The following is a 72,089-nucleotide window of genomic DNA, read 5'->3' on the forward strand; positions in this document are numbered from 1 at the left end:
GGATTTTGCAAAATCCATGCCTCCTGAAAAGGGAAACAGGGGACCCCAAAATAATTTAAGACAGTGGCAACAATCTGAGGAGAAAAAAACTAATTTACTAAATATGGTATCAATGCAAGATAACACACTATAATATGATATAATTAGAATTGGAGCTAATAAATCAAATATAATGAAAGAGTAGCTGAAAGCTGCAGGCCTTACAGTAATACTGAAGTGATGCATGTAGTTGGGATGGGCAGCAGCAAGGAGAGGCGAAGGAGAAGAGCGATGAAGAGAAAAGCCCAATCAGGTGACCTTGCCAGGAGTTCTATCTCCTCTCTGACTGCAAAGCCCCCTGGGGAATGTAGTTCCTCTCTTCTGGACAGGTACCTGGAACTGGAGCATTAGCACTTTAACTCCCAGTGCACTACATGATGATATTATGTGGAACACCAGTAACCAAAAATTATAAAACCGTGACACTCACTGATCTCTGTAAAGAACTTTCCCCTGACATCCAATCTAAATCTTACTTTCCTGAGATTAAAGCCATTCTCCCTTGTCCTATCACTATCTACCTGAGTAAAAAGTTGATTCCCTTCTTATACTAAATACTGGAAAACTGGAATGAGATCTCCTTGCAGCCTTCTCTTCCTTGAGATCACAAATTCAGTCAGGGCATGATTGCTGCCTACAATCTTAACACCTTTAATGACCACCTCTGCACTGATGAGCACCAGATTGAGCAGTGCTTCACCTCTAGTCAGTCTACCAATACCTGAACCAGAAAGTTATAATCCACACACCCCAGGAGATTTCTGGATCCCTTGCTTCTCACCATTTGGTTTTCCCAGCAGATATCCAGGTGGTTGAAAAACCCCATCAGGATGAATGCCTGTGAGCATACTGCTTCCTGCAGCTAAAGGAAGATGGCTTACATTAGCAGGCTCCCCTTGATCAGGTGGCCCGTAGCAGACCCTTACCACCAGGTACTGTTTGTAAATCCTATCTCTAAGTCTAGTCCACAGGCTCTTAACAAGCTCTTCACAGTCTATCCACTGTTTAACATAAAAGGACAACTTCACCACCCTTCCTACCCAGCCTATCTCTTCCACAAAGATGATACCCCTCTATAGTGGTATTCCAGATATGGGAGTCATCCCACTAGGTTTCTGTGGTAGCAACCAGATGTCATTTTCCAAGCACATCACAGTTTCCAGCTCCTCGTGCTTATTTCCCATGCTGCATGTATTAGTGTGAAGGCACTTCAGCTGGGCCTTCTGATACACGTCCTTTCTAGAGGTTCCCTTCCTTCAGAAGAAGGAATCTGAAGTTTTTCCCTGCTGCTTCTTGGAGGGACATAAGAAGGTTTTGAATGGGGTGGTTAGCAAAGTTACCTCCTCTGAGGAGTCCCTGCAAGATTCTACAGGACAGTTCAGAGGTTTTTCCCACAATTTCCTGGTTTGATAGTAACTCCTAGCCTCTCTCTGTCCTACTGCACTTAACATTCTTCCCCCATCAGATCTTGTATAAAGCCCTAGACGCCTCTGTCTGCTCTAGTGAGCCTCAATGCATCCCTTTCCTACTTAGTTAAAAGTCCTCTCAATGAGCTTTGTCACCTCTTGGGCTAGGATCTGGTTCCCTATTAGAGAGAGGTGAGACTCATCTGCAGCCATTAGCCCAGGTGCTGAGTAAATTGCCCTGTTGTTGAAAAACCCAGAGTTTCTGTGGTGGCACCAGCCTCTCAGCCACTTATTCATTACCTGGGTTTTCCTAGCCAGCTCCATATCCCTTGTCACCCTAGAAGAAAATATTGCTTATTTGGAAGTGATTGCATTTCTTGGGTTAATCCTGCTAGCTTCTTTATTTCCCTAGCTTTTATTAATCGTTGTTCTTGCTAGACTTTTCAACATAATGTTCTTCAAGTGTCCATCTACACTAAATCTGTTCATCTAACTACAATCAATCTATCTGCCATTAGTCATTTACCAAACTAAGGATCCCTGAAGTTATAGGCCAACAAATAAATCCCCCTTTCTTCTGAGAATACAACACTTGAAAGAAACAAAACAGTAATGGTAACAATATTAATTCCTACTGATTTCTTAGACATCTAACTCCCACTAATTTGTTTGGGACAAATGATTACTCCACCATGTTTCTTAAGAGAACTGTTATATCAGGTAGTATTGACTAGGTGTCAGTCACCTTACTGCATTGCTTACAGAAAGTGCTCTTTAGCACAATTTTTTCTGAAAGCCAAATTTAGATTAGGATTTATGTATGTGTGTTCAGTGTCTTATACATCTATTTTGAAAGATTAGCATGGTCTGTGGGGTTTTCCAGAGAGATCAGCTTGCTAAGATATCCTTGACTGGAAGAAAAAATATCTTATTTTCAGCATAGAGTGGATTTAATATAATTTATGCACTTTTAACAATGATAATTTGTAGATGCTGTAACTCAAAGGTCTTTAGACATCCTGGCTATGTTTCATACTGCTTGTCTTTAGGGTAAAAAAGGAGGAAGAAAAATGAAGTTGTAAAATGGTCCTCCTAAGTTAAAGAAAATGTGGGAATAAAAGCAGCTGTTCTAACACTGATGAGTATTGGAACAGTAAGATGTCCAATGATTGCATATAGGATGCAATCCTAATTGCATGTTTCATGCAGGCCATGAGTCAATCACATGATTTTAAAATTTATTATGTATATACTCTTGCAATTAAGAGAACATGGAGAAGAACTGTTGTGGGAGTTCTCTGAAAATTGGCCTGTTCCTGTTTAAGCAGTACTTCAGATTCCACTTTTGAGCAGAACACAGCAGTTAGATATCACCAGGACTTTTGTAAGTACTTAAAAATGATATGGATAATACTTAAGTGGCAATATATATCAAATTATTCTACTATTTCAATGAAGGACAAGCATTCTGAGAAAGACTAGTGTTAACTGTCTTCACATATAATGTTATAATAGATTACTGCAGAATTCCTGGTATGATGTCCAGGATTTAGACAAATGGAAGCTTGGTGTTTTCACAGAGTGTCTATCAAGAAAGGAAGAAGGAGGATTCATCTCTTCATGTAAAATTATTTAGAGGGCTTTTTATAAAGTTGATAATCTGTGCCCACCTACGTGGACCTTGGACATAACAAGCTTGCTCTCTTGTTTTAAAGTTGGAAGATTTCCCTTTCTTTAAAAATGTTTAATAGTATTCAGACTAAGTTGTACTACAAACTGGTGGTGAGAGAAAATGTATTTCTGGTGATGCAAAAACATATAGGGATTTTGAATTTAAATAGAGAAAATGAAAGTAGAATTTCCAATACTGAAAGGAAATACAGTTGTTTCATCAGTTGATTTAGTTCCTGTTGTGTCCATCAGCAATTTCTGTAGAGATGTTTTGAGCAATTAGTGGCTATTCCTTTATGAAATTATGGGCATGCTTGTTTGGTAGGATAAGCATTTGCTTGATATGTCCTCCAAACTTTTGTCTATCTCTCAGTTGAAAAGGTAGCACAGAATGATTTCTGGATAGAGAACGTCTTCAAAATGCATATTTTCTGTTGATACATTTAAACAGAATCTTGAGTTAGAGTTAGGGTTATATTTGCTTTGAGAGAATGTGGAGAGGATTTTTCTCATATTTCCTCATAGAAATTGTAGCTCAGAAAACTATATTCCACAGTGCGAAGCAATCCAGAATTCCTGCACCCACCTTTAAAGAAATACAATGTGGTGCTTACTGTGGTGCTCAGACCTTTCTTCTGCTCTTTCCAAAAAGCCCAGCTCTGTCAGGATAGATCTCACCATAGAGGCTTGTTGCATAGTGCAACAAATCTGGGCTTCTCTAAAATAAATTTGTTTTAAAACTTATGGTTCCTGAGAAATCAGAGTGTAAGTAAGACCACCTGGAAAAGTAAGATCATCACTGTTGACACTGTTGACGGTGACTGCTATAGTAAAAAATATTGCCACAGGCGTTCTAAGAAGTAACTGAAGAAGAGGCCTGGAAAGAATGGAGTTGAAAACACTATGAAAATTTAAAGGAAGGAAAGAGAAGATCGAGGATGTTACTATACTATAAAATAGTGATATAGCATCTCTGTGAAGTTATATAAAGAAGGTAGAAGTTATCTGAGAAGGTAGGCTTATTCTCGTGTGAATATCCTTCCCAGACTAGAAAAACAAAACATAATTCAGATATAATGTGAAGGAAAGCTGGGGAAAATCTTGAATAATTCAGACTGAAAGGAAAAACAAGCCAAAACAGGCTGTCTTGAAGTAAATTCCCACTCTCTGAGAAAGGATGGGAGAGGGCAAAAGACTGGTTCTTTTACCTGACTTCCGAGCTCAGCTATTATACCAGGAAGGAACAGTCGGATACCTCTAGAAATTAAAGATCAAGATTTTCTTTACAATAGACCATGAAAATGAGATTCATAAAGAAAAAGTAAACATTGAAGAAAGGTAAAGATATTATTTCTAGCTATTACTTTAAGCTAAGCATTAAAAAAAGGAAATTAAAAGATGCAAGTTGCTGACAACAGAAGAAAATGTACTGATCATTGAGAAACTAAGGGAGCAAATTTTTCTTTTTTTTTGTTGGTTATAAACCTTAGAAATCTCTTAAACCACCAGTCTGTGATGCTAATGCAGGAACACATACCTGTATGTGTTTTGCATTTGCTCAAGAACAAATCTTCCTTGGAGCTGTTTCTGAAGCACTGTAGTTTATGTCTTTACAGTTAAAAATTCAAAACACTGTAGGAACTAATGCTACTAATAATCAATTTTGTTATACTTCCTCTCCTCCCTCCCAATCAAGGATCCATCTACACATGTTCATGTCAAGTTGCTAAAGAATAGTTATTGATATTTATCATATTTCTATTTCACTGATTCAGACAAGTCAGTATATTTTTAGTTGTCAGCTTGCCATCATAAGTCAATGCTACAGTGACAACAAGATGTTAAAAAATCATTGGGTTTTCACTTTCTACAATTTAAAGCTGTAGATAATAGAGTAAATCATATACATCTCCTTTAAGATGTTCATAGTAATCTGTTCTTAAAATCAAAACCAAACTCTTTTACTCTAACAGAGAGGTGTATGCATGCCTAGGAGCTTGCCTTCATCAGCAAATTCAGATATGCATGCCATAACTTTTGTTCTCTATATGAGGATTTATCTATACATTTAAAATAGGGGAATAAAATAGAAAAAAAAATCATAATTTAAATTCAATTGACATTATATCTTTGCATTATAGCATCTTTTTGTTCCTTAATAAACATTATTAAGATTTTGCATCAAACTTTATTTTTGTTGCTCTATTTTGCCCAACTATGGCAAAACTTTTTCTGTTTTTTTATAAATATTTTGTTATTATGATTTACTTCTTCAAAAATCACTTTTTCAGATGCTTGGACAAACTGAAATGTTCTGTCATTGTTTCCAGAAGTGTCTGAGGAAGATTCTTTTCCATAGCATTGAAAAAGCACTGGTAATATATAATTTGCTTACAGAGAATGTCAGGTAGCAAAGCTACCAGATTTTAGAAGATAATCCAACAGAATAACATTTCTGTATTCAGAGATTTTGGTCCATTAGCATGGCTGATGCTTCCAAGACATGATAGGAAATTGTCAAAAAATGAAGTGCTCATAATATCACAGAATCACAGAATTATCAAGGTTGGAAAAGACCTAGAAGATCATCTAGTCCAACCATTACCAATACTTCCAGGCTAAATCATATTCTTCAGCACCACATCCAAGCGTTTCTTGAACACTCCCATGGTCGGTGACTCCACCACCTCCCTGGGCAGTGCATTCCAATGCCTGACTACTCTATCCGAAAAGTAATACTTCCTAATGTCCAGCCTGAATCTCCCCTGATGCAGCTTAAAACCATTCCCTCTAGTTCTATCACTGATTACACGAGAGAAGAGGCCAACCCCCAGCTCACTACAACCCCCCTTCAGGAAGTTATAGAGAGCTATAAGGTCTCCCCTGAGACTCCTCCAGGCTGAACAATCCCAGCTCCTTCAGCTGCTCCTCGTAAGGCCTGTGCTACAGACCCCTCAGCAGCTTTGTAGCACTCCTCTGAACACGTTCCAGGGCTGCAATGTCTTTCTTGCAGTGAGGGGCCCAAAACTGAACACAGTACTCAAGGTGCAGCCGCACCAATGCCGAGTACAGGGGGACAGTTACCTCCATGTTCCTGCTAGTAACACTGTTCAAGTTTACGGTCACCACAACACTAATTTGGTCCCAAGAGAAATCATAAGAAATGAAGTAAACTAGGCAGTTATCAAATTAACAGTTAAATAAGTAATGAGTGAGTGTAAATAAGCCAAGTATACAGTCTTTGTTTCTGAACGCTTCTTATCCTTCACTGGTTTCAATTTGCACACTGCGTGAATCTGAGAGTTACGAAAAGAGGGGAATGTGGCTGTAAGAAAGAAAAAGTTTAAAGAAGAGCAGGAAAGAAAAATTTTTGTCACATGATTCATCTTTTCTAACAGTCAAAAACATTGCAGTCAAGAATGATATGCTACAGTTTTGTTCTTCTGTGAAGTCAGTGACAATTGCTCTACAGAATAATCGATAATATTGTTCTATGTGAACTCTCTTAATAATTTAAAGGATGGATTTTTTGCAAAATTTTTATCATGCCTGATCCATTCTTCTGGGAGATCATTAAAGCAGGTATTGTGCATTGATAAAGGCTAAAATATGATTCTGAAGAACTTGTCCTCTAGCAGAGTAGAAATGGACAGGATCTAACCCCATCAAATTAACGAGGATTGAAAGTCAAGGCTATTTATGACCAGGAGGTGTCAGACAATAGATAAAAGTCTCCACTTCCAAAGTGCTGCTGAATTATTTCTGTTTAGTGTCATGAAGATATCAGATTTTATCTTGGCTCGCAGATAAAAGAGGACTCTGAGCTGCTCTGGTGTCCTTTGACAACGCGCTATGAGGAATTGAGCTTGATGAAGTTCACTGTGCAGTTGCATGTAACTTAACTCCTCTCAGTAGCTTAGAGGGGATTTTACTTTGTAAGCCTGTTGAGCTTCACTAGCACCAAAGTTCACTTTAAAATATGCTGTAAGTTGGCAGAAATCCAGTGAGCTATAATTTAAAAAGGCCTGTAGTAACACATGATAAGGTGGTAATTAAAGATTGGTGGTTAAATCAGGGTCATCAGGGCTCCTAATTTTCTTAGTCATTTACCCCTGCCTGATTCCTCCCTCCAATTTTATGTTGTCATTTAGTTACCTCCAGTTCCTCAGAGATGTTAAACATCACTGTAATGTAGGTTTTGTGTTATTACATAAAACTGCCAATATCAGAGTTCTCCAGGGCACTAGCATGTAAACCATTCCTTTTCTGACAGCCAAGACAATCTACTCCATTTCTTGAAACTGTAATCTTTCCTCCCTGGCTCCCTTATTTATCCTCACACCCCTTCTGTTCTATAGTACTTCTGTCTTTCCCATATTTTGTCTTTTTCAAATGTCTTGTTATAAAGCATATGCAGTCAGTAGTTTATAGCTAATGTGCAGGATTATTTTATTAAACTCTTTCATACTAGCCTTGACCTTGTACTCCCTGATTTGTCCTCACCCTGTCTTCTCTTAAGAGCAAGAAATGAAAGATTTTACAAGTCTCAGAGAACACATAGTTGCTTTTCATGTAGTTTGCATTTCAATTAATATTTATTACGCTATTACTTTAGGCCAGTGAATTGCACACCCATACAAAAAAACAAACAAACAAAAACAACAACAACAAAAAACAAAACAAAAAAAAAACAAAAAAACCCCAAAACATTTTAAATAATATAAAATTGAATCAGAAGGATTTTTTGAGGTTCAGAATGCAATTCCATAAAATTCTGGTGTTGGTGAATGTGAAGCTTTGGGATCGCAGTACAGATAGACAAACTTCACACATTTTATCCTGTTTGTGAAATCAAACATTACTGTATATGCAAGAAAAAAAACCAAAAACACCCTCAAACAAGAATATGCAGCACATATTTTATTTCTACTCCTTCTTATTCTATTTTATACACTTTTTAATTTTTTTTTTTTTCATTTAGGCCATAATTCAGCTCCTCAGTTACAATATCAGTGTTAATTATATGGATATCTCACTTATCAGACTTGAAAGGAAAATACCTGTAAACCTGTATGAATATTTTAAGAATACCATATGAAAAAAAAAACTGTTGCATATTATATGAAAGCATAACTAAGGTGAACTGTCCTAGAAATATTTTTAAAAAGAAGAGGTATTTAAAAAAATAAATTGAAAGTGGTTTGATAGTGACTGAACTCTTGAAATATGTCATATCTGAAGATCAAATACCTCTGCTCAGTTACTCTTAAATGCGCAATTATTTGAAAAACCTGCAAAGCATGTTCTGGTCAACATTAAGTATTTTTCTGACCCTTGCATTGTTAAGATATTAAAAAGAAATTCATTCCTTTACCGTAGTCCTTTAATGCACATATATTCAATAACTATTAATACAACAATCTTTGTATTGTTTCTTAAGTGGATTTGGATTAATTCTTTCATTATACTCATCTGTGAAAAACCTAGGCATGTGAAAGTAGATACTGAATCTCTGGAAATAAGGAGTAATGCTTCAGAGTCTCTATCAGTTATTTAACACATGGTAGAGCAGCTTGTTGCAGCAGTTAAAAATCAGTGCCATATGGCTCTGATCCACTGCAACTGCTACAATAGAAAGAAAACTTTGAAAAACAGAGGGGGAAAAAAAAGATGAATGAATGAGTGAAGTAGTCAGTTACTTTCAAGAATATGACAAGGGTTGCTCTGAAAGATGAAGTAGACTCAATCTGTAGAGTATGAGAAGCATCTATTCTGGAAAAACAAAACAAAACAAAACCCCCCCAAAAAACCAAACCCAACAAAACACACAAACACACAAAAAAAAAAAACCAACAACAAACAAACAGAATCTCCCAGAGCCACAAAGACATTTAGGCAGATGGACTGTTTTGCCTGTGTGACTTCTCACCAAATCTGATGGATATAAAAACATAAAGGTTCGCAAAGCCTGATACTTCAGCCTGCCATAGGGGATAACCGAGCATGAAAAGTGTGGAGGAAGGAATGGTCATATCCTATCCTTGACACAGGATATGATGGATAGGAAAATCCAAACAGACACTTTGTACTTACTCACTGAATTCAGGGGAAATAAAAATAAAATGCTGGTTACATCAAATAAAGGCCAAATTCACAGACTTTTTTGAATTTCATAGGTTGATATAGTTTATCACTAGTACCTTCCCTTTCTTCTTCCCACTTGCTTGAAGATGTTGACTGTCATTGAAAGTTCACGGAATCTGCATGCATAATAATTCATGTAAAATTTAGGAATGGTCTGACAGAAGCTTTATTATCTCAACCATGGTGAGAAAGCATTTGTACAGTGTCTCCTCCTCTACTCCCAGTTCTCTGCCAAATGATTGCAGAGACCAAACCAATACACTATTTCAGATAAATGGAAAGGTAAGGAAAAACAATCATTAATATGTTAACAAGGCCAGGTGGTCATGCCTGGGAGGGATGGACTCATCAAGTAGCTTGCTTAATGCCACAGTTCTAAGAAGCAATTTATCAGTAAATAATGTACAGAGGAAAGTTAGATCCTGTAGGAATGCACACCCGCTACTGTCATAACTTGGAAGTGGGGGATTTGGAAACTGCTAGCTTGCATTTGAAAGGAATGCTATTCTAGGCTGGGCAAACCTCTTGCCAGACATCTCAAATCTTAAATATTAATTACCTCACTACTTAATGATTTAACAGAAGAGTATCTCTGTGTTTCCTTGCACTATTTGGTAAAAGTTTTTTGAAACTGTTGTGAAATAGCTTAAGAAAATGTTTTCTTCTCAGATTTATATTTGAAGGCTGTAACTTCAGTGGAAATGCTATATTAAGGAAATAAATTTGTCTCAGAAACTTGTCTCACGAGATGGCAAATTTGTCACTGTTTTGATCTGTACAGTTATACAATTCATAGGTAAACAGAGGTTAAACAGTTGTTTCATATGAAAGATTATTGTGATAATCTAAGTGTAAGGAAAACTGTTGATCACAGCCTGAACCTCTGATTAACCATCTGAGGCAAGCAACAAGTCAGCTGTTAGAGCACAGGTGAAGGTAATTCAGCTGTGCTCCTGGGAGGGGTGGAGCTTGACTCCACCTCTCCTAGATCCCATTTAAGGGCTGACCACCACTAAAGTAGCATCTCTTTCTGGAGATTGCTCCTTTGAGAAGCTCTTGTGGTGAGCATGCATCTTGACTGAAAGCCTCAGCACTGCTGAGTCTTAGGTATCTCTGGCTATCCACTTACTCTGTAATTACAACTATACATTATGATAAACAGAAAATGCTCACTGATGTTGAGGGCTCACAGTGAACTCCACAGAGGAGTAAATTCCAGAGAAAAAGATCCTGCCTTAGTGGTAGTCAGCCCTTAAATGAGATCTAGGAGGGGTGGAACTTGGCTCTGATAGCACAGCTGAATTGTGTTCACCTGTGCTCCTGCAGCTGACTCGTTGCTTACATCTGGTGGTCAGTCAGAGGTTCAGTCTGTGATCAACAGTTTTCTGTACATGATTATAACAAGACTGTCTAGTTCCTGAAGCAAAGTGGATGTTCCTAGAATAAAGCAGAATGCCTGTCCTTTAAAGCTATAAACAGCTGATTGGAGTAAAATGGATTCATATTTACTGACCCTTCTACCCACTGTGTCTGCATGTAGGTCCTGGCCTTGGATTTACTTCATCTTAGATGTTGCTTTCTGTGCTGCGGCAAACTCTGCCCAACCATCCTGAACCTTCCTGAAGCTCTGTCCCTACTGGGTCTGGCTGCTGGCGCTGTGCTCCTTATGATGGTCCTTTTCTGTGTGAGGTGTGGGCTTTCTCCTCTGAATGCCTTCAGCCCTGTACACCAAAAGCTCCTACATTTTCTCTTAGAGCAGGGTCAGTTGTTTTCCAAGGATCCTATATGAGACTTCATCAAAATCTGCTACTTCTAAAGATTGTAATAACTACATAAGAAAATACTGAGAAGTCAACTGTAGTCCATACCCACAGTATCTGCTCTCATGCATAGCAGATATGTATGAAATCCAAGCAGAATCCATTTGTTTTCAAGGATTCATATCTGCTAAATGTCTTCTCGTAAAGCCTTTATTCCTGGTTTTCTGAATGAATTTCACCCTTGAGATATTTGCCTACATTCCCAATTTAAAATGAGGAATGTTATGTGATTGTCTCCAAACTCCTGGTATTAGAAACCTCTATCTCACCAAAACTATCATGCCAAAATTAAAAGAAAAAAATCTTCAGGTTAAATGCTGGTAATAATTATACAGATTACCCCCATTATTTTGTAGGTCATGTTGAAGATACTGTTTTTAAAATTATGAGCTATGGAATTTAATGTCATAGAATCATAAAATGACCTGGGTTGAAAAGGACCATAATTATTATCAAGTTTCAACTGCCTTGACACAAGAAGTGGCATCAACCACCAGACCAGGCTGCCCAGAGCCACATCCAGTCTGGTCTTGAATGCCTCCAGTGATGGGGCATCCACAACTTCCTTGGGCAACATGTTCCAGTGTGTTACTGCCCTGTGTGAAAAACTTCCCCCTAATATCTAATCTAAACCTCCCTTGTCTCAGTTTAAGACCATTCCCCCTTGTCCTATCACTATCCACTCTTGTAAACTGTTTATATGCTCCATTCAATCACTGGAAAGCTGCAATAAAGTCTTCCAAGAGCCTTCTCATCTCCAAGCTAAACAAGTCCAGTTCCCTCAATGTTTCCTCATCGGAGAGGTGCTCCAGCCCTCTGATCATCTCAGTGGCCCTCCTCTGGACCTATTCCAAGAACTCCACGTCCTTCCTGTTCCGGAGGCCCCAGGCCTGAATGCAGTACTCTAGGTGGGGCCTCACAAGAGCTGAGTAGAGGGGGACAATCACCTCCTCCTCCCTGCTGGCCACCCCTTTTTTAAATGCAGCCCAAAACACAGTTGGCCTTCTGGGCTGCTAGCGCACTCTGCTGGCTAATGTCCAGCTTCTCATCCACCAGGACCCCCAAGTCCTTCTCTGCAGGGCTGCTTTCAAGGAGATAGTCCCCTAGTCTGTATAAATACCTGGGATTACCCTGACCCAAGTGCAGCACCCTATAAAGTACGAGTCTAAGACTTTCAAGTTCTAAAACAGAAATTACTACTACAATTTCCTTCTGCTAATTGTGTTAATTGTCTTTTCAGTTCAACTAATTAATTTAGCAATATTGTATTATTTATGTTAAATTCTAGTACTTTGGGACAAACTGAGGTGATAAACATCCACATAGTTCTAACTCTGATGCTATCCTTAGATTACAAATCCACAAAGAGAAAAAAGAGAAAGTTTGAGACAATATGTAGAGCAGTAGAGCACTTTTGTTTGAAACGTTCATTATGATCATGTGCAACATTTAGCAATGACTGTAGCTGCAATGAAATTGCAGAAGTCCAGTGAGAATGCATCTTATGTAGATTTGATTCAGTTTTGCACAGTCCAACATTAAGTCCAACCAGTTCTCTTAAGTGAACACAGCATGCTTTAAAATATTTGTATGAGAGAGTTCAGACTGTTTACATTTCCGCACAGAATTTTACTTCAAGCAGTGAAACATACTTCTTCATCCTAAAATTAAAAAAAAAAGGAAAGTCTAGAGTAGTGTAGAGTAAAATAGAAGTAGTTAATTTAGAAGAGTCCTTCAAAGATCATAAAATTCATTCATTCATTAAAATTAGTAAAGCATGTTATTACTGAAGCATTATCTAAATGCCTCTTGAACACTAACAGGCATGAGGATCATGGAATCATAGAATCACAAGGTTGGAAAGGACCTACAAGATCATTTAGTCCAACTGTTCTCCCTCTACCATACCCACTGAAAACCACTAAACCATATCTCCTAGCTCCTTATCCAGACGCTATGAGGTATCAATTACCTCACTAAAATGTCTGTTCCAGTGTTTGATCACAACCATGATAAATGTTTCCTAATGTTCATGGAGAACCTTCTTGACATAGCTTTGTGCTTTTTGTGTGTGTTCTGTCATCAGTTCTGAGGAACAGAGCCCGGCACCTTGCTCCGCTTCCCCTCCTTAGGGAGCTGCAGAGACTAATGAGGTAATCTCTTGGCCTCCTCCAGACTGGACAACCCAAGTGTCCTCAGCACCTTCTCACAGGACATGACTTCCAGCCCTGTCACCAGCTTGATTACCCTCTTCTGGATCCCTGCAGGAACCTAAACATTATTTTTACATTGCAGTACCCAGAACTGTACACAGTATTCAAGGTGAAGCAACACCAACATTACAAAACAGGAGTCTCTTTTGACTGGCTGGCTCTGCTACATTCAATGCATCCGAAAATGAGGTTTGCCCTCTTTGTTTCCAAGGCACACTGCTGGCCCACATTGATACTGCTGTCATCAGCACCCCTAGGTGCCTTTCTTCTGAGCTGCCAACCAGCCACTCATCTTCCACCTTTCTCAAATATCTCTCAAGTAATGAAAACAAATGACAATAGTGAGAAAATGTACATATTTAAGATACCAGAAGGACCCATCCTAATCTGGATCTGCAGCTACAATTAAGGACCTAGATATTTCATCCTTACAAGTGTTTTCACTTCCAGCAGAGCAAAGGCAACATATATATATATATATATATATATGTGTGTGTGTGTGTGTGTGTGTGTGTGTGTGTGTGTATGTATTTTGATTTCTTTTTCAAGAAATTCTCAGATGAGACGCTACAGAATATCAGTCTTCCTATAAATAACCTGCTAACCTTGAATATAAAAAATCATCCTACATGTTCTTTATTTTTATGACTTTGCTCATGCCTCATTTAGCTCTGCACTACTCTATCCAATGCCTTTGTGGAAATCCGGAGTAAGTTGATACTTAATAGAGATACTATTGCCTGGCAAACATGATTTGGTTATCTTTAGGTTATCATCAGATTTTCTTCTAAACTGACATGCTTCAAAATATATTTAAGGATTATGTACTATTGACCCTGAAAGTTTGTTATTTTCCAAAACAGTTAAAGTCAAGAACCTTAAGGCTACATTGGGAGCACTAACATATATTTTAAATGAAAGAGGGATTTTGTGTTTTGTAGACATATATGACATATATTTTGCTGAGATTTAGCAAGACTATCTGACTTTCAAAATTCCTAGGGAAAAAAACCATCAAACAATGAACTGCTCTGGGTTTTATTATAATTTGATTCACTCCAAATTTTTATATCCAAGAAGAACAGTAACTCTTGAAGACTTATCCTTCTTCATAAGAAAAAATAATTCCAAGTATAGTTTAAAATGAAATATTTAACATACAGACAAGTTCAGCATTCCTACGTCTTATTTTTCCTTTGCTGTGCTTCACAAGTGGTGGAATTTTAAAGTTTTAATTCAAGATTTCAAATATGGGTAATAAAAAATGTTTTGAATTAAATCAAAGTGTGCTTTTTACAAAGTTGTCTTAATGCTATTATTATCTCTTCAGTATTGTATTCATTTGGCAATTGTAGCTCTTTAATTTGTGTCTTATGCTTCGGTTCAAAACTTGTTCTTTATTAAGTAGCCTAAGATCTCAATAATTTTAATTAGACAAAATTTGAATCAAATCTCTTTTGTGCAAATATAAAAATGCTGATTCGATTGCTTTCTTACTGTTGGTTTGGTATTTGCATAACACAATGCAAGAAAGAAGACTTTTTTTCTCTATTGGAAAAGCATCTCAATCAAAATTTACAGCAGTGTATCATGTAGCTGTTGGGACAACATGACACAACATTTTTATTTTTAGGTATAAAGGTGTTAGAAAGGAAATGTGAAATTGCTGATTATATAATCACTATATTGATGCTACTGAACATCTCAGATGTGTGTATTTTTGTTCAAATAATAACTTAAAATAGAAAGGCTTGTTCTTGAGAGAAGGAATAGTAACTGGAAGGTGTTTGCTGAATCAGGTTCTTTAGATTCCTGAAAATATTGGAGATATCTAAGACTCTGATCTTGCTAGTGCTTATCCAGAACATGGATTGAAAAATTTGCACTGAGGTGCAAATTAAACAAGATGCCCAAACAGATAAAAAGATTTTTTTTTTAAATTATTTTTTAACATATATTGCTTTCTATCAATTCTAGGCTGCATGCATGCATATAATAATGCTAATGATATGCTTATATTTTCTGTTACATGTGCTGAAAATATTCCTAGTTTCATCTGTCTTCTTACATGAGCTGAGCATCTGATTTTCCATAAAAAGATGAAAGGAATTAGTATACCTTGAAAAAACATTGAAGTGCTTTACTTAAGTAATATTTATGCTGTTATTACAGTTATGCAATGCTTAATCCTTTCAGTGTGCTGCAACCTTTCAAGAGGTCCAAGAAAGGGAAGTGGGATGTGTTACCCTGTTGCTACTTTTAGTGAAAAATCATTCTCTTCTAATGATAAAAATTAAGTTTGTTGGGATAAATAACTTAAGGTTAATGTTTTAGTATTCAGCATAGGAAGAACTAATATGAAGGACAACATCATGCTTCTCTCTAAGATTTATACAAGTCTTTCCTCTTTCTTGTGAGGTCAGCTCACTAACTAAATAAATGTACTTTTATAAAGCAAGGTGGCAGCAAGAATCTTCTGACAGAAAAAAATATTCTGTGATCATTTTTAAGACAGCAAAAGATAAGATGCAAGGCATGACTGCATTCTGTCTCAATTCCTTCTTTCTACAGTTTGTATCCACAGTTACCCTGTAGTATTTAATGACTGAATAAAAAGATGTTTTTGTTTGTTTGTTTGTTTTGTGTGTGCATGTGAAACATATTCATTGTTGTACTGAAGAATTTTAACTCAGGTGCTGAAGAAAATATAATGGTTAATATAGCTTTCAATAACTTTTTCATCATGTGTAAATTTTAAATCATACGCACCTACTTTTTGTAAAGGGTAGACTGGATCAACTTTTCTGTCCATCTGATGTTTTTGAGGGCATATTCTCTTCTTAAATAAAGCACATTTTTAAAATCTCTTTTGGTCATGCTGGAAACTGAGATCTTTGATGGAGTGAATTATTTTAGAAAGAATGCAGATCTTTTAAATGTGGATTCTAGCCTATAGGAATTACTTTCCTCAATATATATTTTTATATATATATTTCTTTTTTAAAAGCGGTATTGAAGCCAAAAACATCTAGGAAACACCCTGAGAATAAGACTTTTCTACTTGTGACTGCTGGAGGGGAACTAAGCAGTCTTTAAAGTTTTTAAAATAAAAATCAATCAAAAAGTTTTCAGGCAGTGACAGCTTACTTACAGGGAAAAAAATGTCTTTCAAAAATTCTTGAATCCTAAATTGCTTTATACAGGTGACTTTTTCCTTTAATCTTTTTACAGAATTAAGAAGAGAGTGGTCAGGCACTGGAACGGCCTGCCCAGGGAGGTGGTGGAATCTCCATCCCTGGTAGTGTTCAAGAGGCGTCTGGATAGGGAGTTAGGAGATATGATTTAGTGCTTTTTCTGTAGGCATAGTAAAGGGAAGATGGTTGGACTAGATGATCTTGTAGGTCATTTCCAAACTTGTGGTTCTATGATTCTATGATTCTATGTTTGGTTTTCATAGATTGTCATCTTCAGTGAAGGTTTTTACACATATCATGGAATTTCTGCAAATCCTATTTTCTAATTATATTTGAAATAATCCAGATTGTTCTTTTTTTCCCCCGTATTTTTAAATGTTTCACACAATCAATCAATCACCCTATACTCACATGATTCTCCTTTGTGACATAGAAAGCTAATAGCTCACAGATGATTTTTAAAATATCCTTTTAAATTATAAGACCTTGTCTAGACTAGGATTTGCTGTTATTAATGTGCTGATTCTGATACATCCTTTCATATCAGTTTAGATAATGGATGCATGTGTTTGGTAATGTTTTCCTACAACATTTGGGTTTGATTCTCTTTTTGTTTGCATGCAACTGTTTGTATGAAAAGCAATGACATTTATATTCGCTTATTTGTAGCACGTGTTTTATAGAAATAAGACAGCAGCAAGGAGGTTGGTAATGAAATCATTTTTCTGTGTATGTGTGTTTGTGTATGTGAAGAATGTAATTAACTGATGTTTGAAATAAAGCGAGTAGAGTAGATATTTTGAGGGAAATTTGGAACACAATTCTTTTTAGTAGAAAAAAACATTATAAGATATACAGTTTTTAGAATGTTTGAAAATGTTATACAAGTAGAAATAATAAGATTACCAGAATTATTTTGGTGCAGCACAGTATCAGATTAAATAAAAGTTCTCTTATTGTTAATAATGAAAATATATAGTTCAAGGATACACAAACAATTTTGATACTGTGACAAGAAAATGCCATGCATTCACAGTTCTGGTGGGAGCTTTGGATTGCTGTACACCTATACAACTCTAGTTCAAATTGGGAAAATAAAAAAAAATAATAAAATAAAATAATAAAGAGACAAGGAAACAAGAGATAAGGAAAAATGGGAAAATTGATGAGTTTCAAGACAGAAGTTTTTGTTCTGTGACATATACACACAAAAGTAGGCATCATTGTAAAAGCATTTTATAATATGCTTTTTAAAACAAGTCTGAAGAATGTTTGAATCCTCTTTTTGTTTTGAATAATGTATCTTATCCTGGAATATATGAACAGTAGAATGCATGACATTAGCTATCATGACATGCCTGAGAGGAGGGGAGCCAGATGGGGAGGGGTTACTAAAGAGTGAAATGAGTGCTCTCTGTGTCTCCTACACATGGCAGGGAAGTCTTGGAGCTTTGTTACAAATCAACTTCTTGTCTGGGAAAGGCTGTAACAGCTTAATTTTTGCTGCATTTTTGTACAAGTTATAGCTACTATTGGCGTGGTTACCAGGATGCTTCTATCTTCAGTAGACCGTATTAGTAATGTAACAGTGTTGACTCAGCAGAACAGGCTGTATGCCAACCTGGTTATTTTTCCCCAAAATGCACAGTCCAAGGTAATGGGCCACCAGCTGGCACATCAGTCCTGCCAGTTTTGTGCCACCAAAGGAAATATCAAGTGAGTAGTACAAAAGGCCTGGCACAAGGCATAGAAATTCCTTCCAGGGTACTCCAGAATCCATTCATTCTTACCTGTGACTTTAACAAAACAGCTTTCCTACAGATCTTGCAAAATTAACTGGATACTCTATTTTGTTTATCCTGTTAAAAAGTACACTTAACAATGATATGTATGGGTGGAAGGCAGACTAATACTACCAGAAATAAAAATAAATTTCAAAGTGAATCTGAAATTTGAAAACAGAAATTCTCTGACTGCACTTTCTTTATTTATGTTGTAGTCAAAGAGAGGTTGCCAGGGAACGCATTCTGCCAAAACCCTACATGAATCCACTCTAACTTTTTTCAGGAACAAACTCAAAACCTTACTCTAAAAGACTTAGCTACTGCAAACCACTCTCACTCACTTCAGCCTACAAATCTCAAGCAATCCTCTTTCTCTTTCTCCATCAAATAAATAAACCAAATTTTAAGCATTTCAAACCAAAGCCTGGTTGAAGTTGTGCTTTTATGCTTAATTGGGAAAAGCTAAACTGTGCAATCTAACACATTCAAGCTCTTCCTTCTGTGTGAAAATAGTTGTCTCTGCTAGGACAGTGACACTGGAAAACTTTCATAGAAGTTAGTGCTCTTTTTATGCCATTCTTACCTACTGACCAGATATGTGTAGGCAAAAAGTAGTAGAATATGAATTCTAAAATTAGCCACTGTAGTTACAAATTTTCAAAGGTTTGATATAAAAGTCTGATATCTGATATATTCCTCTGATATAATCATAATTAATTTGTGTAAGTGCTGGGTGATAACATAATGAAGACTTTGACAGTGGGGATAATACTCCAGTGGCCAAATTACTTTCAGAATTTGGTCCTGTATAAACTGCTTGAATTCTACTCTGTGGAGGTAGGATTTTCTTAGAAAGAGAAAGATTATCTTTCTGCTTGTGTCTAGCACTACTAACTCTGCAGCAGTGTCATAACCTTTAGTGCTCTATAAGCAGGCAGAGTCGACAAAGAACTCAGGAGATGGGCTAGTTCAGGACAGCTCTTTCTCAGTTTGTTGTGATAGAGATCCTTTAAAAATACGTGAACTCCTCTCCTTTGTGTGTCTCTCACAGAATAAAATAAAATAAAATTGAAAAAAATAAAAAATAAAAAAAGGAAGCTAATGGCTATTGTAAAGCAAATACTACAAGCTGAATTATTCCTGTCTTTTGATCCAGCCATATTCCCATGGGTCTTCACAAACCAGCATTATGACAATAATAACGGAAAATATTCAAAATATATAACTTTTTTAAAGTTTTAATTTAATGAGGTATTATGGTCTCAGATGAATGATTCTACCATATGAAACATCTAGATGTGTGGCAAGATCAACCCAAGAAGCAGTGTCAAGTACTACCCAACTGTCATTCCTTGCTATAGAACATGCTTATCATTATCTACATGCATCCAAGGACAAAAACAATTGGTAAGGCTCCATGCATTGACCACTGACTGTCTTCAATAGATACTGGGTCAGTTGACTTCAGTAACTATAGGGTCAGTCCTATGTAGATCTTGGTAAATCCACTCTGAGAGTAACTTCAATGTTCTTTTCTTTGAAGGATACTGTCCCTTCAAGAGCAACGTGGAGTTGCAACCTAACCTAAATTATTTTAATCAAGAAAGTTGTTTACCTTATCTGTTGCTGAGCCCTTTAATAAGGATGATAAAGCTAAGAACTGGAGATGATACTGCATATATGGAACAAATCTGATGGGACCCAGCAGTGATTTCATCAGTAAATTCTGAAAGCATATTTCTGCTGCAGTGATAGTTGCTTATATAATAAAGATCAGTGCCATTTCATATGCTTTCTACATGGAACTCTGCGCCATTACACCTAGTTCAAGGCACATCTTCAGGTTATCTGAGAAGTGTTGGGGCAGACAAGGAAAAGCTACTGCTCTGCAGATAGACCTTGCAATTGGAAGCTGCAACTGCATACCTGCATGAGTAGGATGCACACTGTTTACCCTCTTTGCTCACTCCCTTCCAATTCCATCACAGCTAAATGTCTTTCAGAAAGCTACTGATGTGCAGCACAGACAGATTGCAAAGTGGAAACAGTCTACAGTTTACCAAATCTGTAGCTTGGGAGCCATTGATAGTTAATGTAGAAAATTATAAGAACTTCAAGGTTGTGTTTTGATACAACTCTTGGCACACACATTGGTACTTTTCAGCTATCCTTTCCTGACTATTTAATGTGTCCAAAAATATTACAAAAAATGAAAAATCTTGATGAAAAAGGGCAAGTGTTGTAGCAAAGGCCACAAACAGATGTTTGGCATCTTGCTTTCTTTGTTTAAATGTGCTGTATTCTCTCACTGATGCTACTCTCAACTTCCCTTTCCATTTCTTTAAATAGTCATTCTTTTTTCATGTAGATTTATTTTTCATTCAATTTTCAAACTTTCTTAGAATGTGCAAAGACTGAAATGCCTTTCTTTGACAATGTAGCTGAAAATTGGAGCTTTGCTTCCTTTTTTATAACTAATTGAAAATAAATACATAAAGCTGCCAGTTCTGTTATGTCTTTTGCCTGATGAAAGGTCATTCACAATCTTTTTTTTCTGTAGTTAATGAAATGCACCATTGCGATTACACTGAAATCTGAATGCCTTCAGAAAGTTTGAAAACTAAACAATTGTATGTGAGATAACAGAGAAAAATAATTTCCTTTGGAGAATGACCTTTCAAAAGTGACTAGTGCACATCTTTTTAGTGATGCCAACATGTCAGCTTCACATTGTGTACAAACCTCCCTGTCTTTGCCACATGCAAATCTCCTCACTAAAATGGTAAAATAATGCTACACATTGTATTTTTTTTTTCCACAAATGTTCATCAGATAATAGCTTTTAAAGGTCTTTGAACACAGAACATTCTATGTGCTGTCTGCTTAGCCAGTTGATTTTGTTTACAAAATGTCAGCATTTCCTTTTTTTTTTTTTTTTTTTTCTGAAAAAGATAAATGATAGTGTCTTCTGAAGAAAGAAACCTAAGGACAATTCTCAGCTTACACCATATGCAGTGACCTCTATTGTTGTATTCACTGTAGCACTATTAACAAAAGATAATTGTCACATTCATGTGAAAAGAGAAAAGGTAAAAGAATGTCCAGACAAATGAGATAATCTTATACTAGATCTATTACCATTTGCTAATAGAAGAGTGTGCTATTTTTATCAGTGCAATTTTTTCAGAGATCCTAAAATTCAATTATGATCAAATTATATGCAAAATAAAACTGGAGATATGCAACATTATAAGCCTTTCCTTTGTATGAATGATTTGTGGTCACTAAAGCTTAGATTTGGCAAGCATCAAATATGAAGGTAAAGTTCTTAAGAAACTATTAGAAATCCCTTTAAGAACTAATCAGCACAGATTCTTCCCTACCATTTTATAAATCAATTTTATAAATTATTTTTATAGCCCACCTCTTGAAAGTTTTGGCAAACAACACAAACTGGATAGGAAAAAAAAAAAAAAAAAAAAAAAAAAAAAAAAAAAAAAAAAGAAAACAAAAGAAAAAAACCCATAGACTCAGAGAAGCAGTTATCTGCCAGTTAAAAACACATATTACAATTTTTATATAGGATTTTTATGATTGGAATATATGGTCAAATTGATGGTTGTGGAATTACATGGCTAGGTCCAATAAAATTATGGCATATTCCAGTTGCCTTTATATACTTATAGTTTTAATTTGCTATTTTACCTTAGAGAGACTTTCATTATTATTATTACTATTATTATTATTTTTTTTCCCATTATAGACTAGTGGATAGAAATTCGTGCCTTTTGGAATTGTGAACCCATAAAATGTCATCTAGATAGTAGTAATGGAATGTAGCCACCAAAGAAGAAAAATGCTGAGCTTTTGAAACACAAACACTGACAAACTCTGTATATTAAGATTACCAGATAAATTAGAACTGGTGTAAAATTGCATACTACATCAAAATAACATCATCCTGCAAATGCTTTGTATACTACCTTCAAAAGTATACCAGGCATTAGGTAATCACAGTGCTGCATAGAATTGATCTGGACTGCATGTGCCTTCTTAAACGGTATTGTTTTTTGGTTCCACATATTTCAGCTTTTTTATTTTTTTGCCCGTGACAGGGGCACATGCCCTGTAGGGCCCCCGACCTGAAAGGGAAGGGAAAAGGGGAATGGGAAAAGAGAATAGCAGCGGTAATCTAAGGAGTAATACTTATTTTACTAAATATGATATCAGAATACAAGATAACACAATATAATACAATATGATTGAGGCCAATAAATCGAACAAAACAGAGAGAGAGAGTCCCTGAAAACCGAGAGGCTTACTGTGAGAGAGATAACTCCAGCCTGGGAGCGAGCCTATATACGTCCTCCTCCCGTTACTTATCTCTGCCCGCGAAGTCCTCTGGGATACGTAGTTTTCTTCTGAGAGCTGAGTATTCAGGACGTTGTTATTCCACGGAACTAGAGTATGAACCTTTTAATGATCCATACTGCACTTGATGTTATGATGTGGAATATTGACAGCAACATTACAAAACCATGACAGCAGAGAAACCATCTTAGCTAATAATTTAATAAATCGCAAGGTTCCCGATAACCTGCAGGACCGATTTTAATTTTCACATATAACAATTTAGAACTTTTTACATGTATGCACTGAAATAATCTAGAATGCAGACTTTCATCTCAGCAATATCTCCTCAGCTTTTTAAATGCTATCAAATATTTTGAAATGCAAGACAAAGTATTCTATATCATAAGGAGCATCTCTATTATGGTAAATTACAGGGTCACATCCAGATATGAGAAACCAGATGTATACTTTCTTGTTTGAGAAGATTTTTTATTTTTTTTTTATTTCAATTTTTGTATCAAATGTTCTTTCTACCAACAGTAGTTCCTCTCTTCCTTTGTTAGTAATGTGGAAATATGATACATATTTTAGGAACTTCTGTATTATTTTAATGCATTTAATTATATCACATCTGCATCTATGCATTCATATTTTATTTCAACAACTTTCAAGCTCCTTATCCAAGCCCCAAAGAATAGTTGTCATAATAATTGACTTCCTGTGATTCTAATCTCAATATCTACAGGGACTGAGGTACATTCCAATAATATATTATAATTGGTCCCTTTGCTCAATTAATAAGTCAACTCTTATCAATCAGAGACTCTTTCCGTTTGTATTACAAGTGCTGCAGATGCTATGCAGAGAAAAACCTTTACTGAGACAGAAACTCTAAAGCTAAGTAAGAAGAATCACTTTTAATTTGACTGTTGGGAAAGAATCCATTCACAAAACTGTTTGAACAGAATAGATCATTCATGACATAAGCCATCAGCTGCTGTACAAAAGAAAACAACTATAAGTGGTGATCATGAGCATTCTTTTAGGTCACATCTTTGCCTGTGTTGTCTGGCTGCTTTGCACAGTTAATAGTCAGCAAAAGTAGCAATTCACAGAATCACGGAATAGCCCAGGTTGGAAGGGACCTCAAGGATCATGAATCTCCAACCACCCCCACCACAGGCAAGGCCACCAACCTCCACATTTAATACTAGACCAGGCTGTCCAGGGCCCCATCCAACCTGGCCTTGAACACAGCCAGGAACAAGGCATCCACGGCCTCTCCAGGCAGCCTGTGCCAGCACCTCACCTCTTATAGTTAAGAACTTCCGCTTGACATCCAACCTAAATCTTCCCTCCTTCAATTTCAAACCATTTCCCCTTGTCCTGCTGTTATCTATCCTTTCAAAGAGTTGACCCCCCCTCCTATTTATAGGCTCCCTTTAGGTACTGAAAAGCTGCAATTAGGTTAGTTGTGAATACTTTGTAGAACCACTTATCACTACATATCTGGGACGATTGCTTCCAAACTTCTTTGATACAGTACTGCTATAAGATCACAGTAACTCCAGTTTTTTTTTTCTTTTTTCTCTCTTTTTCTCTCTCTCTCTCTTTTTTTTTTTTTTAAATAAAACAATTTCTGAAGAAGGACACTGCAATCAGATATATAGCCATACTTAGGCACTTTAGATGGTCCAAGTGTAAGTTAAGCAACAGGTGTCTGAAGGAGATCTTTATTATTTCCCATGCCACCTGCAATGATTCTTCCCCTCCAGCCCACTCACAAGATAACACACTCAAGAGCCAGATAACCATCTCATTTGTTCTCTGTTGCTGAACAGCTGGCTATCAGATACAGAAAATTACCTTTCTCAAATACTCCCTGAGAAACTTCCCTGCAAAAGTAATAACTAAGTCAAGTGAGTTTTGGAAGAACTGTGTAAATTAGGTGAGTAGAGACTTCCAGAATGACTGAAGAAATTATAGAAATGTAAATGGCTCTTTTACTTCTGATGCATTTTGAAAGTTCTTACTGCTGAAGGTTTTCTGCTATTAAGTAGATGCTCTGTAATGACTTTCAGCAAACAGGTACTGTATTATTGCATATCTAAGGGTTAAACAGTTGAAATACCTGAGAACAGCTTTTCAGGAGATGAGAACACATGCAAAACAAAAAGAATCATGCCAATGGCAATAAATTACAAATCCAAATTTTCTGTTATGTTTTCTGTCATTTATATTACTAAGGACATTAAGCAGGACAGGCACTAAATAAGAATTCTTATCCTGCGGTTTTGTTTTGAAATTCATGATCTTTCTTTGGAGCATACTAGTAATTATCACAGCTACTATTTGTTCTTATGTCAGGACAATAAATGAAATATTGTTTTCAGTTGACTCAACTTAGTGAAAAAGTAAAAAGGTCTTCTAAATGGCACATAAATTTAAATAAATAAAAGCAATGGGTGCTAAGTTACTGGTCACCAGTTGGCTTATGGAAAAGAGGTAATCATGGGAGTGTATAGTGAAGTATGATTTATTAATAAATACTACCCTTAGATCACTAATTTTATTACAATAACAATAACCATCTTTTTCACTTGAGTATGGGATCCATCTTGGAATCAACCATAATGAATAACATTTCCTTCCTGATGGGATAGCACAAGCAACTTGAATACAAATGAAGGCATCCTAGCTGACACAACTGGGCAGAATCTGAACCTGTTAAATCCCAGTCTGATATGTTAGAAACTAACCACATGAGCATGTAATACTTGGTTCTCAAGATTTAGAGTAACTGCTCTGAACATTTGAAAAAAGTATGTGCTTCAAATTTAGTTTACTGACAGAAGAAAGCTATGGCATAACAGCAACATTTTTTTTCTTTTACTTTGCTTTTCATGGGACAAACAAAGCAACGTGATTCTAATTCTATAATATGCACTGTATCATTAAGTAGGACTGATCACTGAGTTAAGAATGATGCAGACTTTTCTAGCACATTAGAAAGTTAATTTGATCGCAAAAATAGATTAGTTACATACAGGAGCTAATAATGCTTTTACTAAAATATTTATGGAGTTAAATTATTCCATAAATTGGAGTGTACGTCTTCAAGATTGTTTCATTTTAATATTAATGTGGACAAACTATGTCAGAGATGCTAAAAATGTTGAACTTCAAACATGTTTCTTGATCATTCAGGTTTATATAAGTGCTCTTTGGTTTAGGGCATGTTCAGTGAAAGATAAAAGGAAAAGCTTGATATATTTTAGGGTGATACGTGAACAAAGTCAGGACCTTTAGAAATGGGTCATAAGCTACTTGCATATAATAAATATTTTAATTTAGATTGTTGTAAAATACCATTTGCAGTAATACTGCAGAAAAGTGGTTCAGTACAAAAATAGTTCTAGAAGAGCAAAACTTAAAATTATATTTTTTGCAGTTTTCTTTGAAAAACCCATTTACCACTTTAAATCAAACTGAATTCATTTTGTACAAATCATATAGTAGATGTAAAATCTCTTTAACATGTGATCTTCCCACACATACTTTAGTTTGCCATTCTTCTCTTTCTTTTTGCAGGTGTTGTCAAAAGATAAAAAAAATAAAAAATAATAAATAAATAAATAAATAAGTAGAAACCCTCCACTTACCAAGATGCATGTGTGCTAAGCTATTTACAGCTTGAAATGAGAAAATAAACCTTCTTAGAATTCTGAAAGTGTTGAGTTTGTTTTTCCCAGCTGGAGAGTGGGGTTTGCATCATTTTATTAATATGTCTATGACAGAATGTTCTTCAGTATTATGCCAAGAGTCTGTGCTGCATGCTGTGGAGTTCAAAGAAAAGAAAGGGGATTGACTCTGACTTTGTAAACTGCTGTGTCCACTTGATGATTGAAATAGACCTGTTGATTTTAGGACATGATTTTTCCTGTGGAGTGAAGAGAAGAATAGGTGGTTAAGCAGTGAATCCTGAGATTTCTCCATGCCTCTTATTTGTGTATCCCCAACAGCTGCATACAAATGTCACATTCCCTGTTTTTTCTGATTCATATGCCTGGGGTTGCTATTTTGGGATCATATAGTCCAAGCAGAAAAGACCATCCTGCACAAAGAAAATGGCAATTTGTTCCTTAGGTCAAGTACTGAGGTTTTGGTTTTCTGTTTGGAATGTATTTTTCCCCCAGTAAAAACAAAATTTAGAGAGCCACAGCATATTAAAGAAACTGAATATATTTCATTGATTCTACCTTTCCTCCTATTGCTTTCCTTTAAGAAGGCAAACATGCTAATAAGCAGTCATCATGAACACTAAAACATACATAGCTACAATGACTTTTCCCATAGTCAATTGCTCTCTCTCTTTATCCCCCTCTACAGTCAAAAATATTTCCATTACTTTATTTGGCATTTTTGAAAAATACTACTTTGCATCAGTCCTCTTGTCTATGAGATACTCTTATGAGATAGCTTTTACTGTTGAGATATGCATGATCTGACATAATCTAAAGAGGTATGGAATCAAAATCTAAAAAGGTAAGAATTTTGCTGATATGAGAGAAGAAATTAATATAGGATGCTGTGATTTAATCGCTTTGGTTAAAGGCATTTTAATACAGTCTTCAATATCTGCTTGTTGCAGGTTTCCCATACTACAAGGGTATTTTAAATTTCTGAAGCTAAAATACTGTGAAACACTCCATGCATCTTTTAAGTGCTTTTAAATAACAACATACAAATTTAATGGGCTCACCTTTCTTGTAGTGGTAGAATTTTAATAACAACACTGTGGCTTTATTAATAAAAAACACAATAAAGTCAGACGTAGTCATAATTACATACACAGCTAGTAGCTCTTGTCGTATATTATTTTTCCTTCTGCTAAAACTTTTTTTCCGTCGTTTCTCCTGTGATTCCATTTCTACCCTGTCTCTTTATATAAGAATGGAGACAGCAGTGTTTCAGCATTGTGGTATTCCAAAAAAGAAGTTTGATATATTATTTGGGCACCCAGTTCCCACACAACATAGGAAGCTCTTGCCATTAAGGAGCTGCAAATGGAACATGAAGCCCATTTTCTTCTATGCTTATAATAATTAACTTTTTGTACTTCTGAGATAACAGACATGACATGTTTTACCAGCAGTTTCATATTACTTCTAACCAACAGAAGTTCAACAGAATTTCAGGTTTTCCTGAAATTTTGAAAACCAAGTATTACTCTTTGCTTTTTCTTTGTCCACTAGTGCTGTCATTCCATCATAGAAGGCCATGAGATTGGTCAGGCATGATCTGCCCTTGATGAAACTGTGTTAGGTGTTATAGTTTAACTTCTCCTCTCGCATGTGCCTATAATATAGCTTCCAGGAATATTTTTCCTATGATCTCCCCAGGCACAAACATGGTGCTTATGCACCTGTAGTTTCCAAGGTCTTCCTTTCTCCCCTTCTTTAAAATGGGAGTAATGTTTTAATTTTTACAGTCAGTAGGAACTTTACCTTACAGCCATGACTTTTCAGATATGATGGAGAGTGGCTTGGCAACCACATCAGACAGTTTCTTCGGGACCCTGTGATGCATGTCATGCAGCCCCATATACTTGTACACATTCAGTCTCATCTGGTGGTCTCAAACTTAATCTTCTCTTATAGCGAGAAAGATATTGCATCCCCCAAACCCTGCCTAGAGTTTCAGCGATGTGAGAGATGTGGATGCCATGACTGCCAGTGAAGACTGAAACAAAACTTCAAAAAAACATCAGTTTTCTCCATGTCTGTTGTTGCCAGTTCTACCTTCAATTCACAGGTATTACACTCCCCTTGGCCTTTCTCTTCTGACCAGTGTATCTACAGAATCCTTTCTTGATACTTTTGATATCCCTCACTAATTTACATCCATGCCTTGATTCTCCTGATTCTGTGTCTGCATGTCCAGAAGACATCGCCATAGTCTTCCCATGCCACAGATCCCTATTTCCAATGACTGTACATTTCCTTTTTATCCCTCAGTTTAACCAGCAGGTCCTTGCTTAGCCACTCTGGCTTCCTGCCTCCCCTGCTTGGTTAATTATACTGTGGGATGGAGAACTTTTGTGCTCTCAGAAAGGTGTCCTTAAATAACTGCCAGATTTGTTCTCTTCCTTTTTCCCTAAGAACGCCTTCCCAGGGTATCCTATCTAGTCATTACTTTGACAGCCAGAAGTTGTGGTTTTTTGTTGTTGTTGTGTTTTGTTTTGTTTTGTTTGTTTGTTTGTTTTCTCCTGAAGTTCAGCATCCTGACTCTGCTCTTTTTCAGGCCTGTAATCATTGAGATCATGAACTCAGCTAGGGTATGATTGTTACAGATGACAATATTTCCTGTTTTAACCTCTTCACTGATCTCCCCTGCACTGGTGAGCACCACGTCCAGTAATGCTTCGCCTCTGGTTGGTTTGTCTGATACCTGGACCAGGAAGTTATCCTCAGTGTACTCCAGGAGTCTCCTGGATTGCTTGTAGCTTACTGTGTTTCTTTCCCAGTAGACATTGGGGTGATTGAAATCCTCCCATCAGGATGAGAGACCATGAGGGTGATGCTTCTAATAGTTGAAGCAAGAAGGCCCCATCAATAGGCTCCCCCTGATCAACCAGCTTGTATTAAACCCTGACCACAGGATGACCTTTATTAGCCTAGTCCTTAATGATTACCCACAAGACCTCAGTCTGGTCATGGCTGTTTCTCGGAGGTAGCTCTTCACTATGTATCCACTTCTTAACATAGAGGGCAACACTCCCCTCCCTTCCTTCCCTGCCTATCCCTTCTTGTTGTCCTCTATCATATTGTTCTCATATTGTTCCAGTTGTGAGATTTGTCTCACCACATTTCTGTGATAGCATTTAGGTCACACTTTCCTAATTACACCATCACTTAATGCCTCCTGTTTTTAGGTTTTATTTTTATTTTATTTTATTTTTTCCTATCACTCACGTGTTCTCTCTCCGGGTGGAATTATGTCAGAGACTGAGTCAGTTCCATGATAGACAATGATGTATGACAACAGCAGTTCCTTCCTCCGTGCTATGGTGTGATTCTGTACCTTTTTAGTCTGTACTCGAGATCATCACCAAAAAGATTGATTGCACTAACCCAGCTGAAAACTATCTAAATTTGTCTCATGGAGAGACCTGATGTACGTTACAGCTAATGCAAGGTAAATAGAGACAGTATGAAGTAGGGAGCAGTGACAAGGTGTTAGATTGGCTCAAGCTGTCTTGTGTAATTTTGTTTTTGAAAGTGAAGTGACACAACATTTGTGGCTTGAATATTGCAGTGTTAGATCTTTGTTGTTGTTGTTTGCTTGTTCTTTTTGTTTATTTCTTTTTTAAAAACTGTGGTAGTGCTAGTGCTTCTCATCCACTCAGGAAACATTCATTAGGTTTAAAATGACTCATAGATCCTGCAATTTAGTTGAAAATAACTACTAAAATGTTAATGAGGTGTTGTTTTTCAAGTGGTTTTACTAACATTATAACTTAATCTAATTTGGCCAAAGCTTTGGTATAGATGTGTATATTTCTGTCCACACTTCACTATAAAATGAATTGCTGTTTAAAAAAAAAAAAAAAAAAAAAAAGTACTATAAAGTTAAGTAGACTATTTTATTATTTTATCACTTCTTGTCCCCTTCAAGGCCTTAATGCTACAAACATCCTGATGTGATCTTGCTTTAGCATTTAGTCTGAAAACTTCTCTTTGTGGACATCTCTCTTGCAGAATCACAGGGATTGGAAGGGACCTCAAACGTTTATTGAGTTTAACTGCCTGCTAAAGGTAGGTACAGATACGCATCCAGAGAGCTCTTGAGATAGAAGTAGACTCCACAACCTCTATGGACAGCCTGTTCCAGTGTTCCATCACCCTTACTATAAATTTCTTTCACATATTAGTATGGAACTTCCTACGTTCAAGTTTTGCACCATCACTCCTTCTCCCATCACTACACACCACCAAGAAGAGCATGGCCACATCCATTTGCCTCCTACCTCCCATTAGATGTTTAAAAACATTTCTCAGATCCCCTCTCAGTCTTTTCCCCAGGCTTAACAGACAGTTTACTCAGCCTTTCCTTGTATGGGAGATGCTCTTGGCTCTTTGTCAACTTTGTGGCCCTCCCTCTCCAGATTTTCTTGTCATCAATTTGGAAATACAGAGGGAAAGATGAAAAGTACCTGGAAAAGGAAAAAAAAAAAAAGAAAAGAAAAAAAAAAAGAAAAAGGACAACACATAATAAAACCAGCAAAAAGAAATAGTCTACCTTTCCACTTATTTTATCTGTTGTGGGAATAGTTACCTGGTCTTTTAGGAAAAAAAAAAAAAAAAAAAAAAAAAAAAAAGATCTCTACAAGATTATTTCTCAGAAATTAAGGCTTCATTATCGTAATTTTATCTGAGATTATTGACTTTAATCAAGTTATTTTCAGGACAGAGTGCATAATTGCTTTGCTTCCTGCTGGTCTGCTGAACCTTCATCATGATTTTATATGTTAAAAGCCAGCTGGATTCCCATTCTATGGTCATACTACTTGATGTTGGGAAAGGTTCTGAGGAAGTAGGCTAATGTTACAGACACAGAAACTTTGAACTATTTTTTGTAGGGAACAGACTACCAATTGTGTCAGCCTCCCTCGCACTACGTGTAAAGATTTGGTGTGGAACAGCTCATTCTGCAATGAAACACAAGACCTGATTGCCGTGAGTAGATCTCATTAGCGCAAAAACCATTACAGTGCTTTCTTCAACTGATTTGACATAGGATTCACCTTAATTGATTTCTAACAGAAATACATGTTGCTGCCATTTTATTTTACCCTGTTGCAGACAGAAGTCTCATTTATTATATTGAGCTTTGGAACCAAATACCTACATGAAAGGTTAATTGAGAGAAAAACAATATGCCTATGCTATGTTTCACAATCCCACTCTCCTAAATCTTATAGAGAATGTTCTTTTTAAATTGTATGTATTTTTAAATTGCTATGTATATGAAAGACCTCCTAGATGAAGTTATCTTAAGGTGGCATGTGAAATTTATCAGCTTCTTCCATTGTATTAAATTGCAAAGCTATTTAAAGCTAAGTATTTAAGCTTTACAAGATGATCTTGTGGATGCTTGATGGTTTTTTGTTTGATTGATTAATTGATTTCTTGTTTTCTTTTTTTTTTTCATCCTCCTAATTTAATGTGCTTTAATAAGTAGTTGCACTAGATTGGTAGTAAATAAACATTGCAGTATAAAGGCTACTGGTGTTGCTTGTCATATAAAGATTATTATCTGTTAATGTTTTTGATCAAATTCTGCTCTCAGCAAAAGAGTAGTAAGATCATAACAGATCATTACTTTCTCAGGACGTATAAAAAATGCCTTTCTGCAAATACATGTCTTCCTTCTTTGAATGAGGTCCTAAGTCATATAGTCAAACTCAACCCTTATGCAAACTGTATGTCTTCTAGTTTACATCACAATAAATTCATTCATTTTATCCTACTGTGGAAGACCATCCTTGGGAACTCTCACAATATATTAGCTAGTATAACTACATTTATTGACATTTCTATTAGATTCTACAAACTAGATATGCCTAAATCTGCTGTGATTCTGGAAAAAATGTACTGAAGTCAATGGAGATACATGAGTCCAAATGGTTGTACAAGGAAAAATGAATTCTGTGAGTTAGATTAGACAAAGATGAATCCACTGTTCTCATTTAAATTGCAGCTCAAACCTATGCCATTCCCTGAAGTTTCCGGAGGTAGAAGAATGGTACACTAACTCAGTATCATCCTGTCGAGTACTTCTGTGAGGATTTTATTTGATCTGTAATTTAGGTCCAGTATAAAAAGGGCCAGTATCCTGATTTATCACAGTTTTACAACAGTGGTGTTCTGTCTGTGCTGAAGAAAGTGGAAAAAATGTTTCCTGGGAGTTCAGCTGCTGAATGAGCCAGATATGTATCTATGGGGATTTCAGGGATAAATCTTATAGGAGATTATGCCTTTCCTCATGCTAAGGAATAAATCTGAAATCTTTGCAAGATTCCTCTTTTCAATTTGCACAATGCCATTTTGGTGCTGTTTCAGACTAATGATTAATAGGAGATCAGCATAATGGCCCATGACGTGATTGCATGTGTCTTGAAAAAGCACAGAGAAAAATGAAGGTTTATTTGGGATAAAGAATCCCAAATACATAAGTGTTGGTACATAATCAAGAGGCCAAGTCACAGGCTCAATCAAGGCAGTTCTGCAGAGGGATGTACTGGTGTGTGAATGGGAAGGCTAGAAGACAGCAGAAGAAATGCATGTCATGTGGGAGAGTGGAATGAATATCTGACAGTTCTGCTGCACTGATTACCTATTGCTTTGGAGACTCAAACAAGGAATAGAGTTTGATTGTCTGTGTCAGAGTGCAAACTGCTTCCTAGGAAAAGATTTGGGACATAGGGCCACCAGGGCAGTGTGGTGCTTCCTTCCATCATGAGCCCTGTCTTGGAAACACAGCAAGGTGAACTGAGCTGGAGGTGGTGATAAGGGTCAGCCACAACCTTGCCACCCCTAGGTGTCACCTTAGGTCCTAGAACCAGCCAGGAGTGCATCCCATGGAACAGGATAGGATCAATAAACAGAGACAGACACAGCATAGTGCTCATTCTGCAAGTCTGAAGTGATGATGTCAGCAGAACAGCCCAGATCAACAGGGACGTGGGGCACAGCAAGGCTGTTTCACAGCTGCAGTGTAGCTCAGCTGCAGTCAGACTCACTAGCCTCAGCTTAAAAGCAGTCCCCAGAGAAGGGAGCTGGTCCTTGTCAAGGTCTTCAGTAAGGCCTGTTTATTTGTGTTCTGCATGACATCTATAAGAAGGCAGGTATTTCTACCAGTATTTCCTTCAGAACTGGCTGCAAGTTCCAAGTCTGAGCTTCTCAGAATGACCATAGTAGCTCTGGCAGTGGCTTACATCCTTGGAAACAAGACCAATTTCACAGCACTAATCCGAAATATCTATTTGGAGATCTTATTTTTTTTAGTAAGCTGACTGTATGGACTATTGATTTCCTTAAGCTGGGCTCAGTGATGATGGCTTTTGCTTAAATTACTCTCTTGCTAGTTTAACATTATTCTCTATAAAAGAGAGAGTTCTGTCTCATACTCTGATGATCTTGTGTTCTCCAGTTATTTCACCCAGCAATGACCTTAGATCTTATTCCCCTTTTTTTTAATTAAAGAATTGCCCTTCTGTGTTTGATTTAACACTGCAGAAATATTTTGGATCCATGTGAAAATTCTAGGATATATATTATAAAAATCCAATATTTTGGTTTGCTTTAATTGTGCTCTATGCACTTTTATTTTTCCTTCATCTCCCAAGTCAACCCTCTGTCTCAGTCCTATTACATCCTACTTGGCAAATAAGCTCAGTTTATCACTGAGAACTTCATTTTATGTGCTGAGTACTCACACTTAAGCATAATATGATAGTAATAATTTACATATGAAGATTATGCAAATGGAATTCTAATTGTGCTGTCCTTTTCTGCTCGAGGCACTAACAAAGCAGATTATGAGAATTCAGCCTAAACCTGAGTGCTTTACTTTGTCTAACACAATTTTTTGCACATTAGCATCTACCTCACTTGTAGCAACCTGTGATCCATGTGGCAAATTGTGATCCACAGCTCCTCTATTCCTGATTCATTGAAAGAATGTAATAGGCGTGTAAAGTCTATTGATGCACCTGCACAATATTCATAATCCAGAACATTCTTAGTTGAGAACACAGGAATGCGCTGTACCTGCTTCTCCTTTACAGAAAAAAAAAAAAAAAAAAAGTTGGAGTTGAATAGTGAATAGAAAAGTCTGTGGGACTGTTACCACCAGACAGATGATGGAAAGAGCAAGGTAATTTATTAAGACTTCTTCATGAATTATCAAATGTTAAAATCCTGATTTTAATCTCTAATGAAGTGCAAGAATAGTATGTGCTTGTAATCTTGATATTAAGATAAAACAAGCATTAGCATGTAAGCACTCCATGTTTTGCAAAGAAAGAACTGCTTTCCTTTTCACAGTGGGTCAATAAAACATATCAGCTGAAAGAGCACAGCAAGAAAATATTTGTATAACCCATTGGTGTAATCAAACTGTCTGCAGTGTCTCAGGCTTTGTGTCTTTTCCTGTCATGATGATCAAATGAGTTGTCATAGCTGAACAAGTTTGAGTGAGAACATTTATAGTAAAAGAAATGTCCTTGATTAGCAATATCCATGTTCTGTTAGCTACTGTTGAAGATTTGTGCTTTAATCCAGCAGCAAAGCTTACAGCCTATCCTCACAGCTTATTTTCTTTTTGATATTTTCCTTAACTCATAATCCTGTGTGTGGCATTTCAGTCATGAAAATTATGTCACAAATCCAGTATAATGTTCTTGTTGTAGGATGAAGCTGTATAAAGAAAGGGGCTGAGAGACAGCTAGATATGGTTGGTTATAGAAATGTTTGATAAATAAAAAGATATGGCTTTGTTTTCTTTGAATTATGAAATTTTCAGTGTATAATGTACAGAGTCTGGAACTGCTACTGAGAAAAGTCAGAGAGGAAAACAGTACCAGACTAAAGCCTAAATTACACTTCTTTTTGTTTAGGGAAAGAACATATTTGAGAGTAACAACTTCATGCTGCATTCAGTTGCATGTAACCAATTTAAAAAAAAATATGTCATATAACAGCACTAGAATGGACACTAGCGGGCTTTGTAGAACTTCACTTTGCAATTAAAACAAAAAACAACAACAAACAGAACTAACAAAAAACCCTCACAAACTCAGAAACTCTAATTTATAGTTTAAACTTTCAAGGAGCAATTCTTATTATCTGATGATTTAGATGCAGTGTGGAACTAGAAGGACAAAATTTTTTTCATAAAATATGTCCTCTCTTCTCCTTTGGCAATTTGGATTATCACTAGCTGTAATATATAAAGTGATTTCCAAATGGAGTGTGTCTATGTACTGTGTTTTGATGTAGTGTGAGCATTATCTTTTATGATATTCAGTTTTGACTTCAACTGCATATTATCATAATTTCAGACAGGCACATGTGTTTCTGTTGCAATTAAATGAAAATCCAAAATCTCCTACTAAGCAAATTTTACTTCGAACATATTTATATATTTCTCCTTCAAAATGCTGCCCTTTAGACCTTGTATACTTAGAGATGTATACAGTGGCAGAAGCAATTTATTTTTTATTTTTAATAAATGGCCCTAAAGGTACATTGGACAGTTATAGTAAAATTAGTAGTTTGGTCACATCTGAAGTGTTTCCTTTGAGAAGCAATAACACAACCTTGTTACTTCATTATGAAGTAGTAGCTAAGCTTCATGCATGTCCTGTTAGGTTGTAGTGAAAAAGATGTAATAATTTTGTGAGGATGATATTTGTTAATGTACTGTGACCTCTGTTATTTACAGATTGGCTCTGAAGTACTCCCTTAATGCATCCATAATAAAATTGTCCAAGGAAATTCCTTTTGTAATGGAAAAAACAAACAAACAAATCTTGATACCTAAATATACTTTTATGTGAAAATTTCTGCAGTGTATGTGGATGCTTATGTGTGTTTTGTTGGATAACTTCAGAGATCCATCAGGGCTTAGGTTTTTATGTCTGAAACTGTGTGGTTGTTTCTGTCAGGGTCTCAGTATAGGATGGTTGTCATTGTCCTTTACTTACTAATAAGAATTTTGACTTGCCAATAATATGTAACTCGTAAAACCTTTCCTCCTTCTGGGCCTAAACAGATAAAGAAGCCTTTCACTCCTTTGGCCAATGTTAAAAGTGCTGTTGTTTTTCCCACTGTGATCTGGAAGCCTGTAAAAACAAGCCCTCAGATCTAAAGCATTATTTGTTACATTTTCAAATATTTCTGTCAGCGTACTCTGCATCCAGTAACTTTCAATGTTTGGAAAGCATTCAGAGGATCCTTCTGGGTGGCTACTTGCTCTGTATTGCTTGCACTGAATTCTGGATTCAGTTCTAGGAAGTCTGGGGAAGAAGCAGACCGGAGGCAATTTTTCTTCTCATTAACAGAATTTATAGGTTTGCCTCCTAGAATAATTTTACCTTTGTCATTTGCAGAGACCTAGGAATCCCTTTAGGATTCTGCTTCTAAGTTACAATTTAGTTCTGAGTGGAAAAGTAAGGGGAGAAGAAATATAATAAGCTATGTATAGATATTGTGTACTGGGGATAATTTAAGCTATTATCTTTGTGCAAGGGCTGCTCTGAAAGTAATGCCTCCTTTATTACATTGTTCCATTCCATCAGAAGCTGATGTTGGTTGTATGGAAGTAGAGGCTGAACTTTCCTGCCAATATCCTGGTACATTTTTGTTGCTGTGTGACAGAAGGCAGCAGAAGAGCAGTCTTACAGAATGGTGTCTGACATGGAAGTGTGTATGAAGCAAAGATATGGAACTGAATTCTTCCATGCAGGAAGAATGATACCCATCAATATTCATTGATGCTTGCTGAACACTTACAGAGACATTCAAACAGTGGATGTGAGCACAGTGCGGTGGTGGGTGATGCATATCAGCAGTGGCGACAGTGACATGTTCTAGAGGTCCATGCGGATTTTTACAAGTATGACATGCAGGCTCTTGTTCATCGCTGACAAATGCACAACAAATGGTGATGGCTATGCTGACAAACAGTTCGGTAGCTGAGAATTTGCTCTATCAAGTAGTGTTATTGAACTCTTTGCTGTAGTTCCCATAGAAATAAATATAAGGTGCTACTTTCAGAGTGACCTATGCCTATCAGAAATGCAGTCCGATATAGAAAGAGAACTTGCAAAAGCAATAAAAAACACTTTTAATGTCACTTCATTATTGTTCACAGGAAGCCCAGATAAAAGGAAAACTGTCTACAGTTTTCTTATTAAGAGATTTAGGAGGAAAACAATCACCTGAATTATAAATATTGTAAAGTACTAATGGAAGTTCCAACATCACTATCTTGTAGCCATTGAGGCTGCCAAAATATAATTAAGTTTAATGTCCAACAGGATAAAATATCTGTGTGTGTATATGAATCTAACCTAACAATGTGACACTGGTTCATCAAGATGAAAAATGAGAAAACATTTCTAAACTTAAAAGCCTTCAACAAAACCTCAATAAGCAGATTTCAAAAAGTGTAAAACTAGGGACCCTAAGATTACACCTAGGTTACACCTAGGTATGCTAAGGTTACACCTAGCATAGCTGTCACAGAAGGTATATAGATTTGATCAAAAAAGAAGAATAAAAATATATAAAATGTGCTTTAGCAGCAAGCTACAATAAATATGCTAATTCAGGGGCATTTTACAAATATTACATATTAAAATGTTGGGAAAAAACCTGTAGTTCCATGAAAATACACTTGAGTAGAAAATATTGGGATATAGAGAATAAACTTTTGCATGCTCTGACACACTGGATAAAGAAAATAAAGGGATAGAGTAGAAAAAAATCTAAATGAAACTATTAAGAATGGTAAACTTAGCTGTTGTGTTAGAAACAGTATTCTCAACTAAATTAGATAAGAAAGAGATCATTCTCAGGTGGTAAGGTGGGAATGAGAAAGGAAGAAACAGGAAATTACATCTATAACAAAAGGGGGCAGTAGCTTGACAGAATTGCTATGATATAGATTATTGAGACAACATTCTTGCAAATAGCAAGTAAGCGGAATCAGCCAAAGAGAAAGGAAAGCTGAGGGTGTGGGTTTATTTGAAGGGATGAGAGTTGCACAACAGAAGACTAGAGGAAGAAAAGAGAATATAAGAGGCATAAAGTCATGTGGTAAAGAAGTTCAGGTGTGCCTGACAAGCAGCCTGATCACTGCAGCGCATCAAAGGAGGGATCCTGCTGTTTTGACCATGCATGTGTCTGACCTATTTCTGAAAGGGGATTTGGGGAGTTTTTCCAGTGTTGGATGTAGAATACTTGGAGGAAATGGACTGAACACCTATTTTCCTTACATGTCACCCTAAAAGATGTTTTCTTCAATTTCTCATTCAAATTTTCAGACAATAAATACTTTCATTTTGAACTGGCTCAGCATCTTCTGATATAAGGCCCTTTCATTTGAATGCTAGTGACAGAAAGAGTCTTTGGAAAAGTTTACATTAGTCATATTTCATCTAATGGATGAGTTCAATTGCCTTCCTTGCCTCAGAAGCAATTGAATATATTGATGGTTATTGAACTTCTGAGAGTTGTTCCTAAACAGCTAGGTCTATGCGTGAATATTCATGTCACAACCGGCTTGGGTGGAATGACATTGTAGGTTAACTTGAAATTTTCTTCCTTGTCTGAAAGCATCTTTTACAGTTATTAATCAAGCTAATGAATCAGCACAAGTTGTATCGTTCTGCTTGGGTGAAAGTAACAGCAGCCATTCTGAGATTATGTTTTAGTGATGCCCAATAGAAAAGACTTGGTGGAAGGTGCAGAAGGTGCAGATGTTCCTCCAGAAGGTATCTACAAACTAGTATTATTTTACATTTGCAAAGCAATCAGAAATTCATAATTCAAGAGTAGCTGTTGTTGATGAGAACATGGCGATGGAAGTATGCTCTGGAGCTGATGACTGTTCTTTGAATGCCAACAGTAACTTCAGCTTCCAATCTGTAATTCCTTTTAATCAAATGTGTATTTTATATTACAATTAGGGAAACATGCAAACATCCTTCAAACTCCTCTGCTATTAGTATTTGTTTACAAAGAACAGTGTCAATTGGTTTGTGAGCACAACCTGGCAAATATGTCATTTTTAAATAAGTGGTACCTGGCTGTAAGCTTTGTAGTGACCTGGAAGCACAGAATCTCAGACCTTTCCCAGGACTGCTATGATCACTGCTGTTTTTTAGATAGTTTTAGCTGCTGTTAGTGGCTGAGTAATTGTCCAGTCTGCCTGAGATTGTGTCTGTGAGTGCCATCATGAGGAAGACCTGACAATCTCAGGCAGTTCCTGTATTACAAACATCTGTCCATGCAGTCAGAGGACTATACAGAAAATCTTAACTCTGTCTGTATTCTCTTTTCCCATTTATTTTTTTTTTAATTTTTTATTTTTTTCCAGAAGCCAATTCTAAGAGAAACAGGAGAGGCCTCTTAAACTCCTTTCTGTTCAGTGTAGTTCTGAGATCATAATCTCTCTTGATGGACATGGTAGAATAGTATAGAATAGTATAGATCCATACTTTATGTGTTTCCCTCTATGCTAGCAATACAGTAGCTAAAGCTGTCTTGTTTATTGCTGATTAGGCATATTTCAATAAATACCAATATGAGTAATAGAACAATGTTAGTTAGCAGATTCAAGAGTCAAGGGTTTCAACTGGGTAGTTGGATCATCTTAAAATGAAAGTTGGTGATCAAACTTGCATGCTTCATTTCCTAAGCAAAAAAAAAATAAAAAAATTACTATATGATCTTGAGATCTGAAGTATCCAAAGTTGACTGTTTTTATGCACTGTATGTATGTGTATGTAAAGGCACATGCACATGAATAAGCAGTCACTCTGAAGAACTAAAGCCAACTTTCTTAAAAGCATAACAAATATAGAATTTATTTTTGCTTTAGCTATAGATACACTCTTTATAATTCTATTCATATAATCATATGTTTGTCTCAGAATAGAATATACTTGATTTTTCTAAGTGCTTCAAACTTCATTCTTTACATGAGACTATCCAGGGAAGATTGTCAAAGTGTGAGAAGTAAATTAGAAATAATGATTTAAAATTAGTAATGAAAAGCAAAAGCCAGAGAATGTGAGTGTAATTCAGATCTTTCATTTGTCCAAAAGCTAATAGTTGTTGGGATATTCCCCATGTCAGATTTTCTACAAATAATTTTATATGGCATGTAAAAAGAAAAGACTTAAAACAAAATAAATTTCTAATTGACACTAAATTATTGATGCTAGTTAAGTAAAATGAAGCCTGAAAGCATTCTGAAGTAATTAACAATAGTAGATGAGTAGGCAGTGGGATGGGTAATGAAAGTTTTTCCTAACAGAGGTGAGGAATACTAAATGGAAGGCATGATCAGAGTTGTTCATACCTGTGGCATTAAAAAATAATTTTAAGTACTAAGGAGATAAACACTACTGGCATTTAAGTTTAAACGAGGCTGAAGACAAAGCTAAACTTACCACATAACTGTAGACTCAAACGTGTGGTTTCAGCCATGGTGAGAGATGTATTAACTTATTTTGTCAGATCAAGATAGAAATGTTAATTGATTACCTTAAACTGTTTCCATCATTTTCCAAGAATCCAGATCAGATAGAAAATCTTCATTTTGTAATTTCAATGAATTTCAGACACTTAGGGAGAAGATCTTTGTCTTTCTCTTTATGGATCTAATCACCTTAAACTACTATGATAGTTGATTACTAGAAGTATGTACTCTCAGTGCATGATTTATTTTAAACACCTAATTTTAGATGTGATGAACTGTACCTTAGCCATTGGCTAACATGATCGATTTCTACTGACTATAAAGAGAACCTAGGAACACCAGATCAAATGTAAATGTCCACTTTAAATGATTCCAGCTTTAGTGACAAGATTAATGTATCTCACTTGATTGTCTCACTTGGTAGGAATGGATATTCAGTGTTAGCTCATGTTGTATTGATAGTAATAGAAATGTAGAAATATAAATAGGGACCAAAATGGCTCTTTTGCTTTATGTTGTAGAAAAAGTAACCCAAAAGACTGTATAAAGTAGCTCAAACTCATTCTATCTCAGGTGACCTATCGGCTATTTTCTAATATCAGTTTTGCTAAGGTTAGTATATAAATTAAGAAAATAGGATCATTACAACTTATAATAAAAATAAACCATTAACAAGTGTCTACTAAAGGTGAACATCATCAGTTTTAAATCTCATTCAGAGACCATGTGGACAGATATCTCAATATATCCTCTAGTCAAACATATGCAAGAAATATCAAAGTAAACCTCTGCTTAAGACCATGATGTTAAACTCCTATACATACCTATGTGAGCATACGATAGTGAAAGTAATTCCCATAATTCTGCTGGCATCATTTGCATGCAACTTTTTTCACAAGTGTTCAATACTTTGTGGTCTGGTCCAGTGTGTCGAGTAATAGATCTGTCTATGTAAAACCATCTGATATGTGTACTGTCTATCATAATTTCCTTTAGATATCGTCTCAATTTTTCCTTAAGAAGATATTTTCCTTAATGGTTTCTTCTTGCCCAGATAAACCGTTCAGTAGTGAGTATAAATGCAGATTATATATATGTGTTTCTATTTCTCACTCTCTCTCTTTTTTTCTTTTCTTCTTGTAATCAAATAAAACAATTAGTATATCCCACTTACCATTTTAACAATTTGTCATCATGTCTGAAGATAATTATTAAGCCAATAATAAACATTTAATGTTGCTTTCTTTGTGCTAAATTTTGCTTGCTGTATATTTAGCTGACAAGTGATAAATGAAAGTAAATGCAATCTTAATGACTTTGAGAAATTTGGAATGATTAATTTATTCAGTTTTGTTGTCAAAGTTTTACAGTCATAAGTGAGAATATATTTTAAGTAGGGTTAAACTGTGTTGCTATGATAGTGTTATGGTGGCTGATGAAAGTAATTTGCAAACAACAGTAAGTGCCAAAGACAGAAATCAAGTGTTCTGGCTATCAACACAACAAAATTCTAACCTAGTAGAGTTGATTATACCAGATGGCTAGAATATTGCACCTCTTTTGCAATCATTGTTGCAAACACATGCATTTTTTTATTTTTTTATTTTTAAATCTATTAAGATTATACTTGAAATTATTCAGAGAATCACAGAATGACCCAGGTTGGAAGGGACCTCAAGGATGACGTAGTTCCAACCCCCCTGCCTAGCAGGGACACCAAACATACACCTTTACTAGATCAGGTTGCCCAGGGTCCTGTCCAACCTGGTCTTCAACACCTCCAAGGACGGGGCATCCACAACCTCCCTGGGCAGCCTGTTGCAGGGCCTAACCACTCTCCTAGTGAAGAACTTCCCCCTAACATCCAACCTAAATCTTCCCTCTTTTAACTTAAAACCATTTCCCCGGGTCCTGCTATTGTCAGCCCTTTCGAAGAATTTACTCCCCTCCTGGGAGTAAGTTCCCTTCAGGTACTGAAAGGCTGCAATGAGGTCACCCCGCAACCTTCTCTTCTCTAGGCTGAACAAACCCAACTCCCTCAGCCTGTCGTCATAGGGGAGGTGCTCCAGCCCCCTGATCATCTTTGTGGCCCTCCTCTGGACCCTTTCCAAAATCTCCATGTCTTTTTTGTACTGAGGGCTCTACACCTGGACACAGTACTCCAGATGGGGCCTCACAAGAGCAGAGTAGAGAGGGACAATCACCTCCCTATCTCTGCTGACCACCCCTCTCCTGATGGAGCCCAGGATCCCATTTGCTTTCTGGGCTGCACGAGCGCACTGCTGGCTCATGTTGAATCTTTCATCCATCAAGACCCCCAGGTCTTTCTCTGCCGAGCTGCTCTCAAGGACCACTCCTTCCAGCCTGTACAGGTGCCTGGGGTTCTTCCGGCCCAAGTGCAAAACCTTGCACTTTGTCGTGTTGAACCTCATTAGGTTCACCTGAGCCCGTCTTTCCAGCCTGTCGAGGTCCCTCTGAATGGCATCCGTTCCCTCCACTGTATCGACCGCACCACTCAGCTTGGTGTAGTCAGCAAACTTGCTGAGGGTGCACTCAATTCTCTCATCGATGTCATTAATAAAGATGTTAAAGAGCACTGGTCCCAAGACAGACAGTTGAGGGACACCGCTCGTTACCAGCCTCCACCTGGACATAGAGCCATTGACCACCACCCTCTGTCTGCGGTCTTTCAACCAATTGCTTATCTATCTAGTTGTCCACCCATCAAATCCACTTCCCTCCAATTTGGAGATGAGGATGTGATGGGGGACCACGTCAAAGACCTTGCTTAGGTCCAGGTAAATGACATCGGTCACCTTCCCTTCGTCCACCACCACCATCACTCCATCATAGAAGGCCACAAGGTTAGTTAAGCATGACCTTCCCCCGGTGAAGCCATGCTGGCTGTCTTGGATCACATGCTCATTCTTTATGTGATCAAGCATGTTGTCCAGGAGGATCTGTTCCATAATCTTCCCAGGCACAGAGGTGAGACTCACTGGTCTGTAGTTCCCTGGGTCTTCCCTGCTCCCCTTCTTGTAAATGGGAGCGACGTGACCCTTCCTCCAATCATCCGGGACCTCACCTGACAGCCACGACTTCTCAAATATGATGGAGAGCGGCTCAGCAACCACCTCAGCCAGCTCCTTCAGGACCCTGGGATGCACGCCATCTGGCCCCATAGACTTGTATTCATTCAGTCTAAGGAGGCACTCTCGGACTTGCTCTACCCTTACAGTGGGGAGGGATTTACCTCCTTGGTCCCCACATAGAGGTATGGGGGTGCAGGGCTTAGGGACGTGAAAAAGATTAGAATCCTGGCCACCAGTGAAGACCGAGGTGAAGAACTCATTCAGCACCTCAGCTTTCTCTTCATCTGTTGAAGCCAGTTCTCCTTTTAAATTTACCAGAGTAGGTATGCCCGTTTTGGCCTGTCTCTTCTGGCCAATGTACCTGTAGAAGGTTTTCTTATTGGTTTTCACGTCCCTCATCAAGTACAGTTCTGCCTGTGCCTTGGCTTTCCTGATCCCACGTCTGCAACTCCGGATGGCATCCCTGTATTCTTCCCAGGTGACACAGCCTTGTTTCCAGAGCTTGTAAGAAAATTGTAAGAAAATTATTCCTGTATACTTTCCTGTACTTTCCAGATCTGAACTTCGATCTTATATATTCCTAACCAGGAAGATATCTCTTTAGACAGAAATTTCTATGTGATAAGAATGTGATATAAAAGAAACTGCAGTATATGGTGATTTATCACCACATTGATCATGAATTATTGAATGGAATTTGATCCTACAGTGTATTTTTCAATCATTTTGTGAAAGTGGCTAATTTGTTAATATGCTAATTTTCAATGGGCTATCTTGGTATGGGATACTCTGCATGAAAGTGAAACCCAAATTTTTGAACAATAGGGATTTGGTTTCAGGGCTTCTAAAATAAAATGAAAAAGTTATTGAAGCGATCACAGTGTTTTCTGAAGCATGCTGTAACTCAATTATGGTAGTAAGTGAATTTGAATGTCTTTTTGTGTGGGAAAGCAGAAGTATATCAGCATTTTTAAGTAAATACTACATTTCAGAGATTATTTTTATTATCATTAATTCAGTAAATGCAAAAAAAAAAATAAATCTTTAAGTTGGGAAATCCATCCAATGAGAGTTGGTATTCAATGAGACCATATATTTTGTCTTCATTTCCAGCAAATGTTTGCCAGTTCAATGTACCTTTTTAATGAATGGATCATATTAGTTTGATATTTTGTTTGAATTGTATAAAAACATTTGTTAATTTATTTGTTTTGACAGTTTCTGTTGCAGCTGTGGTCATTATTCCATTGTGTGTGACACTGTATTATATGCTGTTGGTAATTTAATGATTTTCACTTTTTTTTTTTTTTTTTCTTCAGCTGTAGCCTCGGTATTCAATGACAAAAATGGTCCATCAGAACTTTCTGATTAACATGCAAGAACAATTAGCAAGGTAAGCCTGTGCTAAGAGCCCTGCACTCTGATTTGTTGTTTAAAAATATGATACCAACTTGAATATATCTGACAGCCAGAACTCTAGCATATGTATCCAACCCACTAGTTTTGTTTTTGTTGCCTTCTTTGAAAAACAAGCAAACAAAAACTTTAATAAAAAGTAAAAAAAAAAAAAAAAAAAAGTTTTGTTACATATATTCATTAACTACATCATGTATTTTGTATGCTGCCCAAGACAATTCCCCTTCACTCAGTGCTCTACAGGGGAGAAATGGAATCTTAATGTCAAACAAAAAAGTATGTTGAAAAAATTTAAAAGCTGATGAAAGAATAAATATGTTAATAAAATTAAAATAAAATAAATACACTCTTAATATTACCAATTGCTTTATAATATCTGGGTCTATAAGGTGGGCCAGGATGGCAAAAAGATACAACACTCCTAGATTGATTGATTTAACTGAAATAATTCAGGCTTTAGAAATATGCTATTTTTAGACATTTTGATCTTTGTGCCAGTTTCTCTCATTCTGATCAGCTAAATTCAGACATCTGTCCTTCAACATTGCTAGCCAGGGAATTGCACGAAACTGCCACGTCTGTTTATGCTCAGTTCAGCCACATGTAGATTTTTCTCCTGTTTTCACGCTGTCATTCTTCCTGTTTCTTCCCAGTACTAAAGCCATTTTAAGGCACCCCAGATGCACAAAATAAGAATTATAAATTGCTTCTGATGTCAGTTTGATTTAATCATCTTGAGGCCCATATTTCCTTCTGAAAAGTAAAAAGTGCCATTGGTCTTGAGTATCAAAACATTCTTATATTTCATGACAAAAGTTCAGTCAAGGTATATTTTTTCTATGACCTAAGGATTCTTCAAGAAAAGGAAATTACAATCTTATGACTATTTTTCTATCAGCAAATATTTTATACATAAACATGTATATTTACCCCCAAATATATTTTAATGCAATTTATTATTATTTGTAATTGAGCTAACAAATCAATGATATATATGTCATGATTGATATGTATCAATATGTTTGAGTTGAGTGGAGGTGAGTTACTGAGTTATTCACAAAGTGAATGTTCTGGTTAAAATGTCTGCATAATTCAGTAAAGTAGAATCCAAAGACTGATTTTTATTCTCACATCTGCCATTTCTTGCACCTCGTTCTAAGCTGTACAAGAAAGAGGCCGTCTGGTAGCCACCTACTGTGATTCTGCATTGAGCAAATTCTGTGGAGGATGAAGGTGTAATAAGGAATGAATGTCTCAGAAAATTGGTTACTACAGAAATGAGACTGTAAATCAAGACATGCTTTCAAATAGTTGGAAGCAGTAAGAGATCAGGATTTTTATTTTTTTTTTCTTTTGCAAAAACTTATTTTTGGTGTATAGTATACAGCATATGAGCAAACAAGACTGGGAAAGGCAATATATCACCTTAGGAAATATTTTTTGTCTTTTCCTAAAGCTCGATTGTTTTCCTTTGGCGGTAAGACAATATCAGCTTTCTTCTTGCATTTCCTGCAGCATTTTCCTTAAGGCTTCCCTGGACAGCAATGTAGGGGAGCCAGATAAAGCCAAGATCTCAACTGTGCAAGGACTTTCCAAGTAGGAAAACCAAAACTCAGAGAGTTAGAGCTCTCTGAAACACACCATTCCAAGCAGGTTCTCTTCCTGCATTAGGCATTATGCCATGCAAACACATGCAGCCATCGCTTGAAATAGCATTAAATCTGTTCAAAATCAATCAATACTGAGATACTGCATTCAAATCACTCCTGTATACTGCATAGCATAACTCCCTTACCTTCACAGTCATAATAAATCTGGTGACAACCTGCAGGAAACTGGAAATAGCTGGGATCTCAGAGATTGCAATTGTAAAGTTACAACTATATAATGAAGCAAAAAACACAAGGACAAGGACTCCAGCAAAGGCCCAGAGCTGCCAGTGCTGCAAGGCAGCAAAGAGCAGAACTCCCTTGGCTGTCCTGCTCTGCTCCTAGCTCACCTGATCCATGCTGTGCAGTGGCCCAGCCATGTCTGGAGTAGGCTGCTCTGCAGGCAGATGCTTGTGTGCATCTACACACACATGATTAATTCCCATCTGAGGCTTCATGACAATGTCCATCAACACCAGGGTGATGAAGATCACTCAAGCCATGGACACTAGCACCTGTGTGCTGCACTCACTGAAGGCCGAGGCCGCAGTACCATGGTGCTGCCTCTCTTACAGCCCCCCTGTTGTGACTTATCCTACTGCTATCACAGCCACAGCCACTACAGTCCTCCTCTCCTTTCTTTTCTCTTTCCTCTCTCTCCTCTTCAATTGGTCAGTGTCAAAGCTTTTTTTTTTTTTTTTTTTTTTTTTAAATTTTTTTTTTTTACCTGGATAAAATGTTTTTAATGTCTGGTCTGGTGGCTGCAGATGGGTCTCACCTGTCTGAAAGGTGGAAACAAATTCCAGCTCAGAAACTGGCAGAGCTTGTTGAAAGGGCTTTAAACTAGGTATGAATGGGGAAGGCTTGTCAGAGATGAGCCATGGGGAATGATGACAGGGTTAGAGGTGAGGCAAATGGCTCAGCTGAATTGCATCTACACTAGTGCACACAGCCTGGGCAACAAGCAGGAGGATCAGGAAGCCATTGTGTGACCAGCAAACTGTTACTGAACATGGTTGAATTGCTACAAAAACTAAAGTGCTGCAATGTTTGGATATAAGCTCTTCTGGAGAGAGAGACAGGGAAGGAGGAGCAGTGACATGGTTTTCTATGTTTAAGAGGGTTTCAATGTTGAGCTGAGAGTAATAAGGTTGAGTCTCTATGGGTAAGTAACAGGAAGAGGGCCAACAATACTGACATCCTGGTGGGAGTCTGTTATAGATCACATAACCAGGATGAAGAGAGGAACAAGGCATTCTACAGACAGCTGTCAGAAATTGTGTGATTGTCAGCCCTTCTTCTCATGAGGGACTTCAACTTCTCTGACAAATACTGAAAATATAATACAGTGCAGAAGAAGCAGTCAAGGAGGTTCCTAGAATGAGTGGAAGATAACTTGCTTATGCAGCTGGTAAGAGATCCTCCCAGGCTGTTTACAAACAGGACTGATGGGAGATGTGGAGGCTGGGAGCTGTTTGTGACTACAGAATGGCAGAGTTCTCTATTCTTGTGAAGTAATGGAAGGGGCCATCTTGGACTATCGGGGGGTGCACTCTGAACTCTTCGGGACACTGGTAAGGAGGATCCTTTGAAAGCTAGTCTTGAAGGGTTAAGAGATCCAGGAATGCTGGACACTTGTCATGGTTTTGTAATTTTTACTATTGGTATATTTCACATCATGACATCATGTGAAGCACAGAAAAGAACTACACATCCCAGAGGACCTCATGGGCAGAGAGGAAAATACATCATGGAAGTGACGCTTGCTCTCTCTCTCACTGTGACTACCTGGCAGCGGGTGTAGGTGTGCTTCCAAGCCAAGTGCCTTAAATTTCAAAGTAGTCTTCTTGGTCCTTGGAAACCTCTCTCTCTCTCTCTCTCTCTCTCTCTCTCTTATTTTACTTGATTTATTAGCTTCAGTTTCATTTAGATTGTATTAGACTGTGTTACCTTTGTTCCGATATCATAGTTAGTAAAATAAGTTTTCCTCCTGAGATCGTTACTGCTGCTGTTTGTTTCCTAGAGCCTAGCTCACATCTCCCTGCCCCTTTCCGTTTTTCCAACCTGGGCCATTTTTGTGATTCTGTGATTCTGTGATTCTGTCCGTGGGCAACCTGCTCTAGATGTCCCTGTTTGAACAGGGGGGGTTGGACCAAATGGTTGTTTCCAACTTCAGTCTCTGTGATTTGATTAAATACTCTATGCATGCTGTAGCCATCTGATTGACATAACAGCAAATTTGCATTCAGCCCAGCTAAATGGGTAGTCTCAAATTCATGTTACTCTGTCAAGGTCTATGTGTTTTTAAGTGCTACAGTCTCTTCATTAAAGATGTTGTCATATGATATCTACTGTTTTCCTGGAGTGATTTAGAATGTTATGTACTTATCTTATTTGTAACCAATAAATAATATCTAAAACTCATACAGTCAAAAATTGTGCTTCAATGTTTGTGTGGATTTCCACATTGCTGTAAGCTATGCGCTTTTTTTTTTTTTTTTTTTTAACTGAAAGAAATCAAAGGAGGAAAAAAGCTCTTACAAGCTGAGCTTTCTTTTTTTTTTTTTTTTTGCCTTTCCTTTTTTTTTTTTCTTTCTTTTTTTTTTTTTTTTTTTAATGTTTACAGAGAATAATCTACTGGTTTGGAAATGGGCTAAGAAATATAACAAAACTGAGCTCAATGTAGTCCTTTGGTAATTAACGTTACTTGCCAAAAACACTTTCTTTAGGACTGGAATTTGTTAGAAACAAATGGTTTTAACTTTGTTTGAGACACTTAAGTAGGATTAATCAGTGAGATATTGCAGTGATGAGCTGAATTTATTTTTTTAAATAGCAGCCCTTTTTCAGTAATAGTGGAATGGAGGGAAGAGACCTGAATATGTCCTTCAGAACATTTTATAACTTTGCCTTACACTGTGACATGCTTCTAAATAAGGTGTGTACTTTGAGAATGAGGTTGATACTTCATGAACCACTTCCTTAATTTAATGAAAAACTTCATGAAATTGTCTTTGCTTGTATCTGGTATTGCTTCAGATTTGTGTCGTTTGTTGTGTTGGACCTGGAGTACTCTTAGGGAAGAATTTGAATGGGTTAATGTATTCAAAGATTTTTGGGTCAAAATATGCCTTGGCTTTGCATTTCAGATCATAGTGTAAACCACAGATATCCTAGACAAAATTCTGTCTTTGAAGTTTAGGAAGTAATAGAGCTTAATGCCTTTCTGATTGAGATCAAAAAGTATTGTAGTGAAGAGTGGGGAAAAGCGGACAAAATCATGGCTTGTGTTTGGCTAGCAGCACTTTTTATTATAAGCAGGTGAAGAAATGTGCTTAGATGGACTGTATCTATTTGGTTAAAATAAAAATTAAACCTGAAGACTTTATGTATCTTTATAAATGACCATAATTAATTCATGTCAACTTAAATTTGGCAGAAGTAAGTAGATTAGGTTGGAATAAATTCTTGTGTTATTTAAACTGAATATAAAATAGTAGCCCCTGTCTCATATTTCTCACTTTAAAGCCATTCCTACTGAATTTTCCCAGATTTTGGACTTTTCAAAAATTGTGGAATTTCCTAATTGGCTTAATTGTGAGAAACTTTAGTGACGTCCAAGTTCTGTGATTTCTGGATGACTTAATTTTTTTCTGTGAACAAACTGAACAGTTTAATCTTTATAATAATTTATTTCTCTCTGAAGTGTTTTTATAGTGGATAGCTATCTCCTAGGCCAGTGTTGTGTTTATCTGAATTCAAAGATAAAAAGCTTAATTTTCACTTGAAATCCTAGATAGCAGGCTGCCGTTCCATTCACTATTCCACCATCTATTTACATACCCAGCCAGGCAATTAATGTATTTTACACCATTTCTACAGTAGCTTCTCTCCCTCATTTACAATGAGTAAATTCATAGAAATGATCTGTTTAATCAGCCTGAAAATACAGTGGGCAAAAGAGCCTATATTTTCAGAACCCAGTGAATTAAGAACAATGTCTTTAGCCCAACCTATGAAGATCATGTAGGATCAAATGAGTCATATTTTACAGAACTGCAGATTTTGACCTATCTAACCTTCAAGTAATCCTCTTGAAACCATTGGTGTACTCTGCCAGAAATAGGAGTGTGTGTAGCAGCTGTTGAATTGACTGAGTTGGACTGTCTGTTGGGAAAAGCATGGAACAGTTCAAGAGACAAAAATCAGAACAGCTGAGCAACTGCAGCAGCCTAAGGGTCCTAGGGTGTATGAAGTGGCCAAATTGCTGGATATGTTACGAAGGGCAGAATATGAAGCACCAGTGAAGTCAAGTCTATCCTGTTAAAATTTATTAGGACCAATTGCAGACTAAAGTGCTGTTTAACATGCAACAGCTGCTGCTGCTTTCCATATAACATGGTGTCACTCTGGGATCACCAGATTTCCTCTCTATCATATATTTCTTTCAATATCTCTGTTCTTCTGAACTGCTGTGATTTCTCTGGATATGTCCTTTGGCCCTTTATTCTTTTCAGAAGTCATCTTTCCAGTCACTACTAGCTACATGGGTGAATTAGGGTGTGTAACTAGTGTTCAAAAAAAAGCCTAACCATATTTATTTTATAATGAATTTTAATAAATCAGTAAAATCAGTTACAGTTTAGAGGCCTTACATGTAGGCAAGTTGTGCAGTGGATTCAGTATCTGAAAACCAGATGGCAAAGAAAAAACTGGAAATACAACAGATGGACAATGAATGATATGTAAATTAAATAAGGTTTGAAGAATCTTGGGATCTAATTGTCACTTTAAAGATTGTTTATCAAGATACTTCTATATTTTTCATAATATAGTATCTCATTTTTAATTTCATATTTTCTCTTTTAAATAAGTTTTAAATAAATATAGAAGGAAAAAGAAGCTGAGTTATGTCAGAAAAGAACCAGTTACCTAATTAGTTCCTGACAAACACAAAAACCAAGGGGGTAATAACAATCTAAAGGTATTAACTGTTTATGTGTCTTAGCTATAGAACTTCTATAAGTTATGATCCATAAGATACATACATGGAAGTTAACTTGCAAGTCATGTCTTTAAATATTTGCTTGCCTTGACTCAATTTAGTGCTTTTTCAACTGTCCTTAAAAAATAAATATATTTAAAAATATATATACTTGTATAACTACATTATCATTAGGAAAGGGAGGGATTAGAAAAAATGTTCTGCTTTGTGCTGAGGTGGCTGAAAAATCTCTCTTCAAGTTGGTTGCAATTTGAATCTTCTAAGCAATGTTAGAAGGCCATTCTACTCACAGTGTCACTGTCTGTATTACTCAGATTTAATAGAATAGGTTTTCTAAATAACTCTGCCCCATTTCTGTGCTATTTTGTACCTGCTATTTTCTGAATAACTGCTTGTTTCTAAGGTTAAAAAAATCATTTTTATGATTTATTAAAAAAATCATTAAAAAATCACCTAATCATTTATTAATCGGTATCTTTATCAGTAGAAGTCTGAGTGATCTGAGAGAAAAACATGACACTGTGAGAAAGATGAATGCAGGGTTCAAAATATTTTGCTTATATATTACTCAAACATTAGCAAACTTACACAGATACAGGATGACCAGAAGGGCTTTTGAGAAATATTTTTGTCCTTGGGCAAATGGTAAGCCAGCACAGATTTACCCTCAAGTTAGGGAAGGCCTGTTGTTTATTTTTAATTATGTTAATTGGCTAAAATGTTGTTGATCTTGCATAACAGAATAATTTAAATAGTATTTTCTGCTGACTAGACACAAGTCTATTGGTCATAAAATTTGGCTTATAGTCTGGAGTGTTTTCAAAATTTTAGTTGAAAAAGAATCACAATATATAGGTCTTTCATTATGATGCAGCTTTATGGAGAACAGGCTAGAAGTATTGATTCTGCTAATGGGAATAAAAATAAAAATGAAAAACCTGTTAATTTCCTTTTAGTTCTGTGCACCAAGGGGGGTATGAGAGAACAAAATAACTCCGATATACCAGCAAAGGCAGCATCTGATGTAATACCTAAAATGTTGAGATGTTACCTGAAAGGTCCATGACTTACAGTATAGTTTTCTGACAATCAACTGTCAAACTAAATCACCATAGATTAAAATTTAATTTAGGTTTCCCTTGAAATCTAATTAAACTCAGGTTTCTCAAAATGTTGAAGAAGACAGCTGTTGTCTTCAAAGTTCAGTTTTATGTCCATCTATTCCTTTATAATAAAGATTATGACAGGTTCCAATTCATTTGCTGTTAATTTTGAAGTTCCTTTCAGCTATGCCTGTTGAAAGAAATATGTGACCTGTAAGTCTGAATTGATATAGTTTGACCTATTTTCATAACTTTTAATATTTTATTCATAGGAACATAAGTTGATATAGAGGAGTTGTGGTAAAAAATAATCTAACTAAACTTGGACTCTCAGTTTAAAGATTTACCAATGTTCTGTTGAAAGAACAGTATCAGGCATTATTCTGTTTTGACATTTATCAGTGAATATAATGCATTAGGAATGAATTTCTCCCTTAGAAATGTTTATTTTAATGTTTATACATTTAATTTCTGTGAAGAAAAATAACTACTATTCCACTTTTCTTACATACCTTACACTTACAGTATATTAATCTAAATAATGCATTATGACAGATGATATATTTGTCATGGAGTTTTGTTTACATTATATTTGAAGGTGTTTAACTGAAAAATCAGTTTAAGAAACAGTGAAGTCGATTTCTTTGCATTATTTAGCTTTTCTTTTTCTAATGGTGAGTCCATATTATGGCAAAGATATTAGCTTCTATTTCAGGAGAGAGAAATGGATTAGCCAGCAAATGAAAACAGACAGTTTTGAATTCTTAAAATAACAAACTGAAAAAAAAACCACAAAAACAGCAAGAAAGAAAACTGTTGAATCTGAACTTCGATACTTCAGTAAACTTAATCAGAAAGAGAAATGTTTTGGAATGTTTCTAAAGTAAAACTAAAAACATTAATAATAGTAATTGAGACAAACTGGCAAGTCAGGAGTATCTGCTACAGAAACAATAGGAGGAACTGTTGTGGTTCATGTGTGTATGGATCTGAGACTGGCTAATACCTCAAATACAGTGTGGCTGAGAGAGTTGGGATTGTTCAGTTCGTAGAATAGAAGGCTCTGAGAAGGCCCTATAGTGGACTTTCAGTACCTAAGGATGGTCTACAAGAAAGAAGGAAAGGGGCACTTCGTCAGAAAGTCTTGTGATAAGAGGTAGTAGCTTTAAAGTGAAAGAGGAGAGATTCAGATTAGGTATTAAGAATTATTATTATTATTTTACTGAGAAGGTGGTGAGGCACTGGAACAGGTTGCCAAGAGATGTTGTAGATACTTAATCTCTAGAAGTGTTCAAGGCCAGGCTGGATGAAGCTTTGAGCAGCCTAGTCTATTGGAAGCTGTCCCTGCTCATGACAGTGGAGGTGAAGCTAGATCTTTAATGTCTCTTCCAAACCAAACTGTTCTTAGGTTCTATGATAATGAAAGCCAATAAGACACACTTTAAAATAGTAATTTGAAGAACTTCCTGGGTAATGTATTTGTTATTTTTATTGATGCCGCTGAGGGGAAAAGTAGCAGGTAACCTTTAACTATAGCTGCTTTTAGGCACAGTGGGCACATAACGTTTCCTGTAATATAACTGTGGTAGATCTTCCCACATTACTTATATTGCCTATACATATATATATATATATATATGTATAAACTATATGTGTATGCATATATATTAAGTATATATATTGCTGTTCATTTACTAGCACAGTAACAAACACAGTGTTGTGCAATAAAGGGCAAGTATTTTTTAGCCATGTTACAAAACTGATGGAATCTTTTTTTGAAATACCACAATTTATAATTTCTAGAAAAAAACTGTATAAGTCATGAAATGCCAGGGATTATAATATGCAAACCAACTGGAAAAAAAATGCTTAACATCAGTAATAAATACTATTAAGGTCTTAGAGGAAAGATGTTAGATTATAAGAAAAAGCAGTGACTTAAGGGCATTGAGGCTGTATGGATTCATAGAAGAGAGATTTCCCTTGCTTTAGTGGTAAATGTGAAACAGTATTCATGCTGCTCAGGACAAACAAATCATGTGACATGTCAACCACACTCCCAGTGCAGCTTACAAGAGTCATTCTTGGATAGGATAATTGGAGGTTTCACATGGATGAGTAGATAAACTTCACCGTGCAACCCCCTTACTTGCACTTCTCAGGACAGGAGGACAAATACACTTGTTTGCTGTCTGTACAGTCAGGTGAGCTGGTGTTAAGAGACTGACAGCTACAGAAGATGTGATTCTTCTGCATAGGCTGTGCCCTGCTTATTCTAGCTTGCTGTCATTACTTGTCTGCCCTCAGACATGGTCTTTATTCTCTGCTCCCTCCCCTTCTTGCTATTTTTCTTTAGACATAAGGAAAGCTGAGCATTTGCCATAACTGCTATCTTGTGGTAGTCCCAAAGGTCCTACTCTGGTTGTGTGTGCCAAACTGTGCAAAATCTGTAGCTGGCAACTGTCATTAACAACTTGGTCTGCAGGGAGTTTTAATGTTTGAGTTGGCTAAACTGGCAATGTGGTCCTACCCTGTAGAATCAGACAGGGTGGGCAAAGCTGGCATGGATTTGCCAAGAGAAAGACTCCAGGAACCACAACCCACACAAATGGTCTCTAGTGTTTAGAACATTTCTTGCTTCAGTGATCCCTTCTGTGGTGATACATTTTTTGTTTGTTTGTTTCGCTCCCTTCATTATTGAACCAAATTGCCTGAAATATTGAGTACTGGTTTCAGTAGAATTATGGTTCTGTAGTACAGTGTGAAGAAAGCAAAGTGCTCCAGGGAGGGGAATGAGTGTCTGTGATAGCACTGAATTGTAGTGCTGTTTTTAGAGGACTGCCCCAACATATAGCATTCATTCCTTGTGATGGCCCTATATGTACTGACTGTGCTGAGCAAGACATATAAATTCAGCTTTGGTAAAGTTTTTTGGTTTTTTTTTCAGGAAGAGTTAAAGACAACCCAGCTGAAAGCTGGCATGTGTGCAGTGCAAAATATCAGAAGTGGGACCAAGGACATTAGTCAAATTGATGGTGTATGTGTGGTTATCATTTAGAGAATTTGAAAAGTAAATGAATATTTTGCATCTTCTAGCAACAGCACTCATAGCTGCAATCTTGTGCCTTCTCACACTGCATCCCATAACAATAATAGAGATAATTATGATAATTACAATAAAAATTAATAATACTTGCCCTTTTTTCAGTGGATTTTAAAGTGCTTTTCAACATTGACTAATTATGTCTAACAATATGCTGTGAGGTGAGTAGCAGATGTTTGTTCATCTCTCTGGATCATGTCACCCACTGTAGTAATACAGCTGCTTGTACTTAAGTCTCATTGACTTCTAAATTATCATTATGGTTTTCTGCAGATCATTTTCTTGCATTTTCTGCATAGTGTGTAGAGAAGTGGAAGACCTTTCTTACATGACTGCTGTTTTGAGAACACTGAAAATTTACATGAGAAGAATGTGACAACACCCAGTCATGGCTATGTCCATCATGATGAGAATGCAGGTCTGTGCAGCCGTGTGAACCCAGTGCTTGCTGCATAAAGAGGTCCATAGTATCTTAGTAAGGAGAGTCCTTAGACTATCCAAGTTTACCTCCCAGACTAATCTTCTCACTGATCGTTAATCAAATAACCAAGTGTTTTCAGGTATGTTCCCTAGAAGAAAGTGTTAGTGTGGATCTCAGTTGTACTCACATATACACACAAATAAAAGTGTAGGGAGTCACAGGAAAATGTTTTCATTTTTATTTCCCTTCACCTTTTTTAATCCTACCCCCTTAAACACATACATGCAAATACAGAGCATTTATTTTACTTTCAAATGTTAACTGAGAGATTATTTACACTGAGGTAAACTAAACTGAGATGCAACCTGTTTCTCCTAATAATCAGAGCATAATATGGACTCTTTGCAGCAAAATAAAGGATTTTGAGAAGGATATGAAATGACAGATGTTTGATTAAATTTTTAAAGGGTAGAGTGGAGGACGCAGAGTAAATTTTCTGAACAGTGTACAGAAGATTCAACACAAATCCCATTATTAGTTTACAACATATGTGGGTGTTAAGTAATAACAGGGTTCCTACACAGATGTTTTTAATATACTGCTGTACAAATTTACATCCATGCATTCAGTGAGTTTAGACTATGAAAACTGGTATGAGCCTTGCAGTTCTCATACACTATAAAAATTAATATTCTTCATTTTTTTAACTAGCAGAGAATCATTTCAAAAATGGTACTATGTAAAAGGCCTGATTCTAAATCTGGCCCTCAGGAGATTAGTGATGACAGAGCACATCATGAACTTTGAATATGGAAGACATATCTGGCCCTTTTTACCCAGATCAGCCCTGAAGAGTTCAGATCAGAAAGCAATAAAATCAGATAACACATAAATTATTACTGTCTGGAACAAGACAATTTGTTCATGTCTGTTGGATTTCTTCTGAACTGAATGTACAGACTGTATACTTGAATACAGTCATACAAGATATTTTTTTCTCATAAGTACTGCGAGTTGTGGGCAGAACCGAGTGCTAATTGCTTGATGTGACCTAAGAAAAGAACTAATGTGATATTAGGACATATGAGTGCTTAGTATTGAATGACCACGTTTCCAGACATTATAGAAGTTTAGAGAGACAACATGCATCTGAAATGGAGAAAAGGAATTCCATGAAACTAAGATAAAGTTGTAAGGGAATATCAATTAATTAAGAGGTGAAAAACTTGCATCTCTGACTCATATTAATAAAATTGTTTGTAAGGTATTTGATTAGGGATTAATAAATGTAGCATAGATGAACTCCACACATTTCTAACGAATTTTCAAATTTATTATATCTTGATACTCTGAAGAGGCCGTTTCTAATACATTTATAGTAATTTAGCCAACTTTTAGCAATACTAATTTTAAAATGAAATGTATTTTTACACTTGTACATGTTCTCTTGCTTTACATGATATACTGTCAAAGCACAGTTCATAATAAAAAGGCATACTACAGCTGAAGTTCAGATCATTCTAGTAGTCTTCTAATGTTTATTTGAAAAATAAAAAGGGGATAAGCTTATTTCTGTTGATTGCAGAACAATTAATGCACCTACAGATTCACAAGCATAATATTGACCATTCCTAATTTGTGTTCGGTGGATGAGAATTTTTCCACTTAGCCTTAATGAGGCTTACTGAATCTCACTTTGACTTTCGTCAGAATTGGAAGGATAAGAGAGATGCTCCCTGATAATGATGGATTTTGCATGTCCTCAAACTGGAAGAGTCCAATTTTAACTCAAGGCATATAATTCAACTAAAAAAAAATATATTTTTTAATATATGCAAATAAATAATTTGATAGCATATTTTTGATTTTCAGCAGTAAGCAGTAACTCAGTTGGAAATTTTTAGATGTTAAAAGTTCCTCATCTTCAGTTTGTTGGTTGCAGAGCATAGTGAGGCTTCTTCCCAGAGTAAAAATGACATAAGTAAAGTTTTTTCTTCTGTATACAATCTCTTCCTTCTCAGTAAATGGACTAGTCACTAATATCTGAAAGGATCCCAGTTCTGAACAGCTCTAGAAACATTTGGTTAATGTTCTGCATTGTAGTGTATTCAAGCACATACAGACAAGCTTTCAGTGCTCAGGCTCAACTCTCAACGTACTACATGAAAGCATAAAACTCTGTGTCATTAACCTTTGTATCTTTACTTCTATAACAAAAGACATTCTTAAAAATTAATTTCAGTTGTGGTGACTGGTGAAAATGTAGGATTAGAAGTAAAGAAGTTTAATGCTAGAAACTCAATGTAATTCTGCTAAGCCATACAAGATTTACAATATTGATATCAGATGAGATTTCAACAGTTGTACTATCAACAGAGGGACAGAGTATACTTTTTTCAGTTAGCTGTCATGCCTCCTCTCTTAGAAGTAACATGATCCAACCCTGATTAGTATTGAAGAAGGGCAGAGAAAAGAAATATTGATGTAGATGGCTGTTCCTTTAGAGTCTGAAAATATAGAGCCTGCCTGAAACAAATATATTGAACTGTTTTATTTTTTGTTTGTTTGTTTTCCTGAATTTATTTTAGAAGGAAATTAATTTCTTCTTTATACTTTATTTTGTGAGTATTTGTGTGTACTGTACTACTTAATGTAACTTTGTAAACATTCATTTATCCCTTATTCTGTTTCTATTTATTCTGTTAGCTGTATATTTGTGAAATAACGATTTGTCCATTTTTGCTGTAATGGAGAAACCCTCTTCACCAGTCACATTTTCTACTTTTCCTCAAATCCTTTTCCATCAATTGTATCTTGATGTTGTTACTGTTATTGATGATAACTTACATTTCAGAACGTGATGTCCCACATGACAAATGTTGTCTACATTTAAAAATTATATATGGAAAATAATATTGTTTCTTAAATGGGCTCGTTGTGCTAACTACTTCACACAGTAGAAACAACAATTACTGGTAGGCACAATGTATCTGCCATACAATCTGTAGGATTTTAGAAATCCATAGATGTTCCTTCACACAATTTTCAGATGAATATTACAGAAAACTGTTTTCCCTAACATTTATTATAAGAAGATAACAGAGGATTAACTCCACCTCCAGTTTTTTACTGGAGTTATGTTAGTTCTGCTCTCAGTTGTGTCTATCTTTAGATAAAGTTTTGTAATTGGAAATGCATCTTCCATTTCTGTAGCAACATTAGGCTTTGATCGAGTCACTACTCATACTATCATTTACTATGTGCAATTTCTGAGCAGTTGTATGTGGGGAAAAAAACATATATCGAATAAGAATCGGGACATCTGGTCTGGAATCAATCACAGATGGATATGTATGAACTCCAAGTGGTGGTTTTTTGTTTTGTTTTTATTTTTTGTATAATACTGGAAGATAAGTATGTCATATGCAGCTTTCCCAGACTTATATTTCAGCTTTGTTATGACAGATAACAGCTCAACTGCTAGAGAGGCAAGTCTCTTTTGAGAAATATCCTTTACTGTATGCTATGGGGAACATGAAAATCAACAAACTTTGTACCAGTGTTTGAAAATGAAATGGAAAAAGCATGGTGTCTCTTGGATACCTTCTGAAAACAGGGCTAGCTAAATGTGTCCTTAAAGTAAATTTGTCAGACACTAGAGCTGTGTTGCAGATCCAAGTGGCATCTCTTTGGTTTAAGTGAGTTTAGACTGACTGAGGGGAACTAGTGGTTATATATGTGCAAATGGGTACATCACAGAAAGAGCAGTTCCACTTGAAAAGTGGTGGTGGAAAAAGACTGTTTACAGAATTTACTAATAGTTCTCACATATAAGTATCAAATATCTCCTATTGCTTCAACTGCAGCAGTCAGTCTAACAAGCAATAACAATTCATGTGTGTATTTCCAGTCATTTCTGTGCTTTTTGTTTCTAGGGGAATAGGTTCCTAGCTATCACCATATCCATCTTCTTTATGATGGTAACTGCATCCCATAGTGCAGTGCTTGTGCTTGTATTGAACTGAAAAATAAGACCTACATTTCAGAAAAGGAGACTGTGAAGTGAGCACAGTATGGAATTAGGAGTTTTTATTACAAACCAATCAGTTTTTTAATTTCCTTTAAATGCAAATTGCAATTAGAGCCAACAATATATATTGTCATGTCTGTTTCCTTGAGCTCAGCTCCCATCTCCCTATCCCTTTACTCTTCCCATTTTGGGGGCTGGGGGAGCCCATTGGCATACTTGCCCCCCTGTTATGGACATTGATCTAGATAACTCTGTACCAGTTTTTGCTGGAGAATGCAGGCAGTAGGTCTGTCAGTCTCCATTAAGCAGCTGTCTGTTTTGCCTGGCCTGTCAGAAGACCCATCTGTTGTGGGGCTGCTATGAGTAAAAGAGCAGCAGGTACCGATTGCTACAAAGACAGTGCAGAGATGGCAGTACCACACCAACAGAGATTCCTTGCTCCCCATTTATGAGTTGGTTTGTCAGCTAGAGAATCAGAGAGTGATAAGCAAAACTCACTCACCTTTTAACAGCCCCATATGGCCAGTGCGTAAAGCCAGTGGAGAATGGAGGCTGACAATAGACTACCATGGAATAAGTTCTGTGATGACGTGGCACTCCAAAAGGAATTGGATCAGGTAATGGGACTCATTTCAAAAATTCTCTCGTAAATACTTGGGCTAAAGATCATGGCATTGAGTGGATTTATCATATCCCCTACCATGCACCAGCTTTTGGTAAAACTGAATATTACAATGGGTTGTTGAAAACTATGTTGAAAGCAATGGTAGAACATTATAGCTCTGGGAGAAGCATTTGGCAGAAGCCACCTGGTTGGTCAATACTAGAGGATTTGTCAGTCGTGATGGTTCTACCCAACCCAGCCCCCTACATACTGTAGAGGAAGGTCCCAGTAGTACATCTAAAGAACATGTTGGGAAAAGTGGTCTGGGTCTTCCAGCTTCTGGAAAGGGCAAACCTGTCTGTGGAACTATTTTTGCCCCTGAACCTGGTTGCACTTGGTGGGTGATGCAAAAAGTTGGGGATGTTCAGTGTGTTCTACAAGAGAATTTAATGTTAGGGGAGTGCAGCCAGTAATTCTATGTATATATATGTATATAGATGTGTGTGTAATGCATTTTAATTATTGTTAATTTGTATATATATATGTCTTTTAAGCATGATGTAGTGATGTAGAATAAGGGGTGGGATGTCATGGTTTTGTAATTTTTTCTATTGGTTTTCCACATCGTAACATCATGTGGAGCACAGAGAAGAGCTACACATCCCAGAGGACCTCACAGTCAGCTAGGAAAATTCGTGGCAGAAGTGACACTTGCTCTCTCTCCCACTGCCTGACAGCAGATGTGGGTGTGCTTCCAAGCCATGTGCCTTCAGTTTCAAAGTAGGCTTCTCGGCCTTTGGAAACCTCTCTCTCTCTCTCTCTCTCTCTCTCTCTCTTTCTCTTATTTTACTTGATTTATTAGCCTTGATTTCAATTAGATTGTATTATATTGTGTTACTTTGTGTTCTAATATCATAATTAGTAAAATTAGTAAAATTAGTAAAATCTTCCTCCTTAGATTGTTGCTGTTGCTTTGTTTGTTTTCTTGAGCCCAGCTTCCATCTCCCTACCCCTTTTCCCTTTTTTCCCTTCCCATTTGTTGGGGAGCCCAGGGGCCCATGAACCTACTGCCACCCTATCATGGATATAGATTGATCTTGATAACTCTGTGACAGTTTTCTATTCCAAAAATTCTACATCTTAATTTGCAATTTGAAATCAATAAAAATTGTCTGCGCTTTTGTTTTATATTTTGCAAATGTATTTGTAATTGACAATGTTGTGCTGGATAATAAAAGTGAATAATATTTGCAGTTTTGTTATTTTAAAATTACTTATTTTTTAATTCAGCCCCTCAGCTATGATGAGTATTTTACTTGTAATGGAATGCACATAGACTTCAGGATAAATTAGCAGATATTTCTTTAATATATTCTGCATTATTTCCTTATTTTCTGTTGTATTGTCTATTTGAGCTATCTTATTTTGCATAGTTACCCCACTAGAAGTAATAAGCCAGAACACAGGAAACCACATTCAAACAAATTATTTGGAAAAATTATATTAGAATGTCATAAGCTCAACGTTCTGTCCTAATTGAATTGACAACATCCAAATCTAAAATTCTTTAGGTATTAATATGTGTAAATATGAGACTTGACTCATACATGTATAAGCCCAAATATATTAGGACCTGAAGCAGTCATTTGCCAGCTCGGAGAATTAAGAAAACTCAGTTTCAGGGGAAACTAAATAACCATTTCATCAGAAAACATTACTAAAAAATGGAACTTAGTGTCATTTTACTAAGACTTTAATACTTTTGACCCAGACATTTAGCTATACTTTGTTAAAACTTGTGAACTCTTTTAGTTTTATTTCTCAGAAATGGAATATATCTATCAGAGACAACAGGCAAAAAAGGCTGCAATCAAAATCAAAGAATAAGAGCACTATGTTAATGAAAGCAATGCACATCTATTTTCATTTCAATGTAACATCAAAACAGTGGACATGACTGGTTCAAAGCTTTAAACCAAAACAATCATTTCATCTGCAATAATTACAGTGATGCTCTCCTGAAGCAATAGTCAATATAAAGAGTCAGATGCTGGCAGAAGTTGAGACTCCTGACATGGCAGTATGTTGTAGTAATTACTTAAGAATTGCGTGCATCTTTCAAAAAAGAGCTTTGTTTAATAAAGCTTTTCACATAAGTGGAAAAAAATATTATCAACACAATTTTAAAAAGTCTGATTGATCTTTTGCAAGGATGAGCTACAGGGATAATAATGCAAGTTATAATGTTCTGTTCACATATTCTTACATCCTGTATAGGTGCTTTTTCCACTTCACAATGAGTGTAACATCTAGAGTACAATAAAATTTGGTAGCATTTAGCACCTGTTTTGCATAAAATAAAAGGTTTTCCAGATGGAAGCAATAGAAAATCAATCTGAAAGGCAAAATTATTCATTATTGGTGTTTATTTATCATTCTGTTTGATGTCACAGATAAGCTAGTGGCTAGCAACTGCCAGAAGTTCTCCTGCCCCTCACTACTCACCTCTGGCCACATAATCCTACTCCTCCCTGTGCTCCAACAGCATCAGGCTTCAAAGCCAGACATCAGAACAGTAAAACAGGAACAAGAGTTCATCTGTTCTTTTCAATGTATTTTCTTTTAGATTTTTGATTGAAATATTTTCTGTTATTGGCTGCTGGCTGCTAAATTGGCCAGCAAACTATATTCTTGGTCTGGATCAGTAATTGTTTGACCATATGAAAGTGAATAAGGTGAGTTTGGAACAGGTGGAACATGTGAAACAACAAAAGAAAATGCTTCCTCTTATGTAAACATAATCTGTAAAGTTTTTATCCAGTAGTATAAAAACTCTTTATACTTCTTTGTATTCAAAATGCTGCTAATGCCACATATCATGTAGCCACGTAGCTGTGTCTTGTCCGTTCAAAAAGACAAGTCTTCTAGCTTGAAGAATGTGAACACATGTGAAAATGTGTTGTACGTATCTGAAGACTGAACAGAAATTGAAAGCTGGGAGTGGTCCTGGGCTGATGATTGGCATGAATCCACTCCTTGGAGCAAGCACTTTGTGAATCATCAGGTGCTTTGGGTCACCATTCTATACCTCCACCTCTGAAGGTGGACTGCTTATGATCTTGCATCAGATAACAGTGAAAAGCCTAGTTCTTGTCTTTCTATTTTATCATTAGATTTTATTTATTTCAAACAATGAAAAAATAAGGCTTGGCAACAGTCATGCTGATCCTGTATATAGTGCACTGGAAGAATGCTGAAAACAGACCCCAGCTTCTTTGACAAGCAAATGTAGATAGCTGAGGAAACCATGGCAGTCTGTCTGTGTTAAACACTGACTTGGCTATTTTGGAGCAACTCTCCTAATACCTGGATCACAAAGGATTATTATTATTTTAATTTATATGACAATGTATTTTAGGAATTTCAGAAGTATTTTTGGCCAGATCATTTTGCCATTTTGTTTCTGCAGTTGAAAACTGAAGATCTCATTCGTTGTTCCCAGTTGGTATGTGACTTCATAAATGAGCTATTTTTGAAGTCAAATGAGGCATTTTTGAAGTCAAGGTAGCCTTTATTGCATTTTTTTTTTTTTTTCTAAAATGACATGAATACAACTTTTGAGGATGGAATTCACAGGTAACAAATCTTAATGTGAGTCAGAAACCACATTTTTAGCATCCCTTATATATTTTGCAGAGGGAATTCTTTAAGTGGCTCCATGGCAGAAAATGTCAGTACATTTTCATAGGAAAATTTGTTATCATATATTTATTTTTTGTCACGTTTATATTTTCTAGTACAGAGAGCACACTCTAATCTCTACAGAATTATAAAATGAAGAAAACTTTGAAATTGATAGGAGGCAGTTTAACACAAATATTTTAGGCAGGGTACACATGGTGGGTTGACCGGTAAAATCCACAATTCCAAAGTTAATTTTACTCTATTGAAAATCAAATCTTTCTATTTTACACTAATGAAAGAACTGAGGGCCTCACACTTTCAGAAAATCCTTGTTCAATGTTACGTATACTGAGACAGAATGAAACAAATATAATGTTCCTACTATATACTATACTGAGGTATTGAAAGTAAACTGAACTCACAAATATTAAGTAAATTAACCACCATGATATACAGCTCATTCAGCACAAGAGTTTTTATGTATCCTTATCAGCAAAACGTTAACAATTGTATAGCGATAAGATTTTATTACAAAAAAAAATCTGCATCCCTATTAAAAAGGGAAAAAAAAACCAACAAAAGAACCTCCTGCAGGCCTGTGTGAGCAATGGTAGTAAAACACAACATCATCTGTTATCTAGAAGAATTGTTAAAACTCTGTGTGCTGTCTGCAGCAGCTGTGAACACATTGGCCCTTCCCATTAGCAGTACACCTTGGAAGCCACGTGAATTTCACTGAATTTGTTTGAAGGGTTCCCCTTTGAAATATGAACAAAATACTGGAGTATTAATCTTTTGTGTTCCTGAAGAAGAAAATAAGTTGCAAAGAGCAATGGATATATTGTCAAAGTTGTTATGGGCTGGATTTTTTTTTTAAAGGATTTGACATTACTAACTTGCCATCCTAAAAATCAGGAAACAGGCAGGACAAATCTTAACCATTTTTTCCTTTAGTCACACAAAGGATCATTCTCAGTATTTTATTCATATTGGATTAATGTTCTCTGTCTTGGGGAACAATATAATTGAAAACAAGTAAAATAGCAATAATGACTTCTAATAGAATAAAAAATGAAAGCAATATAGAATACAAGCAACAATCACTGGTTTCTCAACCTAACTGTATGTTCCTTCATCAACTGGAATATATCATCTTTAAACTCAATAATGCATTGAATAAAGTATCTACTTTGTAACTAAATTAGATTAAAAGAATATTGTTCTCTGAAATCAATGTCTTGTCTTTTCAGCAGTAGACAATTTATCAGAAATTATTTGTGGGCAAAAGAGCTTTGTTTAGCTGTGGGACAGTTCTATTCAGTTTATTATGAGTATCTCAGACAGTGTAGAGATGGACTAGTGAGCAGTCTTATCTAGTCTGCAGTAACCAAGTAAAGTAGTTAGACCAGTTAATTAAAACCATTAATGGTTTATTTTCACAACAAACAGTTATTGAATACACAATAGATTTAAAATGTAATTAAGTTCAACTATCTCTCTCTGTTTACCAAGATTAATTTATGCCTCCTCACCAGGATAATGAAATTTAAAGATTTCTAATTTGACACTATATTTGAAGTCACAGAAATAGCCTTAAATTTCAAATTTTTCCATTGTTTGTTATAAGAAAAAATAATAAATCCCATTATTTTATTTATCATTTTTTTCTTTCACTTGTGGATGCTGTAGAACAGGTGTTTTGTTTTGTTTTGTTTTTTACCATTAGAAAGTAAAATCCAAATACTTCAGTTTTTCAATATTAACAAAGCTGCACTATAATACTGAACAGATGAGGCATTTTAATTTTGAAAATATTGACCTCCTAATGAATTATCCAACTTACATACTTCTCTGCAGTATTTATAATTTGCTGTTTTTGTGTAACTCTGGTATGATTCTCAGTAAAATTCTTAATGAGTTTTGGATAGATTTGGAAGTTACTAAGCCCTTCAGATCTTGTTAGTGTGTAAAGTATTAGGATTAATTGACGTGAAGAATGATATCTTTGCGTAAAATCACACTGTCTGGAAAACTGTCTATGCACACCATACTCAACTTAGCAAACAACAAAAAATGAATAGATGAGAACATAAATATCTATTTAATACATACTTCCTGAGAGCCACTGAGAAATTGTCTCACTTTAAAAGAGCAAATTATGCCTAAATTATATTAAATTTAAAACAATAAAAAAGTGAAAGTTTAGAGTAAGTTCTAGAAGGTACTAAGCAATTTTTTTTTTTTTATTTCCCCCAAAGTATAATGTTTTAAATCGTTCTAGTATCTGAAAAAAACATTGTCTGTCTGTAATATGTTCTAAACAGCCAGTGCTCCTGAATCAGAAGTGCATGAATCTGCCCCTGCCCACTTGCTCATTCACTCTCTTGAATAGGAGACAGCACAGAGCAAAACTATATGAATACTGATGGCACAGTTCTGACATTTAGATGGGAGCCTGAGATGAAAGGAAGGGAGTGGATGTGTTCTAGTTGCTCTACTCTTCTCTTGATCTGTCAGTTTTAGATTTATTTATTTTTATTATAATCTTAGGCTCAAGTAAGAGTAACTGTAATGCTTTCATTGGCTTAGTGCTTCTGTGATATAGTAATCCAAGCATGCTAATTTTGTGAATAAGTATGCTATTAGTATGCCTGTTCCTTTTAGAGATAGGGTATTTTTAATAATTGCAGTTTAATGTATTACCTTGTTAAGCATGCTGATGCTTCAGAACTCAAGGAAACAAATTATATATTAAAATTAAAGACAAGTTTACTGATCTGAAAATAGTCTTTTTAAACTTAATTTTGAAAGAAGTGATAAACTGTACATGGTTATTCAGGAAGCCCCTTTATTATTATTATTTACTTCAGCACTGAACTACTTAACACTTATAGGTACCTAATTAATTCAATAATTAAGATAAATTCCTTATAATCAAAATGATGTTTTAAAAAACAAACAAAAACTCATAGCCAGTTGTAACATGGTTGCTCTCCTATGTATTGGAATTAAAATCTTTTATTTTTTCACCAGTATGGAAATTACAATACTATTAGACAAACTACCTAAATTTACAGACAAAATACTTTTAGGTACTGTACTGGAGATTTTTATGCCATCTTTCAATATTTAAGTATTTGTATTTTTTTTACCATTAAGAGAAAACACGATGAGGCGATAACCGAAATATCCTATGTCCTCCTAGTACCTAACAGGTTATACAGATAAAAAAGTCCTCTTTTACCAAACAGTTTGTGGCTTTTGGTAACATATTTCTCAAAAATTACTTTTTTTTTCTGTGAAATCCCAGAGTAAAATCTGCTGGATTTGCAATACTTTTACTAGAAATAGAACTACTGAACAGATTAAATAATAATAATAATATTTATATATAATTATGCATTCACACACACACACACATATATATATATATAGTGTTGTGGGTTTTTTTGTTTGTTTTTTTCCCTTCTTTTTTTGTAATTTTGCAAAATATAATCTTCCTCCATATCAATTAAAAGGCTGTTAGGATTAGGTGATATGGCACCATATACCATTTTCATTTAAAGATTTCTTGTGAAGTATTCGTAAAAAGATTATATGATCAGTTCTTTTATATGTTTTTCAAAATAAGTCATAAAATGGTCTTATAGAGCAAGAGAGGCCACTAAGCATGTTTTCTTTCCTTTATAACTCATTTACATGAAGCAAATACAGTTTAATGCCCTGAGGTAATCTATTTCCATTTAAGATGATGGAAAGCTTCCAGGCTGAAAAAAGTTAGTCCCAAAAGTTACTGTAATTAGCTCCATGATTCTAGTTAATGAAATATTTCCGCCTCCCAAAGAAAAAAATAAGACTATATGTTTTCCTCAGTAGCCATCTTTGTTGGAGAATTAATTACAATCACTTTGTAATGTTCAGTGAAAGTACAAACAAAATTGAAAAATGTGATGCTAAAATACTGATTAAGGTTTATGCATTATAGTTATTAAACAATTTCAGGATCAGCTTTGTATTGCTTAGTAGAAGAAATTAAAATTTTAGATAATGATGATCGATATATTGATCATAAAACTGGGAAATTATGGTTCCTTTTAATTTAAAATGCTTTACCTGATTGGTCATCTGTATGTAATATGAATTAGTACATCTGCTGTACAAGAACAAGGTACCAAAGAAGTTATAGTTCTTATATTATTTGTCCTATCCAGGAAATCTGCACAATTCTCTCACCCCTACAACTGAATTTCTGTTTAATTAGATACAAATTAGCTTTGTGCTACAAAGTTTCCCCAATTAAGAGTGATACGTAATATTAGAGGCAGTTATTACATCAGCTTTGCTTGTATTCAAGTGGTCGCCATCTCTTATGTAGCGTATCAGGCATGAGGTCCTCAAAGTCACGAAAAAAAAAAAGCATATGATATTACTTGACTGCCTTTTCTCCTTTTGGAGAGACACAGATTCACTCAACAGTGGAACAAACTCTGTATAAATCAGAGCACTGCTTGAGCCAAGGTGTGCAGTTCTGTGTGGTCAAACATCATAAGAACATGCTAGGACACTTACAGTAAAACAAAAATACACAGATATTAGCAAACTGATTTTGAAAATAGTGCCCCAAATCCTAGTTAATATATATATATAGAAAACACCTGTCCTTACAAGCACTAAATAAGTTTTAATTTAAATGTTATTTTATTTAAAATATTATGTTTATGTAAGAGCTCACTGAAGTGATATACATTTTTCTTAATGGACAAAGTCTATCTGATAAGCAGACGAAGAGAAAATGGATTACCAATAGAGTAATTTCTTAATGTTTGAAGTATGGCTGTATCTTGAAAATTAAAAAAAAAAAAAATAAAAAAATTCCACTGTTGTATTTATACATATCTATCGTAAAACATACATCTTACCCATGGCATGGGCTGCAGTCCTATGAGCCTTCAGTAAGGTGTAAGATATTTCACCCTGCCTGAACAAGTCTGTCCTGTGATGATAGTTTCTGATCTAGCTATTGCCTGTGAAGTGTTTCTGCATTTCTTGTCACTTACATCATCTTAGAAGGCATTCTACTCCCAACCTCCCACTCTGAGGGCTGAAAACTTCTCCCCTGTGAGATGTAGAGACTGTGGAGAAGGGAAAAAGAAGGAAGGAATATTTTTCCTCTTTTTTTTTCTTCTTTTTTTTTTCTTTTTTCTTTTTTTTTTCTTTTTTAATTTTTTTTCTTTTTTTTTTTTTTTTTTTTAATTGCAAGTGCTGGACAGAACAATTTGAGATGACTCTTATTCTTTTCAGTGAAGCTAACTGCTAAACTCATAAGTTTGGGGCTAGAAAGGACCTCAGGAGAAAAACTAGCCCACTCCAGCAGATTTGAAGCTGGCAGAACTCTTTCGGATTTAGCCCTCTGTTCCATATCTCATCCCCATGCAAGTCTTGCACCACCGGCATATACAGAAGAGATCAGTTCCTCTCATATGTCTTTCACTTTTTGTGATTGGACAAAAGTGCTACTCTTAAAAAGGAGAGGTGCTTTTAGACAAGAAGGGGAAGAGGAAAAGATTCTCTGTGGGTTTTTATTTATGTATTTATTTAATTGTTTTATTTTTAGCCAGGGCTGTGGATGCCTCATCCATACCAGTTGAAAACTGGAGGTGTTCAAGGCCATGCAGGATGGGACTCTGGGCAATCTGATCTAGTACTTGATCTAGCAGTTGGCAACCCTTCCTGTGACAGGGGTTGGAACTTGATGATCCTTGAGGTCTCTTCCAACCCAAGCCATTTTATAAAACTTATGTCTATTAAATAAAATCTATAATTAATATAGATTCAATGATATGTAGTCTATTATTAATTTATAAAATAAAATGTATAAACAACATATAATGCATAATATAAAATGTCCACACCTACATAATGTTCAGATACTCCACAGGAATTTATCAAAGGAGGATCTAGGCAGTAAATCTGCTTAAAATTGTTTTGAACGCACAGATGGTGATGCATGATTTTATTGTTGCATTTATTGATTTTATTGTGGTACAGTACAAATCTGCTAGCAATAAAACAGAATATGATGATACAAAAATGCACAAAAAGATAATTCACTTCATGCATAATGAAGAAAGTTGTTGAACCAGTATGTTAGAAATGTGCGATTTATGGAAAAATAATGGCTTGTTATTTCTTACTTATTTGGCCCATGTGGCTTAAGTTTGAGAAAAAATGAATCAAGCATTTCAAGTATTTCAATCCAGGGCAGAATTAGTGGTAAGCATTCCAGTTCTTTTGTGAAATGCTGTTTGTTAATGGTGAATAGAGAACCTTGAAATTTTATTTCCTACATTTTAAGTGTTTCAGTTCGAATGATAAAGCAGAAAAGTGGGATCACTGGAACACAGATTTGTGATTGCATCACACACGTTTTGTAATATCTGTTCCTCAGAGAACTCACTCAGCCAGCACACAATGCACCCCAAAACAATTTTCCCTTTTCTCCTGTACCACATCTTTTATATTAGCTTTTGCTGTAATGTTCCATACAGATGTTTTTGATATTTCTTGATGTGATGTAAGAAAATCATTAAGCTTCTTTATGATTGTTACCCTGTTTAGCAGTAGTTACACTTTGTATTGCCAATAGAGAAGTGTGATCTCCCCTTACTGTGAGAAAGATTCATGCCGATGATCTGGGAATCTGCACCCAGCTGCTTACCCAGCTGACCAGTGTGGAGATAGAAGGTATACAGGAAGGGAATGATTTCTGTTCAATGAGAGGTGCAGTGTGTGGTTATATATGAACTGACCAAGTTATGAGATGTCTGGATTTTACTTTTCAGAAAGCCCTGCAATGAAGTGGTCATTGTCATGGGTATAGTGTTTTTGCTTTTTGAGCTTTCCAGTGTTATAACGTGCTTTATGGTAGAATGAAATTTCTAACATGTCCTAGTGATGAACTGTTGGTATAGCTAGCCCTCACAATGAGAAAAAGGTTTACCAATGAAGTACTCTCTTTCAGCATCTTTAGTTTTGTATTCTAATAGTTAAACTTGAGTTTCTATTATCTCCTTATGTGGATG

Source organism: Coturnix japonica, chromosome 1, assembly GCF_054131305.1.
Source record: "Coturnix japonica strain WE chromosome 1, WE-NBRP24, whole genome shotgun sequence".
NCBI lineage: Eukaryota > Metazoa > Chordata > Aves > Galliformes > Phasianidae > Coturnix > Coturnix japonica.